General features: G+C 50.5%; 1 long non-coding RNA gene across 1 annotated transcript; it reads left to right on the top strand.

The window, feature by feature from the left end:
• Window positions 1-34,775: 34,775 nt before the first annotated feature.
• On the top strand, window positions 34,776-60,838 carry LOC138667845 (uncharacterized). Its single transcript, XR_011318952.1, has 3 exons — window positions 34,776-34,904; window positions 58,433-58,561; window positions 59,504-60,838. It is a non-coding gene; the product is annotated as an uncharacterized lncRNA (long non-coding RNA).
• The last annotated feature ends 11,251 nt before the right edge of the window (window positions 60,839-72,089 follow it).

The following is a 72,089-nucleotide window of genomic DNA, read 5'->3' as shown; positions in this document are numbered from 1 at the left end:
CCTATTACTGCACCTGATACCCCAATACTGAGCCGCTGCTGCCGTATGTGTCCCTATTACTGCACCTGATACCCCAATACTGAACCTCTGCTGCCGTATGTGTCCCTATTACTGCCCCTGATACCCCAATACTGAGCCGCTGCTGCCGTATGTGTCCCTATTACTGCACCTGATACCCCAATACTGAGCCGCTGCTGCCGTATGTGTCCCTATTACTACACCTGATACCCCAATACTGAGCCTCTGCTGCCGTATGTGTCCCTATTACTGCCCCTGATACCCCAATACTGAGCCGCTGCTGCCGTATGTGTCCCTATTACTGCACCTGATACCCCAATACTGAGCCGCTGCTGCCGTATGTGTCCATATTAGTTCACCTGATACCCCAATACTGAGCCGCTGCTGCCGTATGTGTCCATATTAGTTCACCTGATACCCCAATACTGAGCCGCTGCTGCCGTATGTGTCCCTATTACTGCAACTGATACCCTAATACTGAGCCGCTGCTGCCGTATGTGTCCCTTTTACTGCACCTCATATCCCAATACTGAGCCGCTGCCGTATGTGACCCTATTACTGCACCTGATACCCCAATACTGAGCCGCTGCTGTCGTATGTGTCCCTATTACTGCACCTGATACCCCAATACTGAACCTCTGCTGCCGTATGTGTCCCTATTACTGCCCCTGATACCCCAATACTGAGCCGCTGCTGCCGTATGTGTCCCTATTACTGCCCCTGATACCCCAATACTGAGCTGCTGCTGCCATATGTGTCCCTATTACTGCCCCTGATACCCCGATACTGAGCCGCTGCTGCCGTATGTGTCCCTATTACTGCACCTGATACCCCAATTCTGAGCCGCTGCTGCCGTATGTGTCCCTTTTACTGCACCTGATACCCCAATACTGAGCCGCTGTTGCCGTATGTGTCCCTATTACTGCACCTGATACCCCAATACTGAGCCGATGCTGCCGTATGTGTCCCTATTACTGCACCTGATACCCCAATACTGAGCCGCTGCTGCCGTATGTGTCCCTATTACTGCACCTGATACCCCAATACTGAACCTCTGCTGCCGTATGTGTCCCTATTACTGCCCCTGATACCCCAATACTGAGCCGCTGCTGCCGTATGTGTCCCTATTACTGCCCCTGATACCCCAATACTGAGCCGCTGCTGCCATATGTGTCCCTATTACTGCCCCTGATACCCCGATACTGAGCCGCTGCTGCCGTATGTGTCCCTATTACTGCACCTGATACCCCAATACTGAGCCTCTACTGCCGTATGTGACCCTATTACTGCACCTGATACCCCAATACTGAGCCGCTGCTGCCGTATGTGTCCCTATTACTGCACCTGATACCCCAATACTGAGCCGCTGCTGCTGTATGTGTCCCTATTACTGCACCTGATACCCCAATACTGAGCCTCTACTGCCGTATGTGACCCTATTACTGCACCTGATACCCCAATACTGAGCCGCTGCTGCCGTATGTGTCCCTATTACTGCCCCTGATACCCCAATACTGAGCCGCTGCTGCCGTATGTGTCCCTATTACTGCACCTGATACCCCAATACTGAGCCTCTGCTGCCGTATGTGTCCCTATTACTGCACCTGATACCCCAATACTGAGCCGCTGCTGCCGTATGTGTCCTTATTACTGCACCTGATACCCCAATACTGAGCCGCTGCTGCCATATGTGTCCCTATTACTGCACCTGATACCCCAATACTGAGCCGCTGCTGCCGTATGTGTCCCTTTTACTGCACCTGATACCCCAATACTGAGCCGCTGCTGCCGTATGTGTCCGTATTACTGCACCTGATATCCCAATACTGAGCCGCTGTTGCCGTATGTGACCCTATTACTGCACCTGATATCCCAATACTGAGCCGCTGCTGCCGTATGTGTCCTTATTACTGCACCTGATACCCCAATACTGAGCCTCTGCTGCCGTATGTGTCCCTATTACTGCACCTGATACCCCAATACTGAGCCGCTGCTGCCGTATGTGTCCCTTTTACTGCACCTGATACCCCAATACTGAGCCGCTGCTGCCGTATGTGTCCCTATTACTGCACCTGATACCCCAATACTGAGCCGCTGCTGCCGTATGTGTCCCTATTACTGCACCTGATACCCCAATACTGAGCCACTGCTGCCATATGTGTCCCTATTACTGCACCTGATACCCCAATACTGAGCCGCTGCTGCCGTATGTGTCCTTATTACTGCACCTGATACCCCAATACTGAGCCGCTGCTGCCATATGTGTCCTATTACTGCACCTGATACCTCAATACTGAGCCTCTGCTGCCGTATGTGACCCTATTACTGCACCTGATACCCCAATACTGAGCCGCTGCTGCCATATGTGTCCCTATTACTGCACCTGATACCCCAATACTGAGCCGCTGCTGCCGTATGTGTCCCTATTACTGCACCTGATACCCCAATACTGAGCCGCTGCTGCCGTATGTGTCCCTATTACTGCACCTGATACCCCAATACTGAGCCGTTGCTTCCATATGTGTCCTTATTACTGCACCTGATACCCCAATACTGAGCCGCTGCTGCCGTATGTGTCTCTATTACTGCCCCTGATACCCCAATACTGAGCCTCTGCTGCCGTATGTGACCCTATTACTGCACCTGATACCCCAATACTGAGCCGCTGCTGCCGTATGTGTCCCTATTACTGCACCTGATACCCCAATACTGAGCCGCTGCCGTATGTGTCCCTATTACTGCACCTGATACCTCAATACTGAGCCTCTGCCGTATGTGTCCCTATTACTGCATCTGATACCCCAATACTGAGCCGCTGCTGCCGTATGTGTCCCTATTACTGCACCTGATACCCCAATACTGAGCCGCTGCTGCCGTATGTGTCCCTATTACTGCTCCTGATACCCCAATACTGAGCCTCTGCTGCCGTATGTGTCCCTATTACTGCCCCTGATATCCCAATACTGAGCCTCTGCTGCCGTATGTGTCCCTATTACTGCACCTGATACCCCAATACTGAGCCACTGCTGCCGTATGTGTCCCTATTACTGCCCCTGATACCCCAATACTGAGCCGCTGCTGCCGTATGTGTCCCTATTACTGCACCTGATACCCCAATACTGAGCCGCTGCTGCCGTATGTGTCCCTATTACTGCCCCTGATACCCTAATACTGAGCCGCTGCTGCCGTATGTGTCCCTATTACTGCCCCTGATACCCCAATACTGAGCCTCTGCTGCCGTATGTGTCCCTATTACTACACCTGATACCCCAATACTGAGCCTCTGCTGCCGTATGTGACCCTATTACTGCACCTGATACCACAATACTGAGCCGCTGCTGCCGTATGTGTCCCTATTACTGCCTCTGATACCCCAATACTGAGCCGTTGCTGCTGTATGTGTCCCTATTACTGCACCTGATACCCCAATACTGAGCCGCTGCTGCCGTATGTGTCCCTATTACTGCACCTGATACCCCAATACTGAGCCGCTGCTGCCGTATGTGTCCCTATTACTGCACCTGATACCCCAATACTGAGCCGCTGCTGCCGTATGTGTCCCTATTACTGCACCTGATACCCCAATACTGAGCCGCTGCTGCTGTATGTGTCCCTATTACTGCACCTGATACCCCAATACTGAGCCGCTGCTGCCGTATGTGACCCTATTACTGCACCTGATATCCCAATACTGAGCCTCTGCTGCCGTATGTGACCCTATTACTGCACCTGATACCCCAATACTGAGCCGCTGCTGCCGTATGTGTCCCTATTACTGCACCTGATACCCCAATACTGAGCCGCTGCTGCCGTATGTGTCCCTATTACTGCACCTGATACCCCAATACTGAGCCGCTGCTGCTGTATGTGTCCCTATTACTGCACCTGATACCCCAATACTGAGCCGCTGCTGCCATATGTGACCCTATTACTGCACCTGATACCCCAATACTGAGCCGCTGCTGCCGTATGTGTCCCTATTACTGCACCTGATACCCCAATTCTGAGCCACTGCTGCCGTATGTGTCCCTATTACTGCCCCTGATACCCCAATACTGAGCCGCTGCTGCCGTATGTGTCCCTATTACTGCACCTGATACCCCAATACTGAGCCGCTGCTGCCGTATGTGTCCCTATTACTGCCCCTGATACCCTAATACTGAGCCGCTGCTGCCGTATGTGTCCCTATTACTGCCCCTGATACCCCAATACTGAGCCTCTGCTGCCGTATGTGTCCCTATTACTACACCTGATACCCCAATACTGAGCCTCTGCTGCCGTATGTGACCCTATTACTGCACCTGATACCCCAATACTGAGCCGCTGCTGCCGTATGTGTCCCTATTACTGCACCTGATACCCCAATACTGAGCCGCTGCTGCCGTATGTGTCCCTATTACTGCACCTGATACCCCAATACTGAGCCGCTGCTGCTGTATGTGTCCCTATTACTGCACCTGATACCCCAATACTGAGCCGCTGCTGCCGTATGTGTCCCTATTACTGCACCTGATACCCCAATACTGAGCCGCTGCTGCTGTATGTGTCCCTATTACTGCACCTGATACCCCAATACTGAGCCGCTGCTGCCGTACGTGTCACTATTACTGACCCTGATACCCCAATACTGAGCCGCTGCTGCCGTATGTGTCCCTATTACTGCCCCTGATACCCCAATACTGAGCCGCTGCTGCTGTATGTGTCCCTATTACTGCACCTGATACCCCAATACTGAGCCGCTGCTGCCGTACGTGTCACTATTACTGACCCTGATACCCAAATACTGAGCCGCTGCTGCCGTATGTGTCCCTATTACTGCACCTGATACCCCAATACTGAGCCGCTGCTGCCGTATGTGACCCTATTACTGCACCTGATACCCCAATACTGAGCCTCTGCTGCCGTATGTGTCCCTATTACTGCCCCTGATACCCCAATACTGAGCCGCTGCTGCCGTATGTGTCCCTATTACTGCACCTGATACCCCAATACTGAGCCGCTGCTGCCGTATGTGTCCCTATTACTGCACCTGATACCCCAATACTGAGCCGCTGCTGCCGTATGTGACCCTATTACTGCACCTGATACCCCAATACTGAGCCGCTGCTGCCGTATGTGTCCCTATTACTGCCCCTGATACCCCAATACTGAGCCGCTGCTGCCGTATGTGTCCGTATTACTGCACCTGATACCCCAATACTGAGCCGCTGCCGTATGTGTCCCTATTACTGCACCTGATACCCCAATACTGAGCCTCTGCTGCCGTATGTGTCCCTATTACTGCACATGATACCCCAATACTGAGCCGCTGCTGCCGTATGTGTCCCTATTACTGCACCTGATACCCCAATACTGAGCCGCTGCTGCCGTATGTGTCCCTATTACTGCACCTGATACCCCAATACTGAGCCGCTGCTGCCGTATGTGTCCCTATTACTGCACCTGATACCCCAATACTGAGCCGCTGCTGCCGTATGTGTCCTATTACTGCACCTGATACCCCAATACTGAGCCGCTGCTGCCGTATGTGTCCCTATTACTGCACCTGATACCCCAATACTGAGCCGCTGCCGTATGTGTCCTTATTACTGCACCTGATACCCCAATACTGAGCCTCTGCTGCCGCATGTGTCCCTATTACTGCACCTGATACCCCAATACTGAGCCGCTGCTGCCGTATGTGTCTTTATTACTGCACCTGATACCCCAATACTGAGCCGCTGCTGCCGTATGTGTCCGTATTAGTGCACCTGATACCCCAATACTGAGCCGCTGCTGCCGTATGTGTCCTATTACTGCACCTGATACCCCAATACTGAGCCGCTGCTGCCGTATGTGTCCCTATTACTGCACCTGATACCCCAATACTGAGCCGCTGCCGTATGTGTCCTTATTACTGCACCTGATACCCCAATACTGAGCCGCTGCTGCCGTATGTGTCCCTATTACTGCACCTGATACCCCAATACTGAGCCGCTGCCGTATGTGTCCTTATTACTGCACCTGATATCCCAATACTGAGCCTCTGCTGCCGCATGTGTCCCTTTTACTGCACCTGATACCCCAATACTGAGCCTCTGCTGCCGTATGTGTCCTTATTACTGCACCTGATACCCCAATACTGAGCCACTGCTGCCGTATGTGTCCCTATTACTGCACCTGATATCCCAATACTGAGCCTCTGCTACCGTATGTGACCCTATTACTGCACCTGATATCCCAATACTGAGCCGCTGCTGCCATATGTGTCCCTATTACTGCACCTGATATCCCAATACTGAGCCTCTGCTGCCGCATGTGTCCCTTTTACTGCACCTGATACCCCAATACTGAGCCGCTGCTGCCGTATGTGTCCGTATTACTGCACCTGATATCCCAATACTGAGCCGCTGTTGCCGTATGTGACCCTATTACTGCACCTGATATCCCAATACTGAGCCGCTGCTGCCGTATGTGTCCTTATTACTGCACCTGATACCCCAATACTGAGCCTCTGCTGCCGTATGTGTCCCTATTACTGCACCTGATACCCCAATACTGAGCCGCTGCTGCCGTATGTGTCCCTTTTACTGCACCTGATACCCCAATACTGAGCCGCTGCTGCCGTATGTGTCCCTATTACTGCACCTGATACCCCAATACTGAGCCGCTGCTGCCGTATGTGTCCCTATTACTGCACCTGATACCCCAATACTGAGCCACTGCTGCCATATGTGTCCCTATTACTGCACCTGATACCCCAATACTGAGCCGCTGCTGCCGTATGTGTCCTTATTACTGCACCTGATACCCCAATACTGAGCCGCTGCTGCCATATGTGTCCCTATTACTGCACCTGATACCCCAATACTGAGCCGCTGCTGCCGTATGTGTCCCTATTACTGCACCTGATACCCCAATACTGAGCCGCTGCTGCCGTATGTGTCCCTATTACTGCACCTGATACCCCAATACTGAGCCGCTGCTTCCATATGTGTCCTTATTACTGCACCTGATACCCCAATACTGAGCCGCTGCTGCCGTATGTGTCTCTATTACTGCCCCTGATACCCCAATACTGAGCCTCTGCTGCCGTATGTGACCCTATTACTGCACCTGATACCCCAATACTGAGCCGCTGCTGCCGTATGTGTCCCTATTACTGCACCTGATACCCCAATACTGAGCCGCTGCCGTATGTGTCCCTATTACTGCACCTGATACCTCAATACTGAGCCTCTGCCGTATGTGTCCCTATTACTGCATCTGATACCCCAATACTGAGCCGCTGCTGCCGTATGTGTCCCTATTACTGCACCTGATACCCCAATACTGAGCCGCTGCTGCCGTATGTGTCCCTATTACTGCTCCTGATACCCCAATACTGAGCCTCTGCTGCCGTATGTGTCCCTATTACTGCCCCTGATATCCCAATACTGAGCCTCTGCTGCCGTATGTGTCCCTATTACTGCACCTGATACCCCAATACTGAGCCACTGCTGCCGTATGTGTCCCTATTACTGCCCCTGATACCCCAATACTGAGCCGCTGCTGCCGTATGTGTCCCTATTACTGCACCTGATACCCCAATACTGAGCCGCTGCTGCCGTATGTGTCCCTATTACTGCCCCTGATACCCCAATACTGAGCCTCTGCTGCCGTATGTGACCCTATTACTGCACCTGATACCCCAATACTGAGCCGCTGCTGCCGTATGTGTCCCTATTACTGCACCTGATACCCCAATACTGAGCCGCTGCTGCTGTATGTGTCCCTATTACTGCACCTGATACCCCAATACTGAGCCGCTGCTGCCGTATGTGTCCCTATTACTGCACCTGATACTCCAATACTGAGCCGCTGCTGCCGTATGTGTCCCTATTACTACACCTGATACCCCAATACTGAGCCGCTGCTGCCGTATGTGTCCCTATTACTACACCTGATACTCCAATACTGAGCCGCTGCTGCCGTATGTGTCCCTATTACTGCCCCTGATATCCCAATACTGAGCCGCTGCTGCCGTATGTGTCCTTATTACTGCCCCTGATACCCCAATACTGAGCCGCTGCTGCCGTATGTGTCCCTATTACTGCACCTGATACCCCAATACTGAGCCGCTGCTGCCGTACGTGTCACTATTACTGACCCTGATACCCCAATACTGAGCCGCTGCTGCCGTATGTGACCCTATTACTGCCCCTGATACCCCAATACTGAGCCGCTGCTGCCGTATGTGTCCCTATTACTGCACCTGATACCCCAATACTGAGCCGCTGCTGCCGTACGTGTCACTATTACTGACCCTGATACCCCAATACTGAGCCGCTGCTGCCGTATGTGACCCTATTACTGCACCTGATACCCCAATACTGAGCCGCTGCTGCCGTATGTGTCCCTATTACTGCACCTGATACCCCAATACTGAGCCGCTGCTGCCGTATGTGTCCGTATTAGTGCACCTGATACCCCAATACTGAGCCGCTGCTGCCGTATGTGTCCCTATTACTGCATCTGATACCCCAATACTGAGCCGCTGCTGCCGTATGTGTCCCTATTACTGCACCTGATACCCCAATACTGAGCCGCTGCTGCCGTATGTGTCCCTATTACTGCTCCTGATACCCCAATACTGAGCCTCTGCTGCCGTATGTGTCCCTATTACTGCCCCTGATATCCCAATACTGAGCCTCTGCTGCCGTATGTGTCCCTATTACTGCACCTGATACCCCAATACTGAGCCACTGCTGCCGTATGTGTCCCTATTACTGCCCCTGATACCCCAATACTGAGCCGCTGCTGCCGTATGTGTCCCTATTACTGCACCTGATACCCCAATACTGAGCCGCTGCTGCCGTATGTGTCCCTATTACTGCCCCTGATACCCCAATACTGAGCCTCTGCTGCCGTATGTGACCCTATTACTGCACCTGATACCCCAATACTGAGCCGCTGCTGCCGTATGTGTCCCTATTACTGCACCTGATACCCCAATACTGAGCCGCTGCTGCTGTATGTGTCCCTATTACTGCACCTGATACCCCAATACTGAGCCGCTGCTGCCGTATGTGTCCCTATTACTGCACCTGATACTCCAATACTGAGCCGCTGCTGCCGTATGTGTCCCTATTACTGCCCCTGATACCCCAATACTGAGCCGCTGCTGCCGTATGTGTCCCTATTACTACACCTGATACCCCAATACTGAGCCGCTGCTGCCGTATGTGTCCCTATTACTGCCCCTGATATCCCAATACTGAGCCGCTGCTGCCGTATGTGTCCTTATTACTGCCCCTGATACCCCAATACTGAGCCGCTGCTGCCGTATGTGTCCCTATTACTGCCCCTGATACCCCAATACTGAGCCGCTGCTGCCGTATGTGTCCCTATTACTGCCCCTGATACCCCAATACTGAGCCGCTGCTGCCGTATGTGTCCCTATTACTGCACCTGATACTCCAATACTGAGCCGCTGCTGCCGTATGTGTCCCTATTACTGCCCCTGATATCCCAATACTGAGCCGCTGCTGCCGTATGTGTCCTTATTACTGCCCCTGATACCCCAATACTGAGCCGCTGCTGCCGTATGTGTCCCTATTACTGCACCTGATACCCCAATACTGAGCCGCTGCTGCCGTACGTGTCACTATTACTGACCCTGATACCCCAATACTGAGCCGCTGCTGCCGTATGTGTCCCTATTACTGCCCCTGATACCCCAATACTGAGCCGCTGCTGCCGTATGTGTCCCTATTACTGCACCTGATACCCCAATACTGAGCCGCTGCTGCCGTACGTGTCACTATTACTGACCCTGATACCCCAATACTGAGCCGCTGCTGCCGTATGTGACCCTATTACTGCACCTGATACCCCAATACTGAGCCGCTGCTGCCGTATGTGTCCCTATTACTGCACCTGATACCCCAATACTGAGCCGCTGCTGCCGTATGTGTCCCTATTACTGCCCCTGATACTCCAATACTGAGCCGCTGCTGCCGTATGTGTCCCTATTACTGCCCCTGATACCCCAATACTGAGCCGCTGCTGCCGTATGTGTCCCTATTACTGCACCTGATACCCCAATACTGAGCCTCTGCTGCCGTATGTGTCCCTATTACTGCCCCTGATACCCCAATACTGAGCCGCTGCTGCCGTATGTGACCCTATTACTGCACCTGATACCCCAATACTGAGCCTCTGCTGCCGTATGTGTCCCTATTACTGCCCCTGATACCCCAATACTGAGCCGCTGCTGCCATATGTGTCCCTATTACTGCCCCTGATACCCCAATACTGAGCCGCTGCTGCCGTATGTGTCCCTATTACTGCACCTGATACCCCAATACTGAGCCGCTGCTGCCGTATGTGTCCCTATTACTGCACCTGATACCCCAATACTGAGCCGCTGCTGCCGTATGTGACCCTATTACTGCACCTGATACCCCAATACTGAGCCGCTGCTGCCGTATGTGTCCCTATTACTGCCCCTGATACCCCAATACTGAGCCGCTGCTGCCGTATGTGTCCGTATTACTGCACCTGATACCCCAATACTGAGCCGCTGCCGTATGTGTCCCTATTACTGCACCTGATACCCCAATACTGAGCCTCTGCTGCCGTATGTGTCCCTATTACTGCACCTGATACCCCAATACTGAGCCGCTGCTGCCGTATGTGTCCCTATTACTGCACCTGATACCCCAATACTGAGCCGCTGCTGCCGTATGTGTCCCTATTACTGCACCTGATACCCCAATACTGAGCCGCTGCTGCCGTATGTGTCCTATTACTGCACCTGATACCCCAATACTGAGCCGCTGCTGCCGTATGTGTCCGTATTAGTGCACCTGATACCCCAATACTGAGCCGCTGCTGCCGTATGTGTCCTATTACTGCACCTGATACCCCAATACTGAGCCGCTGCTGCCGTATGTGTCCCTATTACTGCACCTGATACCCCAATACTGAGCCGCTGCCGTATGTGTCCTTATTACTGCACCTGATACCCCAATACTGAGCCGCTGCTGCCGTATGTGTCCCTATTACTGCACCTGATACCCCAATACTGAGCCGCTGCCGTATGTGTCCTTATTACTGCACCTGATACCCCAATACTGAGCCTCTGCTGCCGTATGTGTCCTTATTACTGCACCTGATACCCCAATACTGAGCCACTGCTGCCGTATGTGTCCCTATTACTGCACCTGATATCCCAATACTGAGCCTCTGCTACCGTATGTGTCCCTATTACTGCCCCTGATATCCCAATACTGAGCCGCTGCTGCCATATGTGTCCCTATTACTGCACCTGATATCCCAATACTGAGCCGCTGCTGCCATATGTGTCCCTATTACTGCACCTGATATCCCAATACTGAGCCTCTGCTGCCGCATGTGTCCCTATTACTGCACCTGATACCCCAATACTGAGCCGCTGCTGCCGTATGTGTCCGTATTACTGCACCTGATACCCCAATACTGAGCCGCTGCTGCCGTATGTGTCCTTATTACTGCACCTGATACCCCAATACTGAGCCGCTGCTGCTGTATGTGTCCCTATTACTACACCCGATACCCCAATACTGAGCCGCTGCTGCCGTATGTGTCCGTATTACTGCACCTGATACCCCAATACTGAGCCGCTGCTGCCGTATGTGTCCTTATTACTGCACCTGATACCCCAATACTGAGCCGCTGCTGCTGTATGTGTCCCTATTACTACACCCGATACCCCAATACTGAGCCGCTGCTGCCGTATGTGTCCTTATTACTGCCCCTGATACCCCAATACTGAGCCGCTGCTGCCGTATGTGTCCCTATTACTGCCCCTGATACCCCAATACTGAGCCGCTGCTGCCGTATGTGTCCCTATTACTGCACCTGATACCCCAATACTGAGCCGCTGCTGCCGTATGTGTCCCTATTACTGCCCCTGATACCCCAATACTGAGCCGCTGCTGCCGTATGTGTCCCTATTACTGCACCTGATACCCCAATACTGAGCCGCTGCTGCCGTATGTGTCCCTTTTACTGCACCTGATACCCCAATACTGAGCCGCTGCTGCCGTATGTGTCCCTATTACTGCACCTGATACCCCAATACTGAGCCGCTGCTGCCGTATGTGTCCCTTTTACTGCACCTGATACCCCAATACTGAGCCGCTGCTGCCATATGTGTCCCTATTACTGCACCTGATACCCCAATACTGAGCCGCTGCTGCCGTATGTGTCCCTTTTACTGCACCTGATACCCCAATACTGAGCCGCTGCTGCCGTATGTGTCCCTTTTACTGCACCTGATACCCCAATACTGAGCCGCTGCTGCCGTATGTGTCCCTATTACTGCACCTGATACCCCAATACTGAGCCGCTGCTGCCGCATGTGTCCCTTTTACTGCACCTGATACCCCAATACTGAGCCGCTGCTGCCGTATGTGTCCCTATTACTGCACCTGATACCCCAATACTGAGCCGCTGCTGCCGTATGTGTCCCTTTTACTGCACCTGATACCCCAATACTGAGCCGCTGCTGCCGTATGTGTCCCTATTACTGCATCTGATACCCCAATACTGAGCCGCTGCTGCCGTATGTGTCCCTATTACTACACCTGATACCCCAATACTGAGCCGCTGCTGCCGTATGTGTCCCTTTTACTGCACCTGATACCCCAATACTGAGCCGCTGCTGCCGTATGTGTCCCTATTACTACACCTGATACCCCAATACTGAGCCGCTGCTGCCGTATGTGTCCTATTACTGCACCTGATACCCCAATACTGAGCCGCTGCTGCCGTATGTGTCCTTATTACTGCCCCTGATACCCCAATACTGAGCCGCTGCTGCCGTATGTGTCCTATTACTGCACCTGATACCCCAATACTGAGCCGCTGCTGCCGTATGTGTCCTTATTACTGCCCCTGATACCCCAATACTGAGCCGCTGCTGCCGTATGTGTCCCTATTACTACACCCGATACCCCAATACTGAGCCGCTGCTGCCGTATGTGTCCCTATTACTGCACCTGATACCCCAATACTGAGCCGCTGCTGCCGTATGTGTCCCTATTACTGCCCCTGATACCCCAATACTGAGCCGCTGCTGCCGTATGTGTCCCTATTACTGCACCTGATACCCCAATACTGAGCCGCTGCTGCCGTATGTGTCCCTATTACTGCCCCTGATACCCCAATACTGAGCCGCTGCTGCCGTATGTGTCCCTTTTACTGCACCTGATACCCCAATACTGAGCCGCTGCTGCCGTATGTGTCCCTATTACTGCACCTGATACCCCAATACTGAGCCGCTGCTGCCGTATGTGTCCCTATTACTGCCCCTGATACCCCAATACTGAGCCGCTGCTGCCGTATGTGTCCCTTTTACTGCACCTGATACCCCAATACTGAGCCGCTGCTGCCGTATGTGTCCCTATTACTGCCCCTGATACCCCAATACTGAGCCCCTGCTGCCGTATGTGTCCCTATTACTGCACCTGATACCCCAATACTGAGCCGCTGTTGCCGTATGTGTCCCTATTACTGCCCCTGATACCCCAATACTGAGCCGCTGCTGCCGTATGTGTCCCTTTTACTGCACCTGATACCCCAATACTGAGCCGCTGTTGCCGTATGTGTCCCTATTACTGCACCTGATACCCCAATACTGAGCCGCTGCTGCCGTATGTGTCCTTATTACTGCACCTGATACCCCAATACTGAGCCGCTGCTGCCATATGTGTCCCTATTACTGCACCTGATACCCCAATACTGAGCCGCTGCTGCCGTATGTGTCCCTATTACTGCACCTGATACCCCAATACTGAGCCGCTGCTGCCATATGTGTCCCTATTACTGCACCTGATACCCCAATACTGAGCCGCTGCTTCCATATGTGTCCCTATTACTGCATCTGATACCCCAATACTGAGCCGCTGCTGCCGTATGTGTTTCTATTACTGCCCCTGATACCCCAATACTGAGCCTCTGCTGCCGTATGTGACCCTATTACTGCACCTGATACCCCAATACTGAGCCGCTGCTGCCGTATGTGTCCCTATTACTGCACCTGATACCCCAATACTGAGCCGCTGCCGTATGTGTCCCTATTACTGCACCTGATACCTCAATACTGAGCCTCTGCCGTATGTGTCCCTATTACTGCATCTGATACCCCAATACTGAGCCACTGCTGCCGTATGTGTCCCTATTACTGCCCCTGATACCCCAATACTGAGCCGCTGCTGCCGTATGTGTCCCTATTACTGCACCTGATACCCCAATACTGAGCCGCTGCTGCCGTATGTGTCCCTATTACTGCCCCTGATACCCCAATACTGAGCCTCTGCTGCCGTATGTGACCCTATTACTGCACCTGATACCCCAATACTGAGCCGCTGCTGCCGTATGTGTCCCTATTACTGCACCTGATACCCCAATACTGAGCCGCTGCTGCCGTATGTGTCCCTATTACTGCACCTGATACCCCAATACTGAGCCGCTGCTGCTGTATGTGTCCCTATTACTGCACCTGATACCCCAATACTGAGCCGCTGCTGCCGTATGTGTCCCTATTACTGCACCTGATACTCCAATACTGAGCCGCTGCTGCCGTATGTGTCCCTATTACTGCCCCTGATATCCCAATACTGAGCCGCTGCTGCCGTATGTGTCCTTATTACTGCCCCTGATACCCCAATACTGAGCCGCTGCTGCCGTATGTGTCCCTATTACTGCACCTGATACCCCAATACTGAGCCGCTGCTGCCGTACGTGTCACTATTACTGACCCTGATACCCCAATACTGAGCCGCTGCTGCCGTATGTGTCCCTATTACTGCCCCTGATACCCCAATACTGAGCCGCTGCTGCTGTATGTGTCCCTATTACTGCACCTGATACCCCAATACTGAGCCGCTGCTGCCGTACGTGTCACTATTACTGACCCTGATACCCCAATACTGAGCCGCTGCTGCCGTATGTGTCCCTATTACTGCACCTGATACCCCAATACTGAGCCGCTGCTGCCGTATGTGACCCTATTACTGCACCTGATACCCCAATACTGAGCCTCTGCTGCCGTATGTGTCCCTATTACTTTCCCTGATACCCCAATACTGAGCCGCTGCTGCCATATGTGTCCCTATTACTGCCCCTGATACCCCAATACTGAGCCGCTGCTGCCGTATGTGTCCCTATTACTGCACCTGATACCCCAATACTGAGCCGCTGCTGCCATATGTGTCCCTATTACTGCACCTGATACCCCAATACTGAGCCGCTGCTGCCGTATGTGTCCCTATTACTGCCCCTGATACCCCAATACTGAGCCGCTGCTGCCGTATGTGTCCTATTACTGCACCTGATACCCCAATACTGAGCCGCTGCTGCCGTATGTGTCCGTATTAGTGCACCTGATACCCCAATACTGAGCCGCTGCTGCCGTATGTGTCCTATTACTGCACCTGATACCCCAATACTGAGCCGCTGTTGCCGTATGTGTCCCTATTACTGCACCTGATACCCCAATACTGAGCCGATGCTGCCGTATGTGTCCCTATTACTGCACCTGATACCCCAATACTGAGCCGCTGCTGCCGTATGTGTCCCTATTACTGCACCTGATACCCCAATACTGAACCTCTGCTGCCGTATGTGTCCCTATTACTGCCCCTGATACCCCAATACTGAGCCGCTGCTGCCGTATGTGTCCCTATTACTGCCCCTGATACCCCAATACTGAGCCGCTGCTGCCATATGTGTCCCTATTACTGCCCCTGATACCCCGATACTGAGCCGCTGCTGCCGTATGTGTCCCTATTACTGCACCTGATACCCCAATACTGAGCCTCTACTGCCGTATGTGACCCTATTACTGCACCTGATACCCCAATACTGAGCCGCTGCTGCCGTATGTGTCCCTATTACTGCACCTGATACCCCAATACTGAGCCGCTGCTGCCGTATGTGTCCCTATTACTGCCCCTGATACCCCAATACTGAGCCGCTGCTGCCGTATGTGTCCCTTTTACTGCACCTGATACCCCAATACTGAGCCGCTGCTGCCGTATGTGTCCCTATTACTGCACCTGATACCCCAATACTGAGCCGCTGCTGCCGTATGTGTCCCTTTTACTGCACCTGATACCCCAATACTGAGCTGCTGCTGCCGAATGTGACCCTATTACTGCACCTGATACCACAATACTGAGCCGCTGCTGCCGTATGTGTCCCTATTACTGCACCTGATACCCCAATTCTGAGCCGCTGCTGCCGTATCTGTCCCTATTACTGCACCTGATATCCCAATACTGAGCCTCTGCTACCGTATGTGTCCTTATTACTGCACCTGATACCCCAATACTGATCCTCTGCTGCCGTATGTGTCCCTATTACTACACCTGATACCCCAATACTGAGCCTCTGCTGCCGTATGTGTCCCTATTACTGCACCTGATACCCCAATACTGAGCCTCTGCTGCCGTATGTGTCCCTATTACTGCACCTGATACCCCAATACTGAGCCGCTGCTGCCGTATCTGTCCCTATTACTGCACCTGATATCCCAATACTGAGCCTCTGCTACCGTATGTGTCCTTATTACTGCACCTGATACCCCAATACTGATCCTCTGCTGCCGTATGTGTCCCTATTACTACACCTGATACCCCAATACTGAGCCTCTGCTGCCGTATGTGTCCCTATTACTGCACCTGATACCCCAATACTGAGCCGCTGCTGCCGTATCTGTCCCTATTACTGCACCTGATATCCCAATACTGAGCCTCTGCTACCGTATGTGTCCTTATTACTGCACCTGATACCCCAATACTGATCCTCTGCTGCCGTATGTGTCCCTATTACTACACCTGATACCCCAATACTGAGCCGCTGCTGCCGTATGTGTCCCTATTACTACACCTGATACCCCAATACTGAGCCTCTGCTGCCCTATGTGTCCCTATTACTGCACCTGATACCCCAATACTGAGCCTCTGCTGCCGTATGTGTCCCTATTACTGCACCTGATACCCCAATACTGAGCCTCTGCTGCCGTATGTGACCCTATTACTGCACCTGATACCCCAATACTGAGCCGCTGCTGCCGTATGTGTCCCTATTACTGCACCTGATACCCCAATACTGAGCCGCTGCTGCCGTATGTGTCTCTATTACTGCACCTGATACCCCAATACTGAGCCGCTGCTGCCGTATGTGTCTCTATTACTGCACCTGATACCCCAATACTGAGCCTCTGCTGCCGTATGTGACCCTATTACTGCACCTGATACCCCAATACTGAGCCGCTGCTGCCGTATGTGTCCCTATTACTGCACCTGATACCCCAATACTGAGCCGCTGCTGCCGTATGTGTCTCTATTACTGCACCTGATACCCCAATACTGAGCCGCTGCTGCCGTATGTGACCCTATTACTGCACCTGATACCCCAATACTGAGCCGCTGCTGCCGTATGTGTCCCTATTACTGCCCCTGATACCCCAATACTGAGCCTCTGCTGCCGTATGTGACCCTATTACTGCACCTGATACCCCAATACTGAGCCGCTGCTGCCGTATGTGTCCCTATTACTGCCCCTGATACCCCAATACTGAGCCGCTGCTGCCGTATGTGTCCCTATTACTGCACCTGATACCCCAATACTGAGCCGCTGCTGCCGAATGTGTCCCTATTACTGCCCCTGATACCCCAATACTGAGCCTCTGCTGCCGTATGTGACCCTATTACTGCACCTGATACCCCAATACTGAGCCGCTGCTGCCGTATGTGTCCCTATTACTGCACCTGATACCCCAATACTGAGCCGCTGCTGCCGTATGTGACCCTATTACTGCACCTGATACCCCAATACTGAGCCGCTGCTGCCGTACGTGTCACTATTACTGACCCTGATACCCCAATACTGAGCCGCTGCTGCCGTATGTGTCCCTATTACTGCACCTGATACCCCAATACTGAGCCGCTGCTGCCGTATGTGACCCTATTACTGCACCTGATACCCCAATACTGAGCCACTGCTGCCGTATGTGTCCCTATTACTGCACCTGATACCCCAATACTGAGCCTCTGCTGCCGTATGTGTCCCTATTACTGCCCCTGATACCCCAATACTGAGCCTCTGCTGCCGTACGTGTCACTATTACTGACCCTGATACCCCAATACTGAGCCTCTGCTGCCGTATGTGTCCCTATTACTGCCCCTGATACCCCAATACTGAGCCGCTGCTGCCATATGTGTCCCTATTACTGCCCCTGATACCCCAATACTGAGCCGCTGCTGCCGTATGTGTCCCTATTACTGCACCTGATACCCCAATACTGAGCCGCTGCTGCCATATGTGTCCCTATTACTGCCCCTGATACCCCAATACTGAGCCTCTGCTGCCGTATGTGTCCCTATTACTACACCTGATACCCCAATACTGAGCCGCTGCTGCCGTATGTGTCCCTATTACTGCACCTGATACCCCAATACTGAGCCGCTGCTGCCGTATGTGACCCTATTACTACACCTGATACCCTAATACTGAGCCGCTGCTGCCGTATGTGACCCTATTACTACACCTGATACCCCAATACTGAGCCGCTGCTGCCGTATGTGTCCGTATTACTGCACCTGATACCCCAATACTGAGCCGCTGCTGCCGTATGTGTCCCTATTACTGCACCTGATACCCCAATACTGAGCCACTGCTGCCGTATGTGTCCCTATTACTGCACCTGATACCCCAATACTGAGCCTCTGCTGCCGTATGTGTCCCTATTACTGCACCTGATACCCCAATACTGAGCCGCTGCTGCCGTATGTGTCCCTATTACTGCCCCTGATACCCCAATACTGAGCCGCTGCTGCCGTATGTGTCCTATTACTGCACCTGATACCCCACTACTGAGCCGCTGCTGCCGTATGTGTCCTATTACTGCACCTGATACCCCAATACTGAGCCGCTGCTGCCGTATGTGTCCGTATTAGTGCACCTGATACCCCAATACTGAGCCGCTGCTGCCGTATGTGTCCTATTACTGCACCTGATACCCCAATACTGAGCCGCTGCTGCCGTATGTGTCCCTATTACTGCACCTGATATCCCAATACTGAGCCGCTGCTGCCGTATGTGTCCCTATTACTGCACCTGATACCACAATACTGAGCCTCTGCTACCGTATGTGACCCTATTACTGCACCTGATACCCCAATACTGAGCCTCTGCTACCGTATGTGACCCTATTACTGCACCTGATATCCCAATACTGAGCCTCTGCTACCGTATGTGTCCCTATTACTGCACCTGATATCCCAATACTGAGCCGCTGCTGCCGTATGTGTCCCTATTACTACACCTGATACCCCAATATTGAGGCTCTGCTGCCGTATGTGTCCCTATTACTGCACCTGATACCCCAATACTGAGCCGCTGCTGCCGTATGTGTCCCTATTACTACACCTGATACCCCAATATTGAGGCTCTGCTGCCGTATGTGTCCCTATTACTACACCTGATACCCCAATACTGAGCCGCTGCTGCCGTATGTGACCCTATTACTGCACCTGATTCCCCAATACTGAGCCGCTGCTGCCGTATGTGTCCTTATTACTGCACCTGATACCCCAATACTGAGCCGCTGCTGCCGTATGTGTCCCTATTACTGCACCTGATACCCCAATACTGAGCCTCTGCTGCCGTATGTGTCCCTATTACTGCCCCTGATATCCCAATACTGAGCCGCTGCTGCCGTATGTGTCCTTATTACTGCACCTGATATCCCAATACTGAGCCTCTGCTGCCGCATGTGTCCCTATTACTGCACCTGATACCCCAATACTGAGCCGCTGCTGCCGTATGTGTCCGTATTACTGCACCTGATACCTCAATACTGAGCCTCTGCTGCCGCATGTGTCCCTATTACTGCACCTGATACCCCAATACTGAGCCGCTGCTGCCGTATGTGTCCTTATTACTGCACCCGATACCCCAATACTGAGCCGCTGCTGCCGTATGTGTCCCTATTACTGCCCCTGATACCCCAATACTGAGCCGCTGCTGCCGTATGTGTCCCTATTACTGCCCCTGATACCCCAATACTGAGCCGCTGCTGCCATATGTGTCCCTATTACTGCACCTGATACCCCAATACTGAGCCGCTGCTGCCGTATGTGTCCTTATTACTGCACCTGATACCCCAATACTGAGCCGCTGCTGCTGTATGTGTCCCTATTACTGCACCCGATACCCCAATACTGAGCCGCTGCTGCCGTATGTGTCCCTATTACTGCACCTGATACCCCAATACTGAGCCGCTGCTGCCGTATGTGTCCCTATTACTGCCCCTGATACCCCAATACTGAGCCGCTGCTGCCATATGTGTCCCTATTACTGCACCTGATACCCCAATACTGAGCCGCTGCTGCCGTATGTGTCCCTTTTACTGCACCTGATACCCCAATACTGAGCCGCTGTTGCCGTATGTGTCCCTATTACTGCCCCTGATACCCCAATACTGAGCCGCTGCTGCCGTATGTGTCCCTTTTACTGCACCTGATACCCCAATACTGAGCCGCTGTTGCCGTATGTGTCCCTATTACTGCCCCTGATACCCCAATACTGAGCCGCTGCTGCCATATGTGTCCCTATTACTGCACCTGATACCCCAATACTGAGCCGCTGCTGCCGTATGTGTCCCTATTACTGCCCCTGATACCCCAATACTGAGCCGCTGCTGCCGTATGTGTCCCTATTACTGCCCCTGATACCCCAATACTGAGCCGCTGCTGCCGTATGTGTCCGTATTAGTTCACCTGATACCCCAATACTGAGCCGCTGCTGCCGTATGTGTCCCTTTTACTGCACCTGATACCCCAATACTGAGCCGCTGTTGCCGTATGTGTCCCTATTACTGCAACTGATACCCTAATACTGAGCCGCTGCTGCCGTATGTGTCCCTATTACTGCACCTGATACCCCAATACTGAGCCGCTGCTGCCGTATGTGTCCCTATTACTACACCTGATACCCCAATACTGAGCCTCTGCTGCCGTATGTGTCCCTATTACTGCCCCTGATACCCCAATACTGAGCCGCTGCTGCCGTATGTGTCCATATTAGTTCACCTGATACCCCAATACTGAGCCGCTGCTGCCGTATGTGTCCATATTAGTTCACCTGATACCCCAATACTGAGCCGCTGCTGCCGTATGTGTCCCTATTACTGCACCTGATACCCCAATACTGAGCCGCTGCTGCCGTATGTGTCCATATTAGTTCACCTGATACCCCAATACTGAGCCGCTGCTGCCGTATGTGTCCCTATTACTGCCCCTGATACCCCAATACTGAGCCGCTGCTGCCGTATGTGTCCATATTAGTTCACCTGATACCCCAATACTGAGCCGCTGCTGCCGTATGTGTCCATATTAGTTCACCTGATACCCCAATACTGAGCCGCTGCTGCCGTATGTGTCCATATTAGTTCACCTGATACCCCAATACTGAGCCGCTGCTGCCGTATGTGTCCCTATTACTGCACCTGATACCCCAATACTGAGCCGATGCTGCCGTATGTGTCCCTATTACTGCAACTGATACCCTAATACTGAGCCGCTGCTGCCGTATGTGTCCCTTTTACTGCACCTCATATCCCAATACTGAGCCGCTGCCGTATGTGACCCTATTACTGCACCTGATACCCCAATACTGAGCCGCTGCTGCCGTATGTGTCCCTATTACTGCACCTGATACCCCAATACTGAGCCGCTGCTGCCGTATGTGTCCCTATTACTGCACCTGATACCCCAATACTGAGCCGCTGCTGCCGTATGTGTCCCTATTACTGCACCTGATACCCCAATACTGAACCTCTGCTGCCGTATGTGTCCCTATTACTGCCCCTGATACCCCAATACTGAGCCGCTGCTGCCATATGTGTCCCTATTACTGCCCCTGATACCCCAATACTGAGCCGCTGCTGCCATATGTGTCCCTATTACTGCCCCTGATACCCCGATACTGAGCCGCTGCTGCCGTATGTGTCCCAATTACTGCACCTGATACCCCAATTCTGAGCCGCTGCTGCCGTATGTGTCCCTTTTACTGCACCTGATACCCCAATACTGAGCCGCTGTTGCCGTATGTGTCCCTATTACTGCCCCTGATACCCCAATACTGAGCCGCTGCTGCCGTATGTGTCCCTATTACTGCCCCTGATACCCCAATACTGAGCCGCTGCTGCCATATGTGTCCCTATTACTGCCCCTGATACCCCGATACTGAGCCGCTGCTGCCGTATGTGTCCCTATTACTGCACCTGATACCCCAATACTGAGCCTCTACTGCCGTATGTGTCCCTATTACTGCACCTGATACCCCAATACTGAGCCGCTGCTGCCGTATGTGTCCCTATTACTGCACCTGATACCCCAATACTGAGCCGCTGCTTCCATATGTGTCCTTATTACTGCACCTGATACCCCAATACTGAGCCGCTGCTGCCGTATGTGTCTCTATTACTGCCCCTGATACCCCAATACTGAGCCGCTGCTGCCGTATGTGTCCCTATTACTGCACCTGATACCCCAATACTGAGCCGCTGCTGCCGTATGTGTCCCTATTACTGCACCTGATACCCCAATACTGAGCCGCTGCCGTATGTGTCCCTATTACTGCACCTGATACCTCAATACTGAGCCTCTGCCGTATGTGTCCCTATTACTGCATCTGATACCCCAATACTGAGCCACTGCTGCCGTATGTGTCCCTATTACTGCCCCTGATACCCCAATACTGAGCCGCTGCTGCCGTATGTGTCCCTATTACTGCACCTGATACCCCAATACTGAGCCGCTGCTGCCGTATGTGTCCCTATTACTGCACCTGATACTCCAATACTGAGCCGCTGCTGCCGTATGTGTCCCTATTACTGCCCCTGATATCCCAATACTGAGCCGCTGCTGCCGTATGTGTCCTTATTACTGCCCCTGATACCCCAATACTGAGCCGCTGCTGCCGTATGTGTCCCTATTACTGCACCTGATACCCCAATACTGAGCCGCTGCTGCCGTACGTGTCACTATTACTGACCCTGATACCCCAATACTGAGCCGCTGCTGCCGTATGTGTCCCTATTACTGCCCCTGATACCCCAATACTGAGCCGCTGCTGCTGTATGTGTCCCTATTACTGCACCTGATACCCCAATACTGAGCCGCTGCTGCCGTATGTGTCCCTATTACTGCACCTGATACCCCAATACTGAGCCGCTGCTGCCGTATGTGTCCCTATTACTGACCCTGATACCCCAATACTGAGCCGCTGCTGCCGTATGTGTCCCTATTACTGCACCTGATACCCCAATACTGAGCCGCTGCTGCCGTATGTGACCCTATTACTGCACCTGATACCCCAATACTGAGCCTCTGCTGCCGTATGTGTCCCTATTACTACACCTGATATCCCAATACTGAGCCGCTGCTGCCGTATGTGTCCCTATTACTACACCTGATACCCCAATACTGAGCCGCTGCTGCCGTATGTGTCCCTATTACTGCACCTGATACCCCAATACTGAGCCGCTGCTGCCATATGTGTCCCTATTACTGCCCCTGATACCCCAATACTGAGCCGCTGCTGCCGTATGTGTCCCTATTACTGCACCTGATACCCCAATACTGAGCCGCTGCTGCCGTATGTGTCCCTATTACTGCACCTGATACCCCAATACTGAGCCGCTGCTGCCGTATGTGACCCTATTACTGCACCTGATACCCCAATACTGAGCCGCTGCTGCCGTATGTGTCCCTATTACTGCCCCTGATACCCCAATACTGAGCCGCTGCTGCCGTATGTGTCCGTATTACTGCACCTGATACCCCAATACTGAGCCGCTGCCGTATGTGTCCGTATTACTGCACCTGATACCCCAATACTGAGCCTCTGCTGCCGTATGTGTCCCTATTACTGCACCTGATACCCCAATACTGAGCCGCTGCTGCCGTATGTGTCCCTATTACTGCACCTGATACCCCAATACTGAGCCGCTGCTGCCGTATGTGTCCCTATTACTGCACCTGATACCCCAATACTGAGCCGCTGCTGCCGTATGTGTCCTATTACTGCACCTGATACCCCAATACTGAGCCGCTGCTGCCGTATGTGTCCGTATTAGTGCACCTGATACCCCAATACTGAGCCGCTGCTGCCGTATGTGTCCTATTACTGCACCTGATACCCCAATACTGAGCCTCTGCTGCCATATGTGTCCCTATTACTACACCTGATACCCCAATACTGAGCCGCTGCTGCCGTATGTGTCCCTATTACTGCACCTGATACCCCAATACTGAGCCGCTGCCGTATGTGTCCTTATTACTGCACCTGATACCCCAATACTGAGCCTCTGCTGCCGTATGTGTCCTTATTACTGCACCTGATACCCCAATACTGAGCCTCTGCTGCCGCATGTGTCCCTATTACTGCACCTGATACCCCAATACTGAGCCGCTGCTGCCGTATGTGTCCGTATTACTGCACCTGATACCCCAATACTGAGCCGCTGCTGCCGTATGTGTCCTTATTACTGCACCTGATACCCCAATACTGAGCCGCTGCTGCCATGTGTCCCTATTACTGCACCTGATATCCCAATACTGAGCCACTGCTGCCGTATGTGTCCCTATTACTGCACCTGATACCCCAATACTGAGCGGCTGCCGTATGTGTCCTTATTACTGCACCTGATACCCCAATACTGAGCCGCTGCTGCCGTACGTGTCACTATTACTGACCCTGATACCCCAATACTGAGCCGCTGCTGCCGTATGTGACCCTATTACTGCACCTGATACCCCAATACTGAGCCGCTGCTGCCGTATGTGTCCCTATTACTGCACCTGATATCCCAATACTGAGCCGCTGCTGCCGTATGTGTCCGTATTAGTGCACCTGATACCCCAATACTGAGCCGCTGCTGCCGTATGTGTCCCTATTACTGCACCTGATACCCCAATACTGAGCCGCTGCTGCCGTATGTGTCCTATTACTGCACCTGATACCCCAATACTGAGCCGCTGCTGCCGTATGTGTCCCTATTACTGCACCTGATACCCCAATACTGAGCCGCTGCCGTATGTGTCCTTATTACTGCACCTGATACCCCAATACTGAGCCGCTGCTGCCGTATGTGTCCCTATTACTGCACCTGATACCCCAATACTGAGCCGCTGCCGTATGTGTCCCTATTACTGCCCCTGATACCCCAATACTGAGCCGCTGCTGCCGTATGTGACCCTATTACTGCACCTGATACCCCAATACTGAGCCTCTGCTGCCGTATGTGTCCTTATTACTGCACCTGATACCCCAATACTGAGCCACTGCTGCCGTATGTGTCCCTATTACTGCACCTGATATCCCAATACTGAGCCTCTGCTACCGTATGTGTCCCTATTACTGCACCTGATACCCCAATACTGAGCCGCTGCTGCCGTATGTGTCCCTATTACTGCACCTGATATCCCAATACTGAGCCGCTGCTGCCATATGTGTCCCTATTACTGCACCTGATATCCCAATACTGAGCCTCTGCTGCCGCATGTGTCCCTATTACTGCACCTGATACCCCAATACTGAGCCGCTGCTGCCGTATGTGTCCGTATTACTGCACCTGATACCCCAATACTGAGCCGCTGCTGCCGTATGTGTCCTTATTACTGCACCTGATACCCCAATACTGAGCCGCTGCTGCTGTATGTGTCCCTATTACTACACCCGATACCCCAATACTGAGCCGCTGCTGCCGTATGTGTCCCTATTACTGCCCCTGATACCCCAATACTGAGCCGCTGCTGCCATATGTGTCCCTATTACTACACCTGATACCCCAATACTGAGCCGCTGCTGCCGTATGTGTCCTTATTACTGCCCCTGATACCCCAATACTGAGCCGCTGCTGCCGTATGTGTCCCTATTACTGCCCCTGATACCCCAATACTGAGCCGCTGCTGCCGTATGTGTCCCTATTACTGCACCTGATACCCCAATACTGAGCCGCTGCTGCCGTATGTGTCCCTATTACTGCCCCTGATACCCCAATACTGAGCCGCTGCTGCCATATGTGTCCCTATTACTGCACCTGATACCCCAATACTGAGCCGCTGCTGCCGTATGTGTCCCTTTTACTGCACCTGATACCCCAATACTGAGCCGCTGCTGCCGTATGTGTCCCTATTACTGCACCTGATACCCCAATACTGAGCCGCTGCTGCCGTATGTGTCCCTTTTACTGCACCTGATACCCCAATACTGAGCCGCTGCTGCCATATGTGTCCCTATTACTACACCTGATACCCCAATACTGAGCCGCTGCTGCCGTATGTGTCCTTATTACTGCCCCTGATACCCCAATACTGAGCCGCTGCTGCCGTATGTGTCCCTATTACTACACCCGATACCCCAATACTGAGCCGCTGCTGCCGTATGTGTCCCTATTACTGCACCTGATACCCCAATACTGAGCCGCTGCTGCCGTATGTGTCCCTATTACTGCCCCTGATACCCCAATACTGAGCCGCTGCTGCCGTATGTGTCCCTATTACTGCACCTGATACCCCAATACTGAGCCGCTGCTGCCGTATGTGTCCCTATTACTGCCCCTGATACCCCAATACTGAGCCGCTGCTGCCGTATGTGTCCCTTTTACTGCACCTGATACCCCAATACTGAGCCGCTGCTGCCGTATGTGTCCCTATTACTGCCCCTGATACCCCAATACTGAGCCGCTGCTGCCGTATGTGTCCCTTTTACTGCACCTGATATCCCAATACTGAGCCGCTGCTGCCGTATGTGTCCCTATTACTGCACCTGATACCCCAATACTGAGCCGCTGTTGCCGTATGTGTCCCTATTACTGCCCCTGATACCCCAATACTGAGCCGCTGCTGCCGTATGTGTCCCTTTTACTGCACCTGATACCCCAATACTGAGCCGCTGTTGCCGTATGTGTCCCTATTACTGCACCTGATACCCCAATACTGAGCCGCTGCTGCCGTATGTGTCCTTATTACTGCACCTGATACCCCAATACTGAGCCGCTGCTGCCATATGTGTCCCTATTACTGCACCTGATACCCCAATACTGAGCCGCTGCTGCCGTATGTGTCCCTATTACTGCACCTGATACCCCAATACTGAGCCGCTGCTGCCATATGTGTCCCTATTACTGCACCTGATACCCCAATACTGAGCCGCTGCTTCCATATGTGTCCCTATTACTGCATCTGATACCCCAATACTGAGCCGCTGCTGCCGTATGTGTTTCTATTACTGCCCCTGATACCCCAATACTGAGCCTCTGCTGCCGTATGTGACCCTATTACTGCACCTGATACCCCAATACTGAGCCGCTGCTGCCGTATGTGTCCCTATTACTGCACCTGATACCCCAATACTGAGCCGCTGCCGTATGTGTCCCTATTACTGCACCTGATACCTCAATACTGAGCCGCTGCTGCCGTATGTGTCCCTATTACTGCCCCTGATACCCCAATACTGAGCCGCTGCTGCCGTATGTGTCCCTATTACTGCACCTGATACCCCAATACTGAGCCGCTGCTGCCGTATGTGTCCCTATTACTGCCCCTGATACCCCAATACTGAGCCGCTGCTGCCGTATGTGTCCCTATTACTGCACCTGATACCCCAATACTGAGCCGCTGCTGCCGTATGTGTCCCTATTACTGCACCTGATACCCCAATACTGAGCCGCTGCTGCCGTATGTGTCCCTATTACTGCCCCTGATACCCCAATACTGAGCCTCTGCTGCCGTATGTGACCCTATTACTGCACCTGATACCCCAATACTGAGCCGCTGCTGCCGTATGTGTCCCTATTACTGCACCTGATACCCCAATACTGAGCCGCTGCTGCCGTATGTGTCCCTATTACTGCACCTGATACCCCAATACTGAGCCGCTGCTGCTGTATGTGTCCCTATTACTGCACCTGATACCCCAATACTGAGCCGCTGCTGCCGTATGTGTCCCTATTACTGCACCTGATACTCCAATACTGAGCCGCTGCTGCCGTATGTGTCCCTATTACTGCCCCTGATATCCCAATACTGAGCCGCTGCTGCCGTATGTGTCCTTATTACTGCCCCTGATACCCCAATACTGAGCCGCTGCTGCCGTATGTGTCCCTATTACTGCACCTGATACCCCAATACTGAGCCGCTGCTGCCGTACGTGTCACTATTACTGACCCTGATACCCCAATACTGAGCCGCTGCTGCCGTATGTGTCCCTATTACTGCCCCTGATACCCCAATACTGAGCCGCTGCTGCCGTACGTGTCACTATTACTGACCCTGATACCCCAATACTGAGCCGCTGCTGCCGTATGTGTCCCTATTACTGCACCTGATACCCCAATACTGAGCCGCTGCTGCCGTATGTGTCCCTATTACTGCCCCTGATACCCCAATACTGAGCCGCTGCTGCCGTACGTGTCACTATTACTGACCCTGATACCCCAATACTGAGCCGCTGCTGCCGTATGTGTCCCTATTACTGCACCTGATACCCCAATACTGAGCCGCTGCTGCCGTATGTGACCCTATTACTGCACCTGATACCCCAATACTGAGCCTCTGCTGCCGTATGTGTCCCTATTACTGCCCCTGATACCCCAATACTGAGCCGTTGCTGCCATATGTGTCCCTATTACTGCCCCTGATACCCCAATACTGAGCCGCTGCTGCCGTATGTGTCCCTATTACTGCACCTGATACCCCAATACTGAGCCGCTGCTGCCGTATGTGTCCCTATTACTGCCCCTGATACCCCAATACTGAGCCGCTGCTGCCGTATGTGTCCTATTACTGCACCTGATACCCCAATACTGAGCCGCTGCTGCCGTATGTGTCCGTATTAGTGCACCTGATACCCCAATACTGAGCCGCTGCTGCCGTATGTGTCCCTTTTACTGCACCTGATACCCCAATACTGAGCCGCTGCTGCCGTATGTGTCCCTATTACTACACCTGATATCCCAATACTGAGCCGCTGCTGCCGTATGTGTCCCTATTACTGCCCCTGATACCCCAATACTGAGCCGCTGCTGCCGTATGTGTCCTTATTACTGCACCTGATACCCCAATACTGAGCCGCTGCTGCCGTATGTGTCCGTATTAGTGCACCTGATACCCCAATACTGAGCCGCTGCTGCCGTATGTGTCCTATTACTGCACCTGATACCCCAATACTGAGCCGCTGCTGCCGTATGTGTCCCTATTACTGCACCTGATACCCCAATACTGAGCCGCTGCCGTATGTGTCCTTATTACTGCACCTGATACCCCAATACTGAGCCGCTGCTGCCGTATGTGTCCTATTACTGCACCTGATACCCCAATACTGAGCCCCTGCTGCCGTATGTGTCCCTATTACTGCACCTGATACCCCAATACTGAGCCGCTGCTGCGGTATGTGTCCCTATTACTGCACCTGATATCCCAATACTGAGCAGCTGCTGCCGTATGTGTCCCTATTACTGCTCCTGATACCCCAATACTGAGCCCCTGCTGCCGTATGTGTTCCTATTACTGCACCTGATACCCCAATACTGAGCCGCTGCCGTATGTGTCCCTATTACTGCACCTGATACCCCAATACTGAGCCGCTGCCGTATGTGTCCTTATTACTGCACCTGATACCCCAATACTGAGCCTCTGCTGCCGTATGTGTCCTTATTACTGCACCTGATACCCCAATACTGAGCCACTGCTGCCGTATGTGTCCCTATTACTGCCCCTGATACCCCAATACTGAGCCGCTGCTGCCGTATGTGTCCTTATTACTGCACCTGATACCCCAATACTGAGCCTCTGCTGCCGTATGTGTCCTTATTACTGCACCTGATACCCCAATACTGAGCCGCTGCTGCCGTATGTGTCCCTATTACTGCACCTGATACCCCAATACTGAGCCGCTGCTGCCGTATGTGTCCCTATTACTGCACCTGATACCCCAATACTGAGCCGCTGCTGCCGTATGTGTCCCTATTACTGCACCTGATACCCCAATACTGAGCCGCTGCTGCCGTATGTGTCCCTATTACTGCACCTGATACCCCAATACTGAGCCTCTGCTACCGTATGTGACCCTATTACTGCACCTGATATCCCAATACTGAGCCTCTGCTGCCGTATGTGTCCTTATTACTGCACCTGATACCCCAATACTGAGCCTCTGCTGCCGTATGTGTCCCTATTACTGCCCCTGATACCCCAATACTGAGCCGCTGCTGCCATATGTGTCCCTATTACTGCACCTGATATCCCAATACTGAGCCTCTGCTGCCGCATGTGTCCCTATTACTGCACCTGATACCCCAATACTGAGCCGCTGCTGCCGTATGTGTCCGTATTACTGCACCTGATACCCCAATACTGAGCCGCTGCTGCCGTATGTGTCCTTATTACTGCACCTGATACCCCAATACTGAGCCGCTGCTGCTGTATGTGTCCCTATTACTACACCCGATACCCCAATACTGAGCCGCTGCTGCCGTATGTGTCCCTATTACTGCCCCTGATACCCCAATACTGAGCCGCTGCTGCCATATGTGTCCCTATTACTACACCTGATACCCCAATACTGAGCCGCTGCTGCCGTATGTGTCCTTATTACTGCCCCTGATACCCCAATACTGAGCCGCTGCTGCCGTATGTGTCCCTATTACTACACCCGATACCCCAATACTGAGCCGCTGCTGCCGTATGTGTCCCTATTACTGCACCTGATACCCCAATACTGAGCCGCTGCTGCCGTATGTGTCCCTATTTCTGCCCCTGATACCCCCAATACTGAGCCTCTACTGCCGTATGTGTCCCTATTACTGCACCTGATACCCCAATACTGAGCCGCTGCTGCCGTATGTGTCCCTTTTACTGCACCTGATACCCCAATACTGAGCCGCTGTTGCCGTATGTGTCCCTATTACTGCCCCTGATACCCCAATACTGAGCCGCTGCTGCCATATGTGTCCCTATTACTGCACCTGATACCCCAATACTGAGCCTCTGCTACCGTATGTGACCCTATTACTGCACCTGATACCCCAATACTGAGCCTCTGCTACCGTATGTGTCCCTATTACTGCACCTGATACCCCAATACTGAGCCGCTGTTGCCGTATGTGTCCCTATTACTGCCCCTGATACCCCAATACTGAGCCGCTGCTGCCATATGTGTCCCTATTACTGCACCTGATACCCCAATACTGAGCCTCTGCTACCGTATGTGACCCTATTACTGCTCCTGATACCCCAATACTGAGCCGCTGTTGCCGTATGTGTCCCTATTACTGCACCTGATACCCCAATACTGAGCCGCTGCTGCCGTATGTGTCCCTATTACTGCCCCTGATACCCCAATACTGAGCCGCTGCTGCCGTATGTGTCCCTATTACTGCACCTGATACCCCAATACTGAGCCGCTGCCGTATGTGTCCTTATTACTGCCCCTGATACCCCAATACTGAGCCGCTGCTGCCGTATGTGTCCCTATTACTGCACCTGATATCCCAATACTGAGCCTCTGCTGCCGTATGTGTCCCTATTACTGCACCTGATACCCCAATACTGAGCCGCTGCTGCCGTATGTGTCCCTATTACTGCACCTGATACCCCAATATTGAGCCTCTGCTGCCGTATGTGACCCTATTACTGCCCCTGATACCCCAGTACTGAGCCCCTGCTGCCGTATGTGTCCCTATTACTGCCCCTGATACCCCAATACTGAGCCTCTGCTGCCGTATGTGTCCCTATTACTGCACCTGATACCCCAATACTGAGCCGCTGCTGCCGTATGTGTCCCTATTACTGCACCTGATACCCCAATACTGAGCCACTGCTGCCGTATGTGACCCTATTACTGCACCTGATACCCCAATACTGAGCCACTGCTGCCGTATGTGTCCCTATTACTGCCCCTGATATCCCAATACTGAGCCGCTGCTGCCGTATGTGTCCCTATTACTGCACCTGATACCCCAATACTGAGCCGCTGCTGCCGTATGTGTCCTTATTACTGACCCTGATACCCAAATACTGAGCCGCTGCTGCCGTATGTGTCCGTATTAGTGCACCTGATACCCCAATACTGAGCCGCTGCTGCCGTATGTGTCCCTATTACTGCACCTGATACCCCAATACTGAGCCGCTGCTGCCGTATGTGTCCCTATTACTGCACCTGATACCCCAATACTGAGCCGCTGCCGTATGTGTCCCTATTACTGCACCTGATACCCCAATACTGAGCCGCTGCTGCCGTATGTGTCCTATTACTGCACCTGATACCCCAATACTGAGCCGCTGCTGCCGTATGTGTCCCTATTAGTGCACCTGATACCCCAATACTGAGCCGCTGCTGCCGTATGTGTCCCTATTAGTGCACCTGATACCCCAATACTGAGCCTCTGCTGCCATATGTGTCCCTATTACTGCACCTGATACCCCAATACTGAGCCGCTGCTGCTGTATGTGTCCTATTACTGCACCTGATACCCCAATACTGAGCCGCTGCTGCCGTATGTGTCCCTATTACTGCACCTGATACCCCAATACTGAGCCTCTGCTGCTGTATGTCTCCCTATTACTGCACCTGATACCCCAATACTGAGCCGCTGCTGCCATATGTGTCCCTATTAGTGCACCTGATACCCCAATACTGAGCCTCTGCTGCCATATGTGTCCCTATTACTGCACCTGATATCCCAATACTGAGCCGCTGCTGCCGTATGTGACCCTATTACTGCCCCTGATACCCCAATACTGAGCCGCTGCTGCCGTATGTGTCCCTATTACTGCACCTGATACCCCAATACTGAGCCTCTGCTGCCGTATGTGTCCCTATTACTGCCCCTGATACCCCAATACTGAGCCTCTGCTGCCGTATGTGTCCCTATTACTGCACCTGATACCCCAATACTGAGCCGCTGCTGCCATATGTGTCCCTATTACTGCACCTGATACCCCAATACTGAGCCGCTGCCGTATGTGACCCTATTACTGCACCTGATACCCCAATACTGAGCCGCTGCTGCCGTATGTGTCCCTATTACTGCACCTGATACCCCAATACTGAGCCGCTGCTGCCGTATGTGTCCCTATTACTGCACCTGATACCACAATACTGAGCCACTGCTGCCGTATGTGTCCCTATTACTGCCCCTGATACCCCAATACTGAGCCGCTGCCGTATGTGACCCTATTACTGCACCTGATACCCCAATACTGAGCCGCTGCTGCCGTATGTGACCCTATTACTGCCCCTGATACCCCAATACTGAGCCTCTGCTGCCATATGTGACCCTATTACTGCACCTGATACCCCAATACTGAGCCTCTGCTGCCATATGTGACCCTATTACTGCACCTGATACCACAATACTGAGCCTCTGCTGCCGAATGTGTCCCTATTACTGCACCTGATACCACAATACTGAGCCTCTGCTGCCGAATGTGTCCCTATTACTGCACCTGATACCACAATACTGAGCCACTGCTGCCGTATGTGTCCCTATTACTGCCCCTGATACCCCAATACTGAGCCGCTGCCGTATGTGACCCTATTACTGCACCTGATACCCCAATACTGAGCCGCTGCTGCCGTATGTGACCCTATTACTGCCCCTGATACCCCAATACTGAGCCTCTGCTGCCATATGTGACCCTATTACTGCACCTGATACCACAATACTGAGCCTCTGCTGCCGTATGTGACCCTATTACTGCCCCTGATACCCCAATACTGAGCCTCTGCTGCCATATGTGACCCTATTACTGCACCTGATACCACAATACTGAGCCTCTGCTGCTGTATGTGTCCCTATTACTGCCCCTGATACCCCAATACTGAGCCGCTGCTGCCGTATGTGTCCCTATTACTACACCTGATACCCCAATACTGAGCCGCTGCTGCCGTATGTGTCCCTATTACTGCACCTGATACCCCAATACTGAGCCTCTGCTGTATGTGTCCGTATTAGTGCACTTGCTGTGTGGCACAAAAACAGGTTCTCTTACTGCGCCACATAATAATTCCACCACTCAGCTCCCACATAATAATTACATAACTGTGCCCCTGCATAATAATTACATAACTGTGCCCCTGCATAATAATTACATAACTGTGCCCCTCCATAATAATGCCACATTGCCCCATACGTTGGAAAATGACTTCTTCATGCCACTAGATGGTAAAATTGCCCCCTAGAAAGTATTAATGCCCCTTGTGTGCCTTTTGGACTGGTAATGTACCCTGAGTTTGATTTCTTTATGCTCTATGGATATTTCGGTCTTTCCTCATTTGTGTGTTATTATGGGATAGCTATCTGCACTAATTGTAGATATAACGTGCCACTCCAGTAGGGGCTTTGCTGCTTTTTTCTGAATGGGATAGCAGCATGCATATATTATCTAATATTATTCTGAATCTATATATATATATATGGATTTGACTGTGAAGTTTCTTTCTTTGAGCATTTAACTCATGTCTATCTGGATCCTAATCCTCCACCCTATTTGGTTTTTTTTAATGGTTTTTAATATGGCTTTTGTGTTTGTACTAAAATTATTGGTGTGGTGATCACAATTTTTGATGCATGTACTTTCTCTTCTTTGTGGTCTGTTTACATTGAAATGCATCAGGAGACCCCCCTATTTATCTAAAGTGGATGGTGCCAGCTCAAATTGTGTTTTGTGAAGCACAAAAGTATAAGTCACTGCACTCCGCCTTCAGTGTTAACCTGGGCAGCTGCTGCAACAAGACCCTCAATGCATTGCGACACCTGGCTCCTCCCACCAGCACGGTTAGCCTGGAATGATCAAAGCAATATGTGAGTGTTCATTTCTGTTTTAATCCCTGTTTTCTTTGTAATTGCTTTTTACATACTTTGTGTCATAGTTAGTGTTGAGCGTTCCGATACTGTAAATATTGGGTATCGCCTGATATTCGCTGTATCGGAATTCCGATACTGAGTTCTGATACTTTTAAGATATCGGATACCGGAATCGGAAGTTCCCATAGTGCAATGATGCACTATAATGGAGTGTGGGCGGTGCGTGGGCGGAGACTGCGTGTGTGTGTGTGCGGGCGGGATCCGGGGTCTGTGCGTAACCGTGGGGGGGTCTGTGCGTGCCTGTCGGGGGTCTGTGCAGCGTGCCAGGGGTCTGTGCGGCGTGCGGGGCTCTGTGTGTGTGTGCCAGGGCTCTGTGCATGTGTTCCGGGGCTCTGTGCGGCATGCGGGGCTCTGTGCGTGTGTGCCGGGGCTCTGTGTGGCGTGCAGGGCTCTGTGCGTGTGTGCCGGGGCTCTGTGCATGTGTTCCGGGGCTCTGTGCGGCGTGTGGGGCTCTGTGCGTGTGTGCGTGCCGGGGCTCTGTGCGTGTGTGCCGGGGCTCTGTGCGGCGTGCGGGGCTCTGTGCGTGTGTGCCGGGGCTCTGTGCGGCGTGCGGGTCTCTGAGCATGTGTGCCAGGGCTCTGTGCGGCATGCGGGGCTCTGTGCGTGTGTGCCAGGGCTCTGTGCATGTGTTCCGGGGCTCTGTGCGGCGTGTGGGGCTCTGTGCGTGTGTGCCGGGGCTCTGTGCGGCGTGCAGGGCTCTGTGCGTGTGTGCCGGGGCTCTGTGCATGTGTTCCGGGGCTCTGTGCGGCGTGCGGGGCTCTGTGCGGCGTGCAGGGCTCTGTGCGTGTGTGCCGGGGCTCTGTGCGTGTGTGCAGGCATTGTCCGATGGGACTACAAGTCCCATCGGACGATGCCTACTTCAGTGACAGTGATTGACACATTAGCCAATGATGGGACAGTAGTAGTCCCATCATCCAGCTAATGTGTTTGCAGCGCCCCAGAGTCCTGGTTCGTTGCAGTAATGTTATTCTTCCACCAGGGGGAGTGATGTTACGTCTGAAGGCAATGGAGGAGATCTTCTGTCCAGGTATCACAGCCACACACACACTTCACACTCCAATCCACCAGGAGGAGCCATGCTTCTATCTATTAGGCTACTCCTCACACAGGGTAAAACTGGTGGGTTGGTTAGGAAGTTAGTCAGAACGAGGAGAGGAGAGTTCCTGGCTGGGGACCGACGAGGAAAGGTCTCCAGGTCGAGCTGGCTGGGGAGATCTCCAGTCAGATCCAGACTACGGTCTGAGGAGGGAGAAGGACACGGGGCTGCACCTGCAACCCATGCGGCAGCATCCTAAGAAAGGACACGAAAGGAATTGTACTGTAGTGAGTGAGAAAAGAAGTCATAGCAACAGGAGTGAAACATCAGCGGGAGACCAGCTAGAAGCAGGCTGCCTCCCTCTGAAGCGCATATCCGGTGGCCAGAACACCGAGGGAGTAAAGAGCTCTATGCCGTTACTTCAGAGACTGGCAGGACAGTTAATTTCATGTTAGCTGCCCGACCTTTAATACCTAAGAAGACACGGTGACAACTTGTGGGGGCCGGGGCGTCTCTAGGGTCCCTGTAAAAAGCCTCAGGCCATCAGTCATACGGGTTTGTTCTATTCGACTACGGGGAACAGTGAGAGGAGTAACAACAGTGAGGACCTTATTGGAGCTTATGCAAGTAGGGACCTACTGTGTTACTGTGCGCTAGAGGAAGGCTATTGAATTCCTCCTGGATAAGGGGACTCTGGATTTGCCTTCAGACCGGCCGGACTCTGCCTACCCTGGACTGTGGATACTGAAGCCTTCAGTAAAGGTAAAGAGACTGCACCCATTGTGTCCTCGTTATTCACTGCGCCTTGCACCATCCACCATCCACCATCTACACTCCGGGAAGCCCTGGGGACATACTTCACCTGTGGGAAGGTATACCATCTAGCTGCCATAACATCACCCCAGTGGACCCCTAAGCAGCGTCGGTCACCCTGACTGAATACCACAGGTGGCGTCACGAACACTATATTATAAACTGTTGTCTCTTTTATTGGACGCCCCTCAAAGGGCCACAGACTGGGTCCAGCCACCGTGACATCCCCACCGACTACAGAAGAAGGACCCGGATCCGAGTACCCCATTGCCCTAACGTGTGGGCGCTCCATGTTGAATGAAAAAAAAAAACATACATACTACATACACTCATGGCCAAAAGTATTGACACCCCTGCAATTCTGTCAGATAATACTCATTTTCTTCCTAAAAATGATTGCAATCACAAATTCTTTGGTATTACAAACTACATACATTCTATATACATACTACATACATACATACTACATACATACTATATACATACATACATACTACATACACACAACATACTACATACATGCTACATACATGCTACATATGGATCGCCCCCAGACACAGGGCCACGCGTTTCGGTACCGAGCCTCTCTGGTTCGGTTCTGAGACTGTCACGGTGGCTAGACCCGGTCCGTGACCCTGCTAAGGGGCGTCCAATAAAGGTGGTACACAGTCTGTCAGGGGTTCGTGACGCCACCTGTGGTATTCGGTCAGGGTGACCGACGCTGCTGTGGGGTCCGCTGGGGTGATGGAATGGCAGCTGGATGGTATACCTTCCCACAGGCGAAAGTATGTCCCCAGGGCTTCCCAGTAGGTAGATGGCGATGGTGTGAGGTGCAGACAATAACGAGGACACAAGGTTGCAGTCATTTTACCTCTTTACTGAAGACTTCAGGATCCTCAATCCAGAGCACGTTTAACAGGGCTATCAGAGACCGGCCGGTCCGATGGGCACATCCAGAGTTTCCCACGCAGATGGAAATCGTTGCCTACCACTAGCGCCTGTGTGTTGTAGTGCTACCCTGCTGAGCATTCGGAATTGTCCTCACAACTGCTGTTCTCGTTCGTTCGTTCTCTACAGCTCTCTCTCTCTTTAGTTCCAGATGTTGCTAGTTTCTCGTCCCCCAGAATGTTTTGGCTAGGACGCACACGTATGACGGGAAGGCTTGGAGGTCTTCCGGGACCCTAGAGACGCCCCTCTCCCAATGTTGCCCCCTATGTCTTCTTAGGAAATTTAAGGTAGACAGCCAACCTATAATTAACTGTCCTGCGGAGTTTGAAGTAAGGCCTGAAGTCAGTTACTCCCGCGGTGTTCCGGCCACCGGCTACGCGTCTCAGTAGGATGTTGCCTCGGTCTCACAGCACGACTCCTACTGGCTCTCCTTTTTGCTAGATCTCGTTTACACTGTTCCACAAAATCCTTCCTTTCTTGTCTCTTTCTTAGGATACCGCCGCAAGGTAGTGCAGGCGCGGTTCCGTAACGTTCTGTTCGCTAGGCACCTGCCAGGTTCCCACGCCTGACAGGGACCCCCCTGTGTCTTCTCCCTGCAACACCCCCTGCCACGGGATGTTGCCTGAATCCAACCCAGTCAGCTTCTGACTAACTTCCTCCCCAGCCCTTAGTTTTACCAGTGTGAGGAGTGGCCCAATAAATAAAGCCTTTTTCTCCCCCTGGTGGCCGGAGTGTGAAGTGTAATGTGTGCTGGTGATAGCTGGTCAGGAGAATTCCTTCAGTGCCATCAGACGTACCGCAGCTCCCCTTAGTGGCAGAGTGTCATACTGCAACGACCAGGTCTCTGGGGCGCTGCACTCCCCCCGGTTAAATCCAGTACTCCTGGACTGGGAAGAAGAACAACAATACATATTAGCAATAGACATACAAAATTTTTGAAATGCTAAAACAAGTAAACAGAACAATGCTTCCTTTTATGGGAGGTGAGGACACTTGAACGTTACAAACAAAATTAAATATTTTTAAATAACAGGTTGACTATAAATAACTCTCAGTACCCAGCCGGGTATTCTACCAAGTGCAAACTTTGAACAATAAGTTAACTTTTCCTTTAAGGGCGTATAAGCTGAACCCACTAAAGGCCTACCATAAAATACTATAAAATAACTCAACTTTCCTTTCCGTTCTACCTTTCTCAATGCAGGACCGCCTAGCTCCTTGGCTGGGCCTACTGTCATTGTACCGACCATCTTTCTACAGTTCTCAGGAGGACTCTCTCTCTAACACCTACGGGTTCACTTCAAGCTTTCCTGTCCTCAATCTTTATTAACATTATCAAACTTTATTAACTTTTATTAAGGCAATCATGTAAACATTCCCTTTAAGAGGGACCCAAGTCTCTAGAAAATAGTGCAGATTCTCTCTCTGTCTGCAAGTCCACCGAAAGCAAGACCTTCTGCGTCATGTCCAGAAGCATTATCTTCGCAAAGTCTTCTTTCACTTGTAAAACCAGTAGGGAGCACCTTTAAGAAGGTGCAAACTATATACAAAAACAGTTTTGACTCATTCACCCTCCATGATCCGGCAGTCTTTGGAAACAATGATAAACAAACAAAAAGAAGAGGGATCCCAGGTAAACAAAGGGATCCCTAGGAGTTAACCCTGGACGGGTTTAAAGCAGCAAAAGCAGGAAACAGTTAACTATTTACATTTGTCGGGGTTTCAAGGTTTAGTTCTATAGTAGGTTGCAAGGCATCCATTGGTAACGAACACTCCCCGGCCGTGGAAGCCCTGGTCCTGTGCTCTCGCCCGATGCGGTGTCGGTGTCGTGGGTTCGTCTCTCAGGTGCGGCCAGGTCACCCGGTGTCTGGATCCGAATGTCAGCTTTGGTGGCAAGTTCAGTAGCGGCGATAATGCACACTGTAGTGATAGGGGTGGAATTGGTCAAATCAGGGCTAGTCGTAGTTAGGACAGCAGGTGGCGCCATTACCGGCTCGCATCGGTAGACATTTCGAGCTCACCTCCCTTGCGCACTCCGATGGCGGGTGTACGTCACCTGGTCCCCTCTGTGTAGCAGCTGTCCGTCGCCTCTATCGTGGCACTGTTCCCAAGTAAGCGCAGCGATGCTGAGGCCCTCCTGTCTAGTCCCATCTGGCCTCATCCTTGGGGTGTCCCATTGAAAGATCACCCCCTCTGAGCTGACATCCAGCGGTATCCCCATAGTCGTCGGTAGCGGAGGCACCAGCTTCTCCATGGTGCCGGGGGCTATAACCACCAGCTCAGGAGCAGGGAGTCGGTCGCTGTCAGGACAGGGAGCGGTCACGGGAGCCGGATCGATCTGGAGGGCAGGGGCGTTTTCCATACCTCCGTCTGATGTGATTCCACCGATGCCGATCGGTTCCATTGATGACGACGCTGGAGTCGGCTGCAGCTCGGACCGTGGTTCTCCCGGTGCAACCCTCGGTGACGGCTCCGATCTCCATTGCTTCACATCGGCTGGCTCCACGCTTGGGATAGGCTGACCCGGCTCCTCCGCCCGCGGCTCCAAGAAACCCGAGTCCTCCAGCCGCGGCAGACTCGAGTCCGGATCCTCCTCCGGCTGACGGGGACAGGCCAGGATCACTCCTTCGTCGTTCGGGCACCCGCTGGTCGTCATCTCCACTCCGGGATCTGCGATGGCACTCACACGCTGCTCCTCCATTTTCTGGGGGTGGAGCTCCTTCTTGTCTTGGTTCCCGCCGTTGCAAATCAGGGGGCGGTTCTCCTCTGCTTTGGGGTAGATCGACCTCCCGCAACAGTAATCAGAGGGGGCGGTCAGCACTTCTGGCGCCACTTTGGTAGTCTCCTCCCATGGCACGCCCTCCTTCTTCCCCTGCACTCCTCGTGGCGCAGCAATGGCAGCAGTTTTGGCGGGAATCTCGCGGCAGATAGCAATACACAGTCTTTGCAATAAATCACAGTCCAACACGTTTCAATCACAGTTCCAAGGCACACATGACGCAATTCTTCAGGCTTAAGTACGATCCTGTTCGTGACGCCAAGTTGGATCGCCCCCAGACACAGGGCCACGCGTTTCGGTACCGAGCCTCTCTGGTTCAGTTCTGAGACTGTCACGGTGGCTAGACCCGGTCCGCGACCCTGCAAAGGGGCGTCCATTAAAGGTGGAATAGTTTGTCAGGGGTTCGTGACGCCACCTGTGGTGTTCGGTCAGGGTGACCGACGCTGCTGCGGGGTCCGCTGGGGTGATGGAATGGCAGCTGGATGGTATACCTTCCCACAGGTGAAGTATATCCCCAGGGCTTCCCAGTAAGGTGGATGGTGATGGTGTGAGGTGCAGACAATAACGAGGACACAAGGTTGCAGTCTCTTTACCTCTTTACTGAAGACTTCAGGATCCTCAATCCAGAGCACGTTTAACAGGGCTGTCTGAGACCGGCCGGTCCGATGGGCACATTGTTGTGAATTCTGTGGCTGAATTCACTCCTGTGGTCACAAGTGGTACTGCAGCTTCTGAGCTTCCTCCCTCAGGTGTTCTGGTGAGCTCGTTAACTGCTTCATTACTTAACTCCACCTGATGCTGCTATCCTTGCTCCTTGTCAATGTTTCAGTGTTGGATCTGAGCTTCTCCTGATTGTTCCTGTGACCTGCTGCTTTGTATAGCTAAGTGCTTTTTGCTTTTTTGTTGCTTTTTTTCTGTCCAGCTTGTCTTTTGTTTTGCTGGAAGCTCTGAGACGCAAAGGGTGTACCGCCATGCCGTTAGTTCGGCACGGTGGTTTTTTTTTGCCCCCTTTGCGTGGTTTTGCTTTAGGGTTTTTTGTAGACTGCAAAGTTCGCTTTACTGTCCTCGCTCTGTCCTAGAATATCGGGCCCCACTTTGCTGAATCTATTTCATCCCTACGTTTTGTCTTTTCATCTTACTCACAGTCATTATATGTGGGGGGCTGCCTTTTCCTTTGGGGAATTTCTCTGGGGCAAGTCAGGCCTATTTTTCTATCTTCAGGCTAGCTAGTTTCTTAGGCTGTGCCGAGTTGCCTAGGTAGTTGTTAGGCGCAATCCACAGCCGCTTTTAGTTGTGTTTAGGATAGGATCAGGTGTGCAGTCTACAGAGTTTCCACGTCTCAGAGCTCGTTCTTGTATTTTTGGGTATTTGTCAGTTCACTGTGTGCGCTCTGATCGCTAAGCACACTGTGTTTCTGGATTGCCTTCATAACACCTGTCATTAGCAAACATAACAGTACAAGGAGCCAAACTAATGATTCTCAATAGAGGGAAAGAAAAAGTTCTGACATCATTTTTTTTTTTTTTTCTGCTCTGTGTTCACTTTTTTTTTTTTTCTTTTTCCCCTAGACATTTGGGTGATTCTGGACACAGGTGTGGACATGGATATTCAGGGTCTGTGCTCTTCAATGGATAATCTCGTTATAAATGTACAAAAAATTCAAGATACTATTGATCAGAAATCTATGTTAGAACCAAGAATTCCTATTCCTGATTTGTTTTTTGGAGATAGAACTAAGTTTCTAAGTTTCAAAAATAATTGTAAGCTATTTCTGGCCTTGAAACCTCATTCTTCTGGTAATCCTATTCAACAGGTTTTGATTATTATTTCTTTTTTGCGCGGCGACCCTCAAGACTGGGCATTTTCTCTTGCGCCAGGAGACCCTGCATTGAGTAGTGTCGATGCGTTTTTCCTGGCGCTCGGATTGCTGTACGATGAGCCTAATTCAGTGGATCAGGCTGAGAAAAATTTGCTGGCTTTGTGCCAGGGTCAGGATGATATAGAAGTATATTGTCAGAAATTTAGGAAATGGTCAGTACTCACTCAGTGGAATGAATCTGCGCTGGCAGCTTTGTTCAGAAAGGGTCTCTCTGAGGCTCTTAAGGATGTCATGGTGGGATTTCCTATGCCTGCTGGTTTGAATGAGTCTTTGTCTTTGGCCATTCAGATCGGTCGACGCTTGCGCGAGCGTAAATCTGTGCACCATTTGGCGGTACTGCCTGAGGTTAAACCTGAGCCTATGCAGTGCGATAGGACTATGACTAGAGTTGAACGGCAGGAATACAGACGTCTGAATGGTCTGTGTTTCTACTGTGGTGATTCCACTCATGCTATTTCTGATTGTCCTAAGCGCACTAAGCGGTCCGCTAGGTCTGCCGTCATTGGTACTGTACAGTCCAAATTCCTTCTGTCCATTACCTTGATATGCTCTTTGTCGTTGTTTTCTGTCATGGCGTTTGTGGATTCGGGCGCTGCCCTGAATCTGATGGATTTGGATTATGCTAAACGTTGTGGGTTTTTCTTGGAGCCTTTGCGGTGTCCTATTCCATTGAGAGGAATTGATGCTACACCTTTGGCCAAGAATAAACCTCAATACTGGGCCCAGCTGACCATGTGCATGGCTCCTGCACATCAGGAAGTTATTCGCTTTCTGGTGTTGCATAATCTGCATGATGTGGTCGTGTTGGGGTTGCCATGGCTACAAACCCATAATCCAGTATTGGATTGGAATTCCAAGTCGGTATCCAGCTGGGGTTGTCAGGGGGTACATGGTGATGTTCCATTTTTGTCGATTTCGTCATCCACCCCTTCTGAGGTCCCAGAGTTCTTGTCTGATTATCAGGATGTATTTGAGGAGCCCAAGTCCGATGCCCTACCTCCGCATAGGGATTGTGATTGTGCTATCAATTTGATTCCTGGTAGTAAATTCCCTAAAGGTCGATTATTTAATTTATCCATGCCCGAACACGCCGCTATGCGCAGTTATGTGAAGGAATCCCTGGAGAAGGGACATATTCGCCCATCGTCATCACCACTGGGAGCAGGGTTCTTCTTTGTAGCCAAGAAGGATGGTTCGCTGAGACCGTGTATTGATTACCGCCTTCTTAATAAGATCACTGTTAAATTTCAGTATCCCTTGCCATTGTTATCTGACTTGTTTGCTCGGATTAAGGGGGCTAGTTGGTTCACTAAGATAGATCTTCGTGGTGCGTATAATCTGGTGAGAATCAGGCAAGGAGATGAATGGAAAACTGCATTCAATACGCCCGAGGGTCATTTTGAGTATCTAGTGATGCCGTTCGGACTTGCCAATGCTCCATCTGTGTTTCAGTCTTTTATGCATGACATCTTCCGTGAGTATCTGGATAAATTCCTGATTGTTTACTTGGATGACATTTTGATCTTCTCAGATGATTGGGAGTCTCATGTGAAGCAGGTCAGAATGGTTTTTCAGGTCCTGCGTGCTAACTCTTTGTTTGTGAAGGGATCAAAGTGTCTCTTCGGTGTGCAGAAAGTTTCATTTTTGGGGTTCATCTTTACCCCTTCTACTATCGAGATGGATCCAGTTAAGGTCCAAGCCATCCAGGATTGGATTCAGCCGACATCTCTGAAAAGTCTGCAAAAGTTCCTGGGCTTTGCTAATTTTTATCGTCGCTTCATCTGTAATTTTTCTAGCATTGCCAAACCATTGACCGATTTGACCAAGAAGGGTGCTGATTTGGTTAATTGGTCTTCTGCTGCTGTGGAAGCTTTTCAGGAGTTGAAGCGTCGTTTTTGTTCTGCCCCTGTGTTGTGTCAGCCAGATGTTTCTCTTCCGTTCCAGGTCAAGGTTGATGCTTCTGAGATTGGAGCAGGGGCAGTTTTGTCACAGAGAGGTTCTGATTGCTCAGTGATGAAACCATGTGCTTTCTTTTCCAGGAAGTTTTCGCCCGCTGAGCGTAATTATGATGTGGGCAATCGAGAGTTGCTGGCCATGAAGTGGGCATTCGAGGAGTGGCGTCATTGGCTTGAAGGAGCTAAGCATCGCGTGGTGGTATTGACTGATCATAAGAACTTGACTTATCTCGAGTCTGCCAAGCGCTTGAATCCTAGACAGGCCCGTTGGTCGTTATTTTTTGCCCGCTTCGACTTTGTGATTTCGTACCTTCCGGGCTCTAAAAATGTGAAGGCGGATGCTCTGTCTAGGAGTTTTGTGCCCGACTCTCCGGGTTTATCTGAGCCAGCGGGTATCCTCAAGGAAGGAGTCATTGTGTCTGCCATCTCCCCTGATTTGCGGCGGGTGCTGCAAAAATTTCAGGCGAATAAACCTGATCGTTGTCCAGCAGAGAAACTGTTCGTCCCTGATAGGTGGACTAATAAACTTATCTCTGAACTTCATTGTTCGGTGTTGGCTGGTCATCCTGGAATCTTTGGTACCAGAGAGTTAGTGGCTAGATCCTTCTGGTGGCCATCTCTGTCACGGGATGTACGTACTTTTGTGCAGTCCTGTGGGATTTGTGCTAGGGCTAAGCCCTGCTGTTCTCGTGCCAGTGGGTTGCTTTTGCCCTTGCCGGTCCCAAAGAGGCCTTGGACACATATTTCGATGGATTTCATTTCTGACCTTCCCGTTTCTCAAAAGATGTCAGTCATTTGGGTGGTCTGTGATCGCTTTTCTAAAATGGTCCATCTGGTGCCCTTGGCTAAATTGCCTTCCTCCTCTGATTTGGTACCTTTGTTCTTTCAGCATGTGGTTCGGTTGCATGGCATTCCTGAGAATATTGTTTCTGACAGAGGTTCCCAGTTTGTTTCAAGGTTTTGGCGAGCCTTTTGTGGTAGGATGGGCATTGACCTATCCTTTTCCTCGGCTTTCCATCCTCAGACTAATGGCCAGACCGAACGAACCAATCAGACCTTGGAAACATATCTGAGATGTATTGTTTCTGCAGACCAGGATGATTGGGTGTCCTTTTTGCCGTTGGCTGAGTTCGCCCTTAATAATCGGGCCAGCTCGGCTACCTTGCTTTCTCCATTTTTTTGCAATTCTGGGTTCCATCCTCATTTCTCTTCAGGATAGGTTGAGTCTTCGGACTGTCCTGGTGTGGATTCTGTGGTGGATAGGTTGCAGCAGATCTGGACTCAGGTAGTGGACAATTTGATCTTGTCCCAGGAGAAAGCTCAACTTTTCGCTAATCGCAGACGCCGTGTGGGTCCCCGACTTCGTGTTGGGGATCTGGTTTGGTTATCTTCTCGTCATATTCCTATGAAGGTTTCCTCTCCTAAATTTAAACCTCGTTTTATTGGTCCGTATAGGATTTCTGAGGTTCTCAATCCTGTGTCTTTTCGTTTGACCCTCCCAGACTCCTTTTCCATACATAATGTATTCCATAGGTCGTTGTTGCGGAGATACGTGGCACCTATGGTTCCATCTGTTGAGCCTCCTGCCCCGGTTTTGGTGGAAGGGGAATTGGAGTATATTGTGGAGAAGATTTTGGATTCTCGTGTTTCTAGACGGAAACTCCAGTATCTGGTTAAATGGAAGGGTTATGCTCAGGAAGATAATTCCTGGGTTTTTGCCTCTGATGTTCATGCTTCCGATCTTGTTCGTGCCTTTCATGCGGCTCATCCTGGTCGGCCTGGGGGCTCTGGTGAGGGTTCGGTGACCCCTCCTCAAGGGGGGGGTACTGTTGTGAATTCTGTGGCTGAATTCACTCCTGTGGTCACAAGTGGTACTGCAGCTTCTGAGCTTCCTCCCTCAGGTGTTCTGGTGAGCTCGTTAACTGCTTCATTACTTAACTCCGCCTGATGCTGCTATCCTTGCTCCTTGTCAATGTTTCAGTGTTGGATCTGAGCTTCTCCTGATTGTTCCTGTGACCTGCTGCTTTGTATAGCTAAGTGCTTTTTGCTTTTTTGTTGCTTTTTTTCTGTCCAGCTTGTCTTTTGTTTTGCTGGAAGCTCTGAGACGCAAAGGGTGTACCGCCGTGCCGTTAGTTCGGCACGGTGGGGTTTTTTTGCCCCCTTTGCGTGGTTTTGCTTTAGGGTTTTTTGTAGACTGCAAAGTTCGCTTTACTGTCCTCGCTCTGTCCTAGAATATCGGGCCCCACTTTGCTGAATCTATTTCATCCCTACGTTTTGTCTTTTCATCTTACTCACAGTCATTATATGTGGGGGGCTGCCTTTTCCTTTGGGGAATTTCTCTGGGGCAAGTCAGGCCTATTTTTCTATCTTCAGGCTAGCTAGTTTCTTAGGCTGTGCCGAGTTGCCTAGGTAGTTGTTAGGCGCAATCCACAGCCGCTTTTAGTTGTGTTTAGGATAGGATCAGGTGTGCAGTCTACAGAGTTTCCACGTCTCAGAGCTCGTTCTTGTATTTTTGGGTATTTGTCAGATCGCTGTGTGCGCTCTGATCGCTGAGCACACTGTGTTTCTGGATTGCCTTCATAACACCTGTCATTAGCAAACATAACAGCACATCCAGAGTTTCCCTCGCAGATGGAAATCGTTGCCCACCACTAGCGCCTGTGTGTTGTGGTCCTACCCTGCTGAGCATTCGGTATAGTCCTCACAACTGCTGTTCTCGTTAGTTCGTTAGACGCCCCTCTCCCAATGTTGCCCGCTATGTCTTCTTAGGAAATTTCAGGTAGACAGCCAACCTATAATTAACTGTCCTGCGGAGTTTGAAGTAAGGCCTGAAGTCAGTTACTCCCGCGGTGTTCCGGCCACCGGCTACGCACCTCAGTAGGATGTTGCCTCGGTCTCACGGCACGACTCCTACTGGTACTCCTTTTTGCTAGATCTCGTTTACACTGTTCCACAATATCCTTCGTTTCTTGTCTCTTTCTTAGGATACCGCCGCAAGGTAGTGCAGGCGCGGTTCCGTAACGTTCTGTTCTGTTCGCTAGGCACCTGCCAGGTTCCCACGCCTGACAGGGACCCCCCCTGTGTCTTCTACCTGCAACACCCCCTGCCACGGGATGTTGCCTGAATCGAACCCAGTCAGCTTCTGACTAACTTCCTCCCCAACCCCTAGTTTTACCAGTGTGAGGAGTAGCCCAATAAATAAAGCCTTTTTCTCCCCCTAGTGGCCGGAGTGTGAAGTGTAATGTGTTCTGGTGATACCTGGTCAGGAGAATTCCTTCAGTGCCATCAGACGTACCATCACTCCCCTTAGTGGCAGAGTGTCATACTGCAACGACCATATCTCTGGGGCGCTGCACATACATACTACATACAGTACATTCATACATTACATACAATACATACAGACATACAGTACATTAAACATAGAGTTCATACTCACCATTACTTGTCACTTTGTTCTCCAAAGCCAGTGTCATCTGTAAAAAAATATGAAAATAACAAACAACCAATACTCCCTGTCCACAGAAATCCACGAGTGTCCCATGACAATCTCCCGTGGAGAACAGCAGCATCAGCTGTTGCGACCGCTCTCCAGGGGCTCCAGGAACACAATGACAGGAGGAAGGTATCCTTCCGCACTGTATTCCTCCCCTGCTTTAAAAAAAAAATAGTCCCTAGTCTCACTTTTGGCATTGCTGTGTGAGAAATTTTCCCGCGCAGCAATTGCCATAAAGTAAGACTTTGAACTTTAGTAACCTCAGTGATGCACTGCAGGATCCATTGTCTCCTGTCAGTGTGTCACTGAGGGTCCTATAGAGCAGTGGCATCACCCGATGTCACTGTTCTATAGAGATCGTCATGGGACATACTTACCATACTTCAGCACCTGCAAAAAACGTAAAATAATAAACCATATACTACCTGTCCAATTATTTACATTCCGATATTTGTGTCCCATTGACTTGCATTGGTATCAAGTATCGGTATCGGCGATATCCGATATTTTTTGGATATCGGCCGATCCAATCCGATACCGATACTTCTGGATATCGGAGGGTATCACTCAACACTATTCATAGTGTAAAATCTTTTTATACCTTTTCTAAAGACTGCCTACCTTTTTTGGAGTAAAATATAAAATTTCTTAGTCTCGTCATCTCCATGCTCTATAGCGAATTTACACGTGCCTGAAGTTAATTACGCTTCTAATTTGAGTTGGCTCCGGACCCATTAATCCTTGTGAAAATTGGAGCTGGTGGCAGCGACTTTGTCCTGTGCGATTGGGCTTCTTTGCAGCGACCAGCGGCATTGATAATTATTGTTCTCGCCTGTGTGGGAGTAGTTATAATCACCCTCGCTGTAGTGTGCCCAATAGCAAGTACATAGCAGGCAGCCTTTCTGGTGACTAATTAAGGAGGAGGATAACAATAAACAGACCAAATCTGGAAGCATATACCCATGTGTGGTTGTGAAAAGGTGCATGAGAATACACCTCCCCAAAAGAAAGAATGTATTTGAGGTTATGTTTCTCTGTTTTCCCTTGGTGGTGTACAGAAGCCTTTCCTAATCCAGCCCTTGTTCATTTTTATAAGAGTCAGCATTTTCAGTTGTCAGGCGGATGCGCTTATCTGTTATAATTCCACCAGCGGCACTAAAAACCCACTCTGACAGAACGCTAGCAGCAGGGCAGGCCAGGACCTCCAAGGTGTAGAAAGCCAGTTCATGCCACGTGTCCAGCTTGGATACCCAATAATTAAAAGGCACAGGGGAATCACGGAGGACGTTTGTACGATCTGCTAGGTACTCCCTCACCATCTTCCCAAACACTGCACTTCTTGTGACAGCACCCCTTGCCTCTGTGCCGTCATGATGGGAGGGTCTGAGAAAACTATTCCAGAACTTTGCCATTGTTCTCCTGCCTGATCTGGATTGTACTTCTGTCTCTCTTCCTTGGACTCCTTGTACAAAAAACTCTGACGTCTGCTGCCAGCGTTCTCACATGGGAATTTTCTAAGTAATTCCGCTACCAAGGCCCTCTGGTACTGCAACATTTTAGTACACCTCCCTGCCTCTGGTAGAAGAGATTGAAAGTTCTCCTTGTAGCATGGGTCTAGAAGTGTCACACACCAGTAATGAGTGTCACCCAACATTTTTATAATGTGAGTATCACGTGAAACGCAGCACAACATAAAGTTAGCCGTGCATGCCAGACTGCCAACAGGCAAGACTTCCATGTCCTCACCAACAGGACGACTGACCATGCTGTCCTCCTCCTCCCTGTCCTCAGGCCATCCCCGCTGAACAGACAGTATGACAGCTGTGTTTGTAGTACAGCGCATGAAAGTAGCTCCTGTTCTTTCTCCTCCTCCTCCTCATTGACAACCAATCCACATTGAGAAGACATGAGTCTGGGCTGAGTGTAATCCCCCTGTATCGTTCCTTGCTCCATGTCCTCATGCTCTGCCTGCAATGCATCCTCTTTAATTGTGATTAGAGAGGTTTTCAGAATGCTGAGAAGTGGGATGGTGACGCTCATTATGGCATCATCGCCACTCATCATCTTGGTGCAGTCCTCAAAGTTTTGGAGGATGGCACATATGTCGGACTAAACTAAATAGCAAAGCCACTAGAGACTCAAGGTCTACAAAAATTCAATTTTCAACAGCAGAAGAAATGGCAGCAAAACTTATCTGCCCAGATCTTGGAACAGATGCACTGCAGGGTGCAGCCAGCCCATAAAGCAAGATGTTAGCAACACAGGTGCAAAATACAAGATCAACAGCCACTCTCCACATACCCACTCCTGGAGGGGGTGACTGCCCAGTATACAATTACACAATAAAGGCCCACATAGGGCATTGTTCACACAATGGTACTGCATAGTGTCTGGTTGACAGCCTATTAGTCACGCCCCTACTTTTCGATTAGGCGGGCTGGCCAGTACACTCTCAATGCATCCCAGTGCGAACACCCCTCATGCGAGACCGGACGTGTTTGGGCTTGGCTGCACCCCGAAAAATATAGTGCAAAAATATACAAAAATAGTGAGGTATTGGTTAAAATTTTGGCCAAAATACGCAAGCTCGTAACTCACGCCAAGGGTCCCCACGCTTACGAGTAGGGTTGTGCGTTACGGATCGGTCATTTTCATAAGTCGCCGACTTTTGGCAAAGTCGGGTTTCATGAAACCCAACCCGATCCCTGTGTTGGGTCGGCCACGCGGTACGCGACTTTCGTGCCAAAGTCACGTTTCAATGACGCGAAAAGCGCCATTTCTCAGCCAATGAAGGTGGACGCAGAGTGTGGGCAGCGTGATGACATAGGTCCTGGTCCCCACCATCTTAGAGAAGGGCATTGCAGTGATTGGCTTGCTGTCTGCGGCGTCACAGGGGCTATAAAGGGGCGTTCCCGCCGACCGCCATCTTACTGCTGCTGATCTGAGTATAGGGAGAGGTTGCTGCCGCTTCGTCAGAAGCAGGGATAGTGTTAGGCAGGGTCCATTAACCACCAAACCGCTTGTGCTGTAGCGATTTCCACTGTCCAAGACCATCTTTTGTTTGCAGGGACAGTGGAGGGTACATTTTTTTTCCTCATCGCTGTAGCTCATTGGGCTGCCCTAGAAGGCTCCCTGATAGCTGTATTGCTGTTTGTACGTCGCTGTGCAAACCAACTGCTTTTTTCAAAGCACAAATCCTGTTGCTCCTTCCTTTCTGCACAGCTATCTTGTTTGTTTGTCCACACTTTTGACTTTTTTGTGCAGCAGTCCACTCCTTGTTGTTGCTGCTTGCCATACTTTGCTGAGATTACTGCAGGGAGATAGTAATTGTAGGACAGTCCCTTTTTTTTTTTTTGTTGTGTCTCTTCAAGCCACTTTCTGCCACAGAAAATATACTCTAATACAGTGGCCCAGATTTATTCACTAGTCTCCCTGAAGAAAAAAAAAGGGTGCAGATTAAAATTGGCAAATCTGCATCAGTGGCAGTCCTGTGTGTGGCATTTGTGTCTCATTTTCTGGCACAGAAAACATACAGTGGGCCTGATTTCTTGCCAATTCTCCCATAAATAAATAAAAAATAGTGGGAGATTAAGATTGGCCATTCTGCCTCTGTGCCAGTCCTGTGTGTGGCATCTGTCTCTCATTTTGTGCCACAGAAAACCTAGTGTGTAACACTGGGCCTGATTTCTTGACAATTCTCCCACAATAAAGTTACAAAAAAAGTGGGAGATTAAGATTGGCATTTCTGCCTCAGTGCCAGTCCTGTGTGTGGCATCTGCCTCTCATTTTGTGCCACAGAAAACATACAGTCTAACAGTGGGCCTGATTTCTTGCCAATTCTCCCATAAATAAAAAAAAAAAAGTGGGAGATTAAGATTGGCAATTCTGCCTCAGTGCCAGTCGTGAGTGTGGCATCTGTCTCTCATTTTGTGCCACAGCAAACCTAGTGTGTAATACTGGGCCAGATTTTTTTAAAATTCTCCCAGAAAAAAAAAAATAGTGGGAGATTAAGAATGGCCATTCTGCCTCAGTGCCAGTCCTGTGTGTGGCATCTGTCTCTCATTTTGTGCCACAGAAAACCTAGTATGTAATACTGGGCCTGATTTTTTTATAATTCTCCCTGGAAAAAAAAATAGTGGGAGATTATTGGCATTTCTGCCTCAGTGCCAGTCCTGTGTGTGCCATCAGTCTCTCATTTTGTGCCACATTAAACCTAGTGTGTAACACTGGGCCAGATTTTTTGACAATTGTCCCAGAAAAAAAAATTGTGGGAGATTAGGATTGGCAATTCTGCCTCAGTGCCGGTCGTGTGTGTGGCATCTGTCTTTAATTTTGTGCCACAGAAAACCTAGTGTGTAATACTGGGCCAGATTTTTTTAAATATTCCTCCAAAAAAAAAAAAAATAGTGGGAGATTAAGATTGGCCATTCTGCCTCTGTGCCAGTCCTGTGTGTGGCATCTGTCTCTCATTTTGTGCCACAGAAAACCTAGTGTGTAACACTGGGCCTTATTTCTTGACAATTCTCCCACAATAAAGTTACAAAAAAAGTGGGAGATTAAGATTGGCATTTCTGCCTCAGTGCCAGTCCTGTGTGTGGCATCTGTCTCTCATTTTGTGCCACAGAAAACATACAGTCTAACAGTGGGCCTGATTTCTTGCCAATTCTCCCATAAATAACAAAAAAATAGTGGGAGATTAAGATTGGCAATTCTGCCTCAGTGCCAGTCGTGAGTGTGGCATCTGTCTTTAATTTTGTGCCACAGAAAACCTAGTGTGTAATACTGGACCAGATTTTTTTTAAATTCTCCCAGAAAAAAATAATAGTGGGAGATTAAGATTGGCAATTCTGCCTCAGTGCAAGTCGTGAGTGTGGCATCTGTCTTTAATTTTGTGCCACAGAAAACCTAGTGTGTAATACTGGGCCAGATTTTTTTTAAATTCTCCCAGAAAAAAAAATAGTGGGAGATTAAGATTGGCAATTCTGCCTCAGTGGCAGTCGTGTGTGTGGCATCTGTCTTTAATTTTGTGCCACAGAAAACCTAGTGTGTAATACTGGGCCAGATTTTTTTAAAATTCTCCCAGAAAAAAAATAGTGTGAGATTAAGATTGGCATTTCTGCCTCAGTGGCAGTCCTGTGTGTGGCATCTGTCTTTCATTTTATGCCACAGAACATATACTGTTTAAGAGTGGGCCACATTTCTTCAATATTCTCCCAGAAAAAATAAAAAGGGGGAGATTTTTATTGATAGTGTCTGCATCTGCGTCAGTCCTGTTAGTGGCATATCTGTCTGCCACTGAAGCTGTGTACTGTTATACATTGGGCCTGATTTTCCCTGCAGTCTCACCCACCTATAAAGGGATATATAAGTCAAACAGAAGTTTGAGTTCACCTTATAACTGGTTTTACAGTAACAAATACCGTTAGTTTGGTTACGTTTTTCAAACAATGAGGAAGTCTGGTGGAAGAGGTCGTGGCCGTGGGCGGTTATTGCCAGCTGGTAATGATGGTAGTGGTGGTGGAGCATCAGGTGGTCGTGGGAAAAGCAATATAGCACCTAAGTCTCGAGTTGTTGAGCCAGGTAAGTCATCTGGCTACACAAGGCCTCGGACGCTCCCTTTTCTGGGAGTAGGAAAACCGCTTTTAAAGCCGGAGCAGCAAGAACAAGTTTTGGCTTTCCTTGCTGACTCAGCCTCTAGCTCTTTCGCCTCCTCTTCTGAAACTGCTAAATGTAAAAGCAGCGCGTCGTTAGTGGATGTTCACGGTCAGGGACAAGTCGCTTCCTTGTCTTCTTCACCAAGAACAACAGAGAAGGATGCCTCAGGCGACACAACGAATTACTCCATGGAGCTCTTTACTCAGCTTGTGACTGATGTGTTACTTTCGGAGATGGAGGCTGAAGAGGATGCGAAGGAGGAGGAGGCGCAGGAGCTGTAGACTGTGGGGGCAACCCAGATTGACGTAGGGCCTGCAATACTCGGGGTTGGGAGGATGTGCACCATCCCTAGGTCGGACTGGGTCCCGACTTCCACTAGGTTAACCCGTGTGCCATTAGTGAGATGTACTGTCCCTGACCACAAGCACTTGTCCACGTGTCTGTGGTTAGGTGGACTTTCCCAATAACAGCATTGTGGAGGGCACGGGTAATGTTGTGGGACACGTGCCGGTGTAATGCCGGGACGGCACACCGGTACAAATAGTCCCACATGTTCGGGGCCTCAGGCTGATCCTCGACTCTTCCCTCTCTTTCAAGATATATTTCCAAGCCCTTACCCCCTCCTGCCCACTACAACTCAAAAACATTTCCAGGATCCGTACATTCCAAGAAACTACAAAAATGTTTGTGCACGCCTTCATGATCTCCCGCCTCCACTATTGCAACCTTCCACTCTCTGGCCTCCCCTCTAGCACTCTTGCACCGCTCGAATCTATCCTAAACTCTGATGCCCAAGTAATCCAACTGTCCCTCTGTTATTCCCTAGCCTCTCCTCTCTGCCAGGCTCTTTACTGCCTTCCAATTGCCCAGAGGCTACAGTTCAAAACCCTAACTATGACATACAAAGCCTTCCACATGTATGTCTCCATACATCTGTAACATGGTTTCCCAATGTCCGACTGGGTCATGGCTTCCTCTACGCTAACCCAGCGTGCCATCAGTGAGATGTACGTCTCTGCCCACAAGCACTTGTCCATGTGTCCATGGTTAGGTGCACTTTCCCTGTAACAGCATTGCTGAGGGCCCAGGTAATGTTGTGGGACACGTTCTTACTTGTGTAATGTCGTGACAGCAGACTGGGAAAAATTGTAGCTGCTGGGTAACGAGTACCTTGTGATGGTCACCACCATCAGGTTGCGGAAAGCTTACATCTTCCACGGGCCTGAAATGCAACATTTTGAGCGCAAGCGGATGAGAAATGTGTGTGAGGGACACTGCGGCATAGCCTGCTGTCACCTGACTGCGGGGCCTCTGTATGGCTCCTCCCCGGTCTCCCACGGGGTGACGGCGCTTTGATTGGAGGCCACTCCGCCGGGGGGGCGGGCCTCATTTGAAAAGGGGGTTGGCGCCGATTTGAGCTTCCGGATCCTCTCACTTGGACCCGGACCTGTTTGGGGCTGCCGGCGCTATGGACCCGCTCCAGGAGGCGGTGAGACAGAAAATCAGCAGGGAGGGTAGCGACTGGCTAGCGGCACTACTGGCTGCGAGCGGCTCCCTCCCTGCAGCGAGCCAGGCGATGCCGTCGGGCGGGCGGCGTTCTGGCAGAGCCTCCCGGCCGCCGGCTCGCCTGAGCCCGCCATTAGTAGCAAAGAGGAGCACGCGCAGCGCGAGTGCGCGCGCTTCCTCACACGTGGGCAGGAGACAGCGCGGCTCAGCAGCTGCAGTCGGGCAGGTGCGGGAGGGGGATTTGGGACACTATTCCAGCGCCGCTCCTTCAGCGGTTAGTATTGTGTGGGAAGGGGCTTCACAGCAGCAGACGCGGAGCACCATAGCCGGGTCAGGTCCCACAACTGCGATTAACATGGGAGGCGCACAGGGGTCATCCGCATCGTCACAAGAGGTGGAAGGGGTAGAAGGCTCACAGGAGCTAATTTCCCCGACACCACAGCCAATGGGGGAAAGCAGCAATGACACGGGGAGAGGATGGGGGACATTAATAACAGCCCAGCAACAGATACGTTCTGCGTCAATACTAGGGCAGCAAATAGTAGGAGGGCATGCAGGAGCTAGAGTGGATTCCCCCTTTCCCTCTTGCCCAGTGATTTTTACAACACCACCTTCTTTAACCCCCGTGGGACAAGTAGTGACACTGCATTTATCTGTAGGAGCGGGAGAACATCAGAACGCTTCAGCAGCTATACCGCTGGTGGCAACCGGTGTTGGACCTCCCATGCAGGGTGCTGGCACCTCGGCTCTGGTTGGCGTTCAGAGTGCGGGTAACCGCCCCGCGCGCAGCGTATCCTCCTCCTCGTCATCAGGACACTATAGACGACGCAGAAAAAGACGTAGGGAACACTACGTTAGCAGGGGGCATTCCCACAGGTCCAAATCCAGTCGCCGAAGCAGGCGGTCTAGGTCATCGAGGTGGCGATCTCCATCATCGTCGGATAGTTCTTCCAGCAGATCTCGCCGACATGTTTCATCACGACGCAGGTCCGCATCCCGGGGGGATCGGCGAAATGCAGATACCCAAGGAGTTCAGGAGCAGAGTCGCCCGGAACCTAGCATGCATCCCGGTGAGTACGCTTTTACGGGGGCCTGGGGTGGCGACAGGGGTACGACCTTGAATTTAACGGACGCAATCCCGCTTGGCTCAGGCAGTGGGAGGATTTTTGTAAATCCCAGGTTACTGCAAACGGCACCGCCTAGACCATCTATCCCCCCTCCCCGCCCGGACATTTACAAGGATGGACTTTTTTGCGGTGTTCCACCCTTAGGGTCGCACTTAGATATCAGTGTGAAGGAACAGATTTGGGCTAACGAATTCATCGACATTTGGTCCCTTGTATCCACCGAACAGCATTCGGTGGACAAGGAGAGAAGGGTAGGCAAAAAAGTGTACGACAGGAAACCGAAAGTAGCCAAAACTATTAACAATTGGCTTCAGGCTTTTGCAGTTCTAGGGTGTGTTATGGGGGAGAAGCATCCGGAACGTTGTTCCGAGCTTTTCATTTATCTAGACAGTATATACAATTCCTACAAGTCACACGGCGGCTCGGCGTGGTGGAAATATGACGAAGATTTCCGCCGCCGGCTAGCCATTAACCCACAATTGGGGTGGGGGGTCAAAGCCACCGATTCATGGTTGCGTTTGATGATGGCGCAAAAAACTCTGCAGCCCTTTCCCGGGTCCCCCGCCGGCCCGCCCAATAGTTCAGGGTCATCGGTGGTTCGAAGACCAGGCACCTGTTGGCTCTTCAACGAGGGTCACTGCAAATTCTACGGATTATGCAAATATAAACACGAATGTTCTGCGTGCGGGGGAACCCATTCGGCTTCAAAATGCTCCAGACCCCCTCAAAAAATGGGAAACAATAAGACTCCCGCGGGGGGTGAACCATCTGACACCGGTGAACGCAAAAAACATGGAACCATGGCTGGCCAGATACCCCAATAAACCGGCGGCGGCCCAACTCAGTGGTTTTTCTTTTGGTTTTTTCATTCCCTTTGTTTTCTCGAGTAAACCCCAGTCGTCCCCTAATTTAAAATCTGCTAGGGACTCTCCAGCCATTCTTTATGAAAAATTGAATAAGGAAATTCAAGCAGGACGTTTTCGGGGGCCATTCGACGTCCTCCCATTTTATAACTTGAGGGTTTCCCCATTGGGCATAGTTCCAAAGAAAGAACCGGGAAAATACAGGCTGATTCACCATTTGTCTTACCCCAAAGGCAGCTCGGTGAATGACGGTATCCCTGGTGACGACACTGCGGTAACATATATTCCTTTTGACAGAGCTGTCGAAATGGTAAAAAAAAGCGGGCCCGGGCGCCCTTATGGCTAAGTCCGATATTGAATCCGCTTTCCGGCTGCTTCCGGTTCACCCAGATTGCTACCACCTGTTGGGAGCCATGTTCGAGGGGCGATACTACTACGACACATGCCTCCCGATGGGATGCTCAATTTCCTGCCATTATTTTGAAATGTTTAGCACATTTCTGGAATGGGTCGCTCGTAAGGTCACGCGTTTGCCATCAATTACGCACTACCTTGACGACTTTTTGATGGTAGGCCCGGCCAATTCGGAATCTTGTTCCCAGGCCCTGGCACAGTTTAAGGAGATCATGTCCCTATTCGGCGTTCCCCTGTCTCCGGAAAAACCATTGGCCCGGTTCCGGTAATCTCTTTCTTGGGGATTGAAATTGACTCGGTCGCCATGGAGCTCAGGCTGCCCCAAGATAAGATTGTAAAGCTTTTGGATCTAATCGACGGTTTTTTATCGGTCGGTAAGGTCTCCTTAGTCCAAATGCAATCTCTCCTCGGTTCACTGAATTTTGCCTGTAAGATAATGCCAATGGGCAGAATTTTTTCTCGCAGGTTGATATTGTCTACGAGAGGCGTGAGGCAACCTCACCACAGGATTAGAATCACTGCTCAGCTGCGCAGAGATCTGATCATATGGCAGCGTTTCCTCATTTCTTACAATGGCAAAACATGTTTTCAGGAAGAGGAATGCATTAGCGACACCTTGGGGCTTAATTTTGGGCTGGCGGACTCGGCAGGCTTCAGCGTTAGTTTTGGGGAGCAGACGTGCGCGGGTTCGTGGTCTGATTCCTGGGTTTCCAGAGCATGGCATCAGGATCCGGTTTTAGTTGAGTTGTTCCCTCTGGCAGCGGCCATGGAATTGTGGGGACAGTCTTTATGCAACAAGCGTATCAGAATTCAGCTCAGATCAGCGAAGGCTATAAATGCCATTAATTGTCTGTCATCTTCCTCCTTACCCGCGGTAAAGGTCATAGGCTTCACGGTGTTAAAATGTTTGGAGTGCAACGCTTGGATAAAGGCGAGCGCCTATGCCTCTATGAATGATGAATTTACGGATGTTGCACATCGGTTTGATCCACAGGTGCGGTATGGCCGGCAGCCGAAGGAGCTACAGCGAATCCTGGAATGCCCTCCTTTGGTATGGGATGTCCCGGAGGATTGATTCCCCTGATAAGGTCTTCCATCGCTCCCTCCACCTGGAGAGCATACGGTAAGGCATGGGATGAGTGGTGCAGCTTGGCAGCGGAGAAACCGGTAGGTGCTTCAAGCTCTATGAGACTTCAGGTTACGCTGGCTTTCCTGGCTCGGTTACAGGCCTCGTGGGTTTCGGGAGTGGTAGCTCGTAATCGTCTATCCGGGGTTGCTTTTCATTTTAAGCTACGTGGGTGGCCCGATTCGACCAAACATTTTTTGATTGGGCAGGTACTGAAGGGCTGGCGTCGGGAACGTGTGCAGAACGACCAAAGGAGGCCCATTTCTTTTCAATTGCTATCTAATTTGATCAAGGTGTCAGTTGATGTTTGCGACTCTGTTTACGAAGCCACTCTGATATCGGCGGCTTTTGGCCTGGCGTTTTTTCGGGGCCATGCGGGTTAGCGAAATACTTCCCTCGTCCTGTTGCAGGGCTGGCGGCCTGCAGCTGGACGACTTGGTGATTGGCGACGACGGATTGAGGGTGAGGGTGCGCAAATCCAAAACTGATCGGGAAGGCAGGGGCACTTGGTTCCCTCTTTTTGCTATCGGAGGGGCGGTCTGCCCTTTAGCACTGGTTAAAAACTTCATGCAGGTCAGGAGTAGTGGGTCGCAACTGTTCATTCACGAAAACGGTTCCCCTTTTTTGTCATGTCAGTTTTTGGCGGTCCTCAGGCACGCTCTGTCTTGTCTGGGGTTGCCTGCGGCAGACTTTGGTACCCATTCATTTAGAATCGACGCAGCGACCGAAGCCTCTAGGGCGGGGTTTTTCGAAGCGGACATTCAGAGGGTTGGTAGATGGAGGTCCCGCTGTTTTACCAGGTACATCAGGCCTGAACTTGTCATGTAAGATTTTTGTGGCTAAGATAACACTTTTGAGGATGTCGCGTATGTTTTTATCGCCGCTTACCCTAGCTAACAAAGCTTGTATGTGACATTAATGTTGTCCTGTTTGTTTTAGATGGTATGCGGCCCAGCATATGGCTGGTGGGCCATTCGTTCATCTATTGGGCAGCACGGCGTGCAGAGCTGCGACCAGGAGGTCGATCGTTGGGTCTTGCAGGAATGGACGTTATCTGGCGCGGTACAAGGGGTCTTACCTGGTCTCAAGTCCTTCCGGAAGTTGTGCGTATTGCAAGAGTCGCGTCTTCGCCGACAGTGGTGGTTATTCACGCCGGAGGGAATGACCTGGCTTCTTTTCCTCTTGCGGAGCTGTTGACCCTGATGAGAGCCGACTTGGACAAATTTCCTGGTTTCTTTTCAGCAATGCGTCTAGTGTGGTCGGAGGTGGTTCCCAGATTGGTCTGGCGTGGTGCCAGGGAGCTGAGCGCCATGGAAAGATCTCGACGCACATTAAACCAGCGGATATCCTGATTCATTAGGTTCAAGAATGGTGTGGTGGTGAGGCACCACCGGCTAGAAGGGGATAATTCAGGTTTTCTCCTGCCAGATGGGGTCCATCTGAATGACGCCGGCCTGGATATATTCCTGGATGGTCTTCGAGAAGGGGTGGTTCAGGCGCTCCATTCTTTGGGTGGGTCGTAGCTCGTGGTACGGGCTACTCCGTGGCGGAATGGGTGGAGATTATGGTGGTGAGGATACCTGCACCGGGAGTCCGGAAGGCAGTCAATCTCCCTACACCCGACTGGTTGGCAAATTTTGCCGGTTTTAAGCTGCGACCCAAATCTTAAGCCAAAAGAAAAGATGCCAGTTACAGGAACAAAATTATTTCATAAAATAAACAAGTTATTAGTTTGAATTTTCTGGTGTGGCGTCACTTTGTGGGAGAATATTATCTCGGGTCTCGGCAGTCTGAGGGACACTGCGGCATAGCCCGCTGTCACCTGACTGCGGGGCCTCTGTATGGCTCCTCCCCGGTCTCCCACGGGGTGACGGCGCTTTGATTGGAGGCCACTCCGCCGGGGGGGCGGGGCCTCATTTGAAAAGGGGGTTGGCGCCGATTTGAGCTTCCGGATCCTCTCACTTGGACCCGGACCTGTTTCCCGCCCTCCCTCCCTTGTGTTCGATTTGTTGGTTTTTGTGTGTTATTTAGTCGCAGCTGGCGGAATGGGTGGAGATTATGGTGGTGAGGATACCTGCACCGGGAGTCCGGAAGGCAGTCAATCTCCCTACACACGACTGGTTGGCAAATTTTGCCGGTTTTAAGCTGCGACCCAAATCTTAAGCCAAAAGAAAAGATGCAAGTTACAGGAACAAAATTATTTCATAAAATAAACAAGTTATTAGTTTGAATTTTCTGGTGTGGCGTCACTTTGTGGGAGAATATTATCGCGGGTCTCGGCAGTCAATTTAGTACTGTGGCATTGGCTGCGTATTTCCACTTGCATTCCAAGGACTGGGGTATGGACAGCTGAATGCTGCACTGGGACAAAGATGTGGACGTGCTTGTTGATGGTGCTAGCTGAGTTTGTGTGCAACTGCAGATGCAGGGCATGACAGGAACCATGCACCATGGACAGGGGATTGGCTTGCACGCACAACATCAGAAGAAGCAGTGGTATCATCCGCAGACACTGTTCATAAAGCCTTGTGTGCAACCAACAAAGTCGGGTGCTTTGCTACCATGTACCTGATCATGCTTGTGGTGGTTACGATGGGAGTTTTGCTACCCCTGCTGATGCGGGCATGGCCGGTGGTGCAAATGGCCTTTTGGGATTATCGGCAGAGTCTTTAAAAAACAACCAGGCTGTTACGGGGACATTCAGTGTCTCCCTCTCCCACACCACCTCCTCACCTCAACCCCGGTCTTTCAGTGTTCCCTAAGGCTCAGTTCTAGGATCCCTACTCTTCTCCATCTACACCTTCGGCCTGGGACAGCTGATGTAATGGCACGGTTTGCAATATCATCAGTACACCGATGACACGCAGATCTACCTATCTGTACCTGACATCACCTCCTTACTGACCAAAATCACACATCTTCCTGCTATTTCATCCTTCTTTTCTGCTCGCTTTCAAAAAGTGGACATGGACGAAACAGAATACATCATCTTTCAATCATCTCACCCTAAACAGACATGAGAACTGTGCATACATCATTCGGTACCACTTTAGTAAGAGGGAAAGTTTGCCCAAGAGAAAATGATTTTCCAGACATTCACAGCCTTTTTGCTCATTTTTTGCAGCTGTGATCTTCATCTTAGGCTGGTTTCACATTTGCGTTTAAAAACGCAGCCTTTTAAACGCAAACTCATTTGGTGAAAAAACGCGTTTAAACGCTGCGTTTTTTAGGTGCATGCGTTTTTGCATGTTTTGACGCGTTTACATGCGTTTTTTCCTGCGTTTGCGTTTTTGAAACGCATAAGTGTGTGACAGCTGCCAATCATCAACATCAACTAGAAAACCCACTATAAACAGAAATACCTAGGGTTAGGGTTAGTATTCCTAGTAACCCTAGGGATCCTAACCCTAAAACACAAACTCTAACCCTAACCCTAAAGCACAAACTCTAACCCTAACCCAAACTCTAACCCTAACACAAACTCTAACCCTAACCTTAACATAAACTCTAACCCTAACACAAACTCTAACCCTAACACAAACTCTAACACAAACTCTAACACAAACTCTAACACAAACTCTAACACAAACTCTAACACAAACTCTAACACAAACTCTAACACAAACTCTAACCCTAACCCACAAACTCTAACCCAAACCCTAACCCTAACACAAACTCTAACACAAACTCTAACACAAACTCTAACACAAACTCTAACACAAACTCACAAACTCTAACACAAACTCACAAACTCTAACCCTAACACAAACTCTAACCCTAACCCTAACACACAAACTCTAACCCTAACCATAACCCTAGGGATCCTAACCCTAACCCTAGGGACCCTAACCCTAACCCTAACACAAACTCTAACACAAACTCTAACACAAACTCTAACACAAACTCTAACACAAACTCTAACACAAACTCTAACACAAACTCTAATTCTAACCCTAACACAAACTCTAACCCTAACCCTAAAACACAAACTCTAACCCTAACCCTAGGGATCCTAACCCAAACTCTAACCCTAACCCTAAAACACAAACTCTAACCCTAACCCTAACACAAACTCTAACCCTAACCCTAAAACACAAACTCTAACCCTAACCCTAGGGATCCTAACCCAAACTCTAACCCTAACCCTAAAACACAAACTCTAACCCTAACCCAAACTCTAACCCTAACACAAACTCTAACACAAACTCTAACACAAACTCACAAACTCTAACCCTAACCCTAACCCTAAAACACAAACTCTAACCCTAACCCTAGGGATCCTAACCCTAACCCTAGGGGATCCTAACCCTTAGGGTTAGGGTTAGGATCCCCTAGGGTTAGGGTTAGGGTTGGGGGGTGGCCTTTCAGGTGAAGTGTGTCCCCAGGGCTTCCCAGTATGTAGATGGTGGATGGTGAATGGCGTAAGGCGCAGTGAAGAACGAGGACACAAGGTTGCAGTGTCATTACCTTTACTGAAGACTTCAGCATCCACAGTCCAGGGTAGGGAGCACAGGGTAGGCAGAGTCCGGCCGGTCTGAAGGCAAATTTATTATTATTATTATTATACATTTTTATAGCGCCATTTATTCCATGGCGCTTTACATGTGAATACGGGGCAAATATAGACAAATACATTAAACATGAGCAGATAACAAGGCACACGGGTACATAAGGAGGGAGGACCCTGCCCGCGATGGCTCACAGTCTGCAGGGGATGGGTGATGAAACACTAGGAGTCCCCTTATCCAGGTGGAAATCAGTAGCCTTCCTCTAGCGCCTGGATGTTGTAGTAGCTTTCTGCTGAGCCTCTCATAAGGTCCTCTGTTATGAAAGGCAATTCAGTACCACAATGGACATAGCGGTCAGAGCACATACAGTGATCTGACAATAACCCAAAATAATAGAACGAGCTCTGAGACGTGGGAACTCTGCAGACCGCAATCCCTAATCCTCTCCAAACAACACTAGAGGCAGCCGTGGATTGCGCCTAACTCTGCCTATGCAACTCAGCACGGCCTGAGAAACTAACTAGCCTGAAGATAGAAAATAAGCCTACCTTGCCTCAGAGAAATACCCCAAAGGAAAAGGCAGCCCCCCACATATAATGACTGTGAGTTAAGATGAAAAGACAAATGTAGAGATGAAATAGATTCAGCAAAGTGAGGCCCGACTTTCTTAACAGATCGAGGATAGAAAAGGTAACTTTGCGGTCTACACAAAACCCTAAAGAAAACCACGCAAAGGGGGCAAAAAGACCCTCCGTACCGAACTAACGGCACGGAGGTACACCCTTTGCGTCCCAGAGCTTCCAGCAACAAATTAGACAAGCTGGACAGAAAAAATAGCAAACAAATAGCAAAGAAGAACTTAGCTATGCAGAGCAGCAGGCCACAGGAATGATCCAGGGAAAAGCAAGTCCAACACTGGAACATTGACAGGAAGCCAGGATCAAAGCATTAGGTGGAGTTAAGTAGAGAAGCACCTAACGACCTCACCAGATCACCTGAGGGAGGAAACTCAGAAGCCGCAGTACCACTTCCCTCCACCAACAGAAGCTCACAGAGAGAATCAGCCGAAGTACCACTTGTGACCACAGGAGGGAGCTCTGCCACAGAATTCACAACAGTCCTCACAACTGTTGTAGATGTTATGTCTCTCTCTGTCCCCCAGATGGATAGGAACAAACCCATATGACTGACGGCCTGAGGCTTTTTACAGGGAATCTAGCACGCCCCAGCCCCCACAAGTTGCCACCGTGCCTCCTGGGTATAGGTCAGGCAGGTAACGTGGAATTAGCTGTCCTGCCGGTCTCTGGAGCGAGGCATGGAGACGATTGCTCCCTCGGTGTTCCGGCTACCGGATCCTGCTCCTCAGAAGGAGGCAGCCTTTGTAGGTCAGAACTCCCTCTGGTTTTCCTCTCCTTTTGCTATGACTTCGTTTCTCACCCTCTATAATTCTCTTTCGTGTCCTTCCTTAGGATGCTGCCGCATCGGTAGGCAGTCGCAGCTCCGTGGCCTTCTGTCTAGGCCTCTGACAGGATCCCACCCCTGTCAGGGACCACTCTGTCGGCAACTGCTAGATGTTCCTCCTTTCCCCTGTCTGCCTGACAGGTGCTACCTGGGTGAAGCCCAGTCAGCTTCTGCCTAACTTCCTATCCAGACCACCAGTTTTACCTAATTGTGAAGAGTGCCCTAATAAATAGGAGCATAGCTCCCCCTGGTAGGCTGGAGTGTGAAGTGTGTTGTGTGGTTTGTGATACCTGGTAAAGAGATCTCCTTTATTGCCTTCAGACGTAACATCACTCCCGCTGGTGGAAGAATGACATTGCTGCAATGATCAGGACCCTGGGGCGCTGCACTCCCCTCCCCTTAAAAACAAGAACACCAGGACTGGGAAAAGAAAACAACAATGCATTAGCAAAAAGACATACAAATTTTAAAATGCTACGTAACAAGTTAATTTGCCTAGTGCTTCCCTTTATGGGAGGTGAGGACTCTTGAACGTTGCAAACAATAACATCACATTGCTAACCTATTTCTATAGCTGACCAATAACAGATGTGCTTACTGACTATGAAATACTATTACCCATACAGGTATACTATCTATTAAGTGCAAACATTTTATCTTTATTCAAGTGCAAACAATTATCCTTTTCTAAGTGCAAAGTTTTAACCAACTAACTAACTAACTAACACACTAACTAACCCCCACAGGGTTTAAGAAGGTGCCAACTATTTCCAAGGACAGTTTGTGATCATGCACAGTCCATGATTCTGCAGTTATGTTGAAACAATGATGAAACTTGTGCAAAACATAGGATCCCTTTAAACGTGGGACCCCTTTAAGGAATAACCCTGGACGGGTTTAAAGTAGAAAAGGAAATGTTAGTAACTACTTACAGTCTTTTCAGTGCTCTTTTATGCAGACGGACTCCAGGGCTTCACTTGGCACAGAACCCTTCTTGGCCTGGGAAGGGTAGGATCCAAGGTTACATCTGGCGCCAGATAAACACCATTGGTCTGTCTTTCGAGGATTGTCAGATCATGCGCAGCGATGGAAATCTGCGTAGCTTGGGTATGGGCATTTGCTGTACTGGAGGTAGCGGCTGCTGCAAGATCAATCACTGGAACAGAGTCAGCAGCTGTAGCAGGAGCAGTTGCGGGAGCGAGGTCGGTCACCGGGGCAGGGTTGTTCCTCATCCTGCTTCAGATGCGGTGTCTTCGGTGCTTGTCGGTTCCACTGGCGGCGGCGTCTGCAGCGGGGCTGGCGTCGGCTCCGGAAGCGGCGCAGGGAGCGGTGTTAAAGGCGGTGCTGGTGGATCCTCTGTAGGCATCGTCTGGTATGTGGCCTTGGCGCTCAGCCGCATCTGCAGGAGCTGGTCGATTAACTCCTCCACGCTGGCCTGCAGGAAGTCAGGGCCAACAGGTGATGCCTGGTTGCGGCGTCCCTCCCTCTGTCGGCAACTGCTAGATGTTCCTCCTTTCCCCTGTCTGCCTGACAGGTCCTACCTGGGTGAAGCCCAGTCAGCTTCTGCCTAACTTCCTATCCAGACCACCAGTTTTACCTAATTGTGAAGAGTGCCCTAATAAATAGGAGCATAGCTCCCCCTGGTGGGCTGGAGTGTGAAGTGTGTTGTGTGGTTTGTGATACCTGGTAAAGAGATCTCCTTTATTGCCTTCAGACGTAACATCACTCCCCCTGGTGGAAGAATGACATTACTGCAACGGCCAGGACCCTGGGGCGCTGCATATGTCTTTGGAATGTCGGAGGAAACCTGAGAACCCAAAGGAAACCCACACAAACACGGGGAGAACATACAAACTCCTTGCAAATGATGTCCTTGGTGGGATTTGAACCCAGGACTCCAGCGCTGCAAAGCTGCAGTGCTAACCACTGAGCTAACGTGCTGCCACTACGTTTAGTGGCATTCCTTTAACAGTGTTCGTTACACTATAACAAATAATTTTCGACTGTGCCATTGGGATATTATTGGTAATATGTATGGGTGAAGATGAAGAAGCTTGTACCACGGGAGTGTTTATAGTTATGGACGGTGCACTCATCTTTAAACTTAGTTTTTCACAAACATCCATCAGTTTGTTTGGTTTCCTCCAACACTGATCTGCTTTCTCTAATGAACATGTTGCTCTTTGCCCTTTAGACAGACACGTGTCTTTGGCAACATATTTTTGACGGGTATTTTTTAGGCCGAGTCTAACACGCGCATCTGTTACACCGATCTTCTGACGGCATGAAACACATTCTGGTAATTGGTGGTGAATAAACGACTAATCATTGTATCCTGGATCTCATACCTCCCATAGGCACCGCTGTTATTAATCATGTACATTCCCATTCCTGTCATCACCATGCCCCTTCTCCTGATCACTTCATCCAACAATTCGTCCACCAAATTTTTACTAAAAACCTGCACCTTCCCACCAGCAACTGTGTAGGAAACCACTTTACAGTTTTGCAAGGTGTTTATGATGCCCGTAAACAATTTTTTTTTAAATTGCCCCCCCCCCCCCCTCCCATGGGGAAATGTTTGTCAGCCCATGCACTTAGTGTATGGGCATTACAAGTCTAGGAGACTCACTCCTTTACATTGGGCCTACTTTTTAATGAGGCCTTCATCAACGTCTCATCATTCTCCACCACTAGATCACCAGGGTTAACGTGTTCCGTGCTGTTACAGCCAGTCCAATTTTTGGCAGGGGTGTCTACGATACTCATAAAATATTTTTTAAAGAGACTCTGTCACCCCCAAAAATCGTATCTGAGCTAAGCCCACCGGCATCAGGGGCTTATCTCCAGCACTCTGTAATGCATTCTGTAATGCTGTAGATAAGCCCCCAATGTAACCTGAAAGATGAGAAATAAAGGTTAGATTATACCCACCCAGGGGCGGTCCAGGTCCGGTCCGATGGGCGTCGTGATCCGGGTCCAGCGCCTCCTATCTTCATGCGATGACGTCCTCTTCTTGTCTTCTTGCAGCGGCTCTGGCGCAGACGTACTGGTTTGCCCTGTTGAGGGCAGAGCAAAGTACTGCAGTGCACAGGTGCTCGGCCTCTCTGAACTTTCCCGGCGCCTGCGCACTGCAGTACTTTGCTCTGCCCTCAACAGGACAGATGAGTACGCCTGCATCAGAGCCGCAGCGTGAAGACAAGAAAAGGACGTCATGGAATGAAAATAGGAGGCGCTGGACCCGGATCGCGACACCCATCGGACCGGACACCATGGTGATCGTGTTCTGTGCTGCTACAGCCATTCAATTTTTGTCTAAGGGTATCTATGATCCCCATAAATAATATTTAAAAAATGTAACCCCCCATGGGGAAATGTTTGTCAGCCCATACATTTAGTGTATGGCATTACAAGTCTAGAGACACACTCCTTTAAATTGGGCCTAGTTTTTAATGAGGCATTCCTCCACCTCTCATCATTTTCCACCACTAGATCACCAGGGTTTAAGTGTTCCGTGCTGCTACTGTCATTTTTTTTGGCAAGGGTGTCTGTGATCCCAATTAAATATTTTTTAAAAATGTAACCCCTATGGGGAAATGTTGGTCAGCGCATACGCTTAGTATAAGGGTATTACGAGTCTAGGAGACCCGCTCCTTTGTAATGGGACAGTTTTTTTAGGAGGCCCTCCTCCACGTTTATTCCTAGGGGGATTGGGGTGCGTGCAAATTTGGGTCAAGGCAGAACTTGCATTCAATGCATAAGGAAACAGTATGGTGGGACAAACTGAAGAATGTGAAGTGGGATATCCTGTGGCCATCCAGTATCGGGGTCCAAAGGCTTCTTGGGGTGCATATGACTTGATAGCAGGGCAGGCCTTGCAGTCAATGCAACATTTTTTCAGAAGCCCTCCTGTACCTCTCGTGAAACGGGTATTGGGGTGCGATATAATTATTGGCAGTCCAGCCACTCACTGCATAGGCAATAACAGCATAGAAGACCCACTGTTTAATATTGGCCCTTTAAGAATATTAATGCCGCCTGATGCCCCTCTAAAAATAGGCTTTGAGACTTTAAGAGTCCCCCCTTCCTTCGTAAATGAAACAAGATGGGTCTCCTTATGTGTCACACACCACATTGCCAGCTGGGGTTATTAAATGTTACAGTGACATTTCCCAGTGAATGTATTTGTATTGGTTGAAAGCAATGTAAAAGTTGAAAAACGCATCAAAAGCGCTGCGTGTGAACATAGCCTTAGTGGTGGAGGAACATTTTGGTCTGGGGTAAATTATTTTGCCTTATATACAAGTCATTACCCTGGAAAGGATGTGCCTTAGCATATTTCCCAGCGAAATCCATTTTTGTTTAGTTTTTGTATGTTTTTTGGTGCACCTGTAAAAATGGCGTGAACCTCTGACAACATTGCTTATAGCTGTGACCTTGGAATCAGAAATGCTTCCAGAGGTGATCCCCATGATGTTCCCATGTCATTTGAGCAGTGTTTCCATCATTTTCAGATGTTTTTAGACCTTATTGCGGTAAAAATGCTCAAGTTTCCCATAGACTTACATTGGGTTCGTTACTTGGGTCGAGTACCCGAGTATTCCAATCTGCTCGACCCAAGCAACAAACACCCGAGCATTTTAGTGCTTGCTCATCACTCGTGACCGGTGAGGAGGACAGGGATGAGAAAGTGAGCAGATGGTGGTCGGATTGAGGGAGAGGGGAGTTGGTGAAGTTAGAGAGCAGAGACTGGTGAAGACCAGGTCTAATGTGTGTCCGTCTGTGTGGTTGGCTGCGGAGGACCACTGAGAAAGTCCAAAGGATGAAGTAAGGGACAGAAGTTTGGAGGCTGTTGACTGAAGGGTATCAGTGGAGATGTTGAAGTCACCCATGATGATAGTGGGAATGTCAGTAGAAAGAAAGTGAAGAAGCCAGGTGGCGAATTGGTCAATAAAGGCAGTGGCCGGGCCCAGAGGTCGGTATATGACGGCCACTTGGAGTTTGGAGGGAGAGTAGATGCGGACAGAGTGGACTTCAAAAGAGGGGAGGATAAGAGAGGATAGAGGTGGGATTAGGTTAAAGGTGCAGATAGAAGAAAGGAGAAGACCCACTCCTCCACCGTGTCTGTTGCTGGGGCGAGGGGTGTGGGTGAAGTGGAGGCCGCCGTAACACAGCGCAGCAGGGGAGGTTGTGTCAGAGGGTGTTAGCCATGTTTCTGTGAGGCCGAGGAAGGCAAGCTTGTGAGAGAGTAAAAAGTCATGAATCACATGAAGCTTATTGCAGAGTGAGCGGGCATAACAGAGTGCTCCAGAAAGAGAGAGCAGGGTGGTGACCATCAGGGGCATGGGTCTTATGTTGGAAAGATTGCGGTAGTTCATATTAGATCGGGATCGGTAAGAGGGGGTAGTAATGGGAGGTATAAGCTGTGGGGGTCCAGAGTTGGGCGATATGTCGCCAGCAGTGAGGAGAAGCAGAGAGACAGAGCAGGTGGGAGAGGGAGAGTGGGCGGCTTGTTTTAGGTTTTATTAGGAGAGATCTCAGGTTGAGGAGCTGGTCAGCAGAGGAGGTCAGGTGGGGAGGAAAGAGGGCAGGGGAGATGATTATTTGGTTAGAGGGTGCTGGGGTTTGGGGATAGCGAGAGAGAGTGAGGATTAGTGGAGTAAGCACTGTAAGGGCATATGTAAATATGATGAAGGAGTAAGATGGGTTAATAGAAAACAGAACTGTGAAAACTGGAGGTGTGATTGGGTCACATGATCGACAAAAGGGCTAATATGGTCAGGGAAATGTGACTGGCGAAAAAAACGTTCCCAGTATGAACGGTGCATGCGCCGCTGACTTCACTTTTTATTTAATTAACTACTATTTAATTCAGTTTGACACTTTACTTTGATTTATGTGTTCAGTTCTGCAGTTATTCATATTACAACAGTGTAAGGCTAGGGTCACACTGCGTTAGCAGCAGCCCGTTCAGCACATACGCTAACGGGCTGCTGCTAGCTCAAGTGCCTGCGCTACATCACGCTAGCGCAGATGGAGCTTCTGCTAGCTCCATCTGCGCTAGCAGTGACGGACCCGGAAACGCCGCAGCCAGCGTCTCGGGTCCGTCACTCAATGACGGCGCATCACTACCGCACGCCCATTCTGGGCGTGCACTAGGCGATGCGTCCGACATTGCATTCAATGGCAGCGTTAATGGAGTACGTTACACCACGTTATGCCGCGCTGTAACGTACTCCGTTTAACGTTGCCCCTGAACACAATGTGAACCAAGCCTTAGGTTGTTGACCACTGAAGAAAAAATGCATAAATTCAAAAGTTAACATACAGATAAGTGTATTCCTCCTGGTTTACTGAAGATAGATGTCTGGTTAATTAAGATAAAATGCTGTGTCGTCACACAGGTCAACAAGCTTCATGGACTAATACAATGGGTAATTAACATATTAAAAAACATCAATTATTCAATTACCCTAGGTTCTTGTCTTTCAAGGATAGCTGCACAATAAGTTGCAACAAATATCAATTCAAATGCTCAGGCTCATATAAACAATGGCCTATGTCTCTTGACCTGCTGAAGAAAAATATATCTGGCCTAATTAAGAATAAATGCTGCGTCGTTACAGTACCTTTTAATTAACCACATAACATTTAATATTGTTCCTTAATCCCCTTTCCTCTTTGTCTCCCCTGCCCTCTGTTGTCCTCCCTGCTGTATGGCAGAGCTGGTCTGTATGGGGTAACTCCCTCCACAGTGATTGGCACCCATGCATAGTTGGGTCGACTGCACTTCTACAGGCTGATATAATTGAAAAAAGTGGAGGTTGCAGTGATTGATTTTTAGCCTGAGAGCAGATAGATTTTGAGCTTGAGCTCTGATAATACTGAGATTTTGACTCCGTACACAGCAGGTTGACATCATTACAGATCAGCACACATTACATGCCAGGCAGTGGTGCTTTGGAGTGGAGTTGAAGACCTGGCTCTATGGGTCAAGAACTTCTCTTCAGTCATAAACCTCTCTTGTTTCAAACCTCTGGAGTCTTGGACCTCTCTGCTGTCTCTCTGACTTCATGGACCTCCCTGGTGTCTCCATGGAGTCGTGGACCTCTGGTCTCTCTATATTGTTGTGGACCTCTCTGATGTCTCTATGGAGTTATGGATCTCTCTGGTGTCTCTCTGAAATAATGGACTTCATTTTTGTATCTATGGGGTCATGGATCACTATTATGTCTCTATGGAGGCATGGACCTCGCTTGCAACTTCATGGAGTCATGGACCTCTCTGGTGTCTCTATGGAGATGTGGATCACTAGTGTGTCTATGGCATGGTAAACCTTTATGGCGTCGTTCAGTCGTTGTGTATCTTATTTGTATTCCTCGAGTCATGGCTTTCTCTGGTGTCTCTATGAAGTCATTGGCCTTACCTGTATCCCTCTCAATTTGTGGTCTTCCCTGATTTCTCTCAGACATCATGACCTCACTTTGTATATATACTTCTGGAGTCTCTGTCGTCTGTCAGATGTTGTTGACCTCTCTTGCATTCCTCTTAAGTCA

This window comes from Ranitomeya imitator, chromosome 2 (assembly GCF_032444005.1).
Source record: "Ranitomeya imitator isolate aRanImi1 chromosome 2, aRanImi1.pri, whole genome shotgun sequence".
Taxonomy (NCBI): Eukaryota; Metazoa; Chordata; class Amphibia; order Anura; family Dendrobatidae; genus Ranitomeya; species Ranitomeya imitator.
The sequence above is the reverse complement of the archived record's forward strand: the minus strand, read 5'-3'. Positions and strand labels throughout refer to the sequence as shown.